The 50,809-nt window shown below is 37.9% G+C and overlaps 4 protein-coding genes and 1 long non-coding RNA gene across 7 annotated transcripts; 1 reads left to right on the top strand and 4 right to left on the bottom strand.

Annotated features, from left to right (window-relative positions):
* Window positions 1-9,334: 9,334 nt before the first annotated feature.
* On the top strand, window positions 9,335-19,947 carry LOC130716273 (uncharacterized). Of its 3 annotated transcripts, none has more exons than XM_057566485.1 (8): window positions 9,335-14,678; window positions 14,762-15,006; window positions 15,093-15,234; window positions 17,037-17,235; window positions 17,379-17,720; window positions 17,804-18,528; window positions 18,765-19,424; window positions 19,530-19,947. In XM_057566485.1, the coding sequence occupies exons 1-7, from the start codon at window positions 9,693-9,695 to the stop codon at window positions 19,419-19,421; spliced, it is 7,296 nt and encodes a 2,431-aa protein (XP_057422468.1). In that variant the 5' UTR covers window positions 9,335-9,692; the 3' UTR covers window positions 19,422-19,424; window positions 19,530-19,947. The 3 variants fall into 3 exon arrangements, with proteins under 3 accessions (XP_057422468.1, XP_057422467.1, XP_057422466.1); XM_057566484.1 differs by having other exon boundaries at window positions 19,527-19,947; XM_057566483.1 differs by having other exon boundaries at window positions 18,765-19,947.
* Window positions 19,948-22,213: 2,266 nt separating this feature from the next.
* LOC130714585 (ethylene-responsive transcription factor ERF109-like) lies at window positions 22,214-23,305 on the bottom strand. The gene has a single exon (XM_057564493.1). The coding sequence runs from the start codon at window positions 23,142-23,144 to the stop codon at window positions 22,455-22,457; it is 690 nt and encodes a 229-aa protein (XP_057420476.1). The 5' UTR covers window positions 23,145-23,305; the 3' UTR covers window positions 22,214-22,454.
* A 7,312-nt stretch (window positions 23,306-30,617) lies between these two features.
* On the bottom strand, window positions 30,618-34,123 carry LOC130712352 (uncharacterized). Its single transcript, XM_057562187.1, has 2 exons — window positions 32,510-34,123; window positions 30,618-30,882 (listed from the first exon to the last, which is right to left on the bottom strand). Exon 1 carries the CDS (start codon window positions 34,121-34,123, stop codon window positions 33,284-33,286), a length of 840 nt encoding a protein of 279 aa, XP_057418170.1. The 3' UTR covers window positions 30,618-30,882; window positions 32,510-33,283.
* A 298-nt stretch (window positions 34,124-34,421) lies between these two features.
* On the bottom strand, window positions 34,422-36,657 carry LOC130716183 (uncharacterized). The gene is made up of 2 exons (XR_009011883.1): window positions 36,314-36,657; window positions 34,422-34,686 (listed from the first exon to the last, which is right to left on the bottom strand). It is a non-coding gene; the product is annotated as an uncharacterized LOC130716183 (long non-coding RNA).
* Window positions 36,658-39,547: 2,890 nt separating this feature from the next.
* LOC130714555 (heat shock factor protein HSF24-like) lies at window positions 39,548-42,910 on the bottom strand. Its single transcript, XM_057564462.1, is given in 3 exon segments — window positions 39,548-39,780; window positions 39,782-40,291; window positions 42,255-42,910. Coding segments are annotated over 3 exon segments (765 nt in total). The 5' UTR covers window positions 42,459-42,910; the 3' UTR covers window positions 39,548-39,729.
* Window positions 42,911-50,809: the final 7,899 nt, after the last annotated feature.

The following is a 50,809-nucleotide window of genomic DNA, read 5'->3' as shown; positions in this document are numbered from 1 at the left end:
TATCTTTTTTATGCTTTCTTTATTATTTAATTTTTATTTTTATTGGATTATAAATAAGAAGAGAAAAAAAAAGGTTTTTATTTTAAGGTTCTTGTCAGGAATTAAATCTCGCCCTACGTATTTTCTGTGAGGATACATCAAAGCTACGTATAATAATTTTTATATAATGTTAAAAAATATTGTAAATAAACTCGTACAACGCACGGGTATTATATAGTTTATCATAAAAGAAATATGCCTCCATCAAGATAGTCGATTCCTCACATTGTTTTAATTTTTTATTGCAAGAGAAACGTGCCTCCATGAAGAGAGTCGATTCCTCACGACGTGATGACCGAGATTTATATGATGTTTTTAGGGTTTTTCCTTGCTAGTTTTGAGTCTTTTTCTTGTGTCTCATGTAGTGTTTCATGCATTCTCATGCATTTTTATCTTTATTTGAGTTTTTGTTTAGTTTTGGTAATTATGTAGTTTTATAAGGGTCTTTCTTGCATTTTTATAAAGTTTAGGTCTTGCATATGTTTTCCATTGAATTGTGAGGACTATTGTGCTTAAAAACCCTTTGAATTTCTTGATATTTCTCCTTGTCTTGGTCCTTAAGTATTTCAGCTGGTAACTCATGAAGAGGGAATGTCAAAAAGCTTGAAGAATTGATGGAAACATTCAAAGGGGGGTTACAAGAAGCCAAAAAGAGCATCAGAACGTGTGTCTGGCGCTCGAGCGCCCATGAGCGCTCGTGCCTGGCGCTCAAGCGCCAGCCTTCCAGTAGAGAGGAAGCTTGGTTCTGTTATATGGGCGCTCAGGCGCCCCAGGGCATCGCTTGAGCGCCCTTGTTCGACCCTTTTGCCTATAAATAGGATTCTATTCATTTTCTTTTGTATTTTTTCATACTTTGTAAAATTCAGAGGTAGAGGATCATCTAGGAGAGTGAGAGAAGGCTTCCAAGCTTGTAATTCAGGTTCTTAGCCAAGCATGACTCTTGCCATGCCTGGCTAAACTCTCTTCTTATGCTTTGGTTTTCATGTAAGACTTTTCATATTTGAGTTATAATCTTAAGTTCTTTCCCACATGATCTTCTTCTTTCCTTGAATCTCATTTTCTAAATATCAATCTAAGCTTGTATGCATGCTTGCTTTATGATTTTCTATAATCAGAACGGAAGTTTGTTATAGATTAGAGAACTAATTTGGGATTACTCCTTCTATCTTGGCTACAGAGAACTAACTTATGCTTCAAACAAATGTTTAAGTACACAAGGAATTGAGCTTATCTTTTGGTTTGAAAGAATTATCTAAGCGAGGGATCGATATGTAGTTGCTTAGGCTATAGCATCAAGGAGAGATTCATGAGTTCATGTGCTTAGAATGATGTGCTTAATTTGACTAGTTGAGCAAGGACCCAAAGCATGTTCTTTTCTGAGTTTATGTTTATTTTCCCCTTTACTACTTCGACATATCTTGTTTCAATAAAACAAACCTTCATACTCAAGACATGAATTGAATTTATTCACTCACAATCCCCGTGGTTCGATAATTAAAACTGGATGGATTCGTACACTTGCGGATTTACCAAAACAACGCGTTCACATTTTACTTATTTATTGTACGTCGTAAGAGACATGTGCCTCCACCTAGAGAATCGAATCCTTACGACGCGTTTAGCATTTTAGTTATTTATCGTATGTCGTAAGAGACACATGTCTCCATTAGAAGAGCTGAATCCTAACGATGCGTTTAGATTTTAATTAGTTCACGCACACATCGTACAATTTTATCATTAATTTAAACTAAATGAACTTACTAATGAGAACAAATTATAAATGACTCATAAAAGACTATAACAGAAAAAAATAAAATAGAAATAATGAATAAACACAAAAACTAGCAAACACACACTTTATAGGCACCATTTAAATTAACCACATTGGGCCTTTCAGCCCAACACACAAACACATATACCCTTCAGTCAGTATTATAAGTAAAAAAAAAAAATTAAATTCATTCAATAAATGATGTATCTAGTCTCTATGAGGTCTAAAGCAAACTTTAAAATGAGACATTATTTCTTTATTAAAAAATTAAGTAAATTTTTTTTATTTAAAATTTATTTTTCGAGCTTTTTGGGATGCAAAATCATTTATTAAATTATCATAATAAATTTGATATTTTTCAATTGATAATAAAACTAATTCATTTAATCTGTGTTGAGACATGATTGATCTAAGATAAAATTTTATCAATTTTAATTTTGGGGTACTTAATTTTGGGTGGATTTAGCCTTGAGCTGGCCCTGCAAAGAGAGAACCAGATCAAGATAGAGAGAAATGAAGGAGATAATGGGTAGGTGAAGGCACGGAGGTTCAGGCCGAGAAGGGCCATCAGTGGTAAGAACGGTGGTGGTCCAAGGGTTGCCGACGGGTGAGTGATGGCGGCAATGCTCGAAGATGGTGATGGCGTGAAGTCAAGAAAGCAGAGGAGGCATGATCTAGAATGAGGGAGTGCGGTGGCGGCAACATTAGAACCTAAAAAAAGGGAAAGTGGAGGTGACGAAGCAAGCTTTAGAAGCGGAGGAACTGGAGGTTGATTCGCCGGTTTGGGGCTGTGGTGGTGTGGGTTTGAGTGTTGGAGGTTCAGGGTTCCATTTTTTCTTCTCCTTTCTCTGTTTATGGCTTAGGGAAGGTTGGAGTTATTTCAGGTGAGGGGTTTTGGCAGTGGTATTGATTTAAAGACGACAATCAGTGGTAAGGTTTGGAGGAAGAAGGAAATTTTAATGGAGGTCTTTGGCTGCATTTTGGTAGGAAGTTGTTAGGAACGACAGTGATGGATTTGGTTCTGTTTTGGGTTCATGTTGAGTTGCTCTGATTTTGTTATGAGGTGGAAAGGAAAAATCAAAGAAAGAGATGATGAATGATGGTTATAATTGAAGGATTTTTTATGTAGGTTAAGGAGCAGGGAATGGAAGAGATTTCATGGAGGTTGTGGTTGGTTCAGGGAGGAGGTGATGGTTGCAGCATGATTTAGAATGGAGAGGTGCTTTGATGGCGGCAATGATGGAAAGGAGAGTGAGAAAGGTCAGCGGAATTTTTTTTGGAGGCTGCAATCCCTAGGTAGGTGATGGTAAAGAGTGTGGCCACTCTTTTTAGAGGAAGCCTTCCAAAAAGGGATCCAAGCCTGCTTGTTGCCCCTAATCTGTGTGAAATAAAAATACAATATTTTCAGCTATGTTTGACATGTCATTTCAACTAGCTTATACCTTATTTGACTAGTTTACTTTAAAACTTATTTGACTAGCTTAAAAACTCTTTAAAAGTGTTTGGTAAATGAACTTATTTTATAAGCTTAAAGCTTTTTTAATAAGCTACCTCACGTAGCTTATAACTTAAATCTTATTGAATTTATTCTCTTTTTTATCCTTATCATTTTAATAAAATTCTATCATTGCCCATTTTATATTTATATAAACACTAAAACCTAATTATTTTTTACTTTGAAATAATTAATATTCAATTGTTAATATAAAATTTTAAAAAATATTTTGTTAATTTAGAGAAATAGAAACTTACTTTATTAGATTAAAATATAAAGTCATTTGTTTTATTCTATTTAAATTAATAAAAATAAAAACGAAAATAAATTAAAAATTAATATTATATTTTTAGATGACAATAATTTGAATTAAATTAAAATATTTAAAGTGATAATTATTTTAATATCATATATGTATTGATGTGTAAATAAAATAATGTTAAATGTAAAAATAATTATACAAGTATGCACTTTTATGTCAGTTTACAACTTCAGCTTGTTTAACAGCTAGTTTTACCAAACACTTTTTTTTTCAATGAGGTAGTTTTTCAGCTTTCAGCTTTTAATTTTTAGTTATCTCTCAGCTAGCTTATAAGCTTTCATCTGACAACTTTTAACTAGCCTATCAGCTAGACATCCCAAACATAGCCTTCATGACATGTGTCCGAGAATAAGAAAAAGTGTGTGGTTGATGAAAGAATAAAACTCTCACCATTTTGTCATCTAGTATTCTAGTGATTGTGAAGAGATGAATGATGGTGTGGATACAATATGGGATAAAAAAATAAAAAGAATGAAGTGGATAAGAATTTAATTTAAATTTTTTGTCTTTTCCCTTATTTTGGCTGAAACATTTTTATCTTTTTGGGCTTTTGGCCCATTTTCTTCATAAATGTTTTTGTTGTGTGTTTTTTTATTGAGCCCGGATAAAATTAAGGTATGACATAATGCTAATTTATTGATGGCTAAAAAATCTTAGGTTTTGGCCTCATCAGTAATTATTTTCAGACGAATTTAAAAAAAAAATCGGTTTTATATCGTCTATTATGTTAATTTGCCGACGACTAAAAAACCATAGGTCTTAGTCTCCGTTAGCTTTTCAAAAATCATCAAGTTTTTACAGTTAACAATTTACCCACGACAGATTGGCATGCCTGAAAGTCATGTAGGGATGTCATGTGTAGTTGGGTACCTCGATTGTTTGGTTCGTGATCAGTGGGTCTTGCGTCTTTTAGTCAAGATGAATTTGCAGAATAGGTTTTGATCTTATAATGAAGGATACATAGCTCACTATTTCTGAGTTTATAATGCATCTAAGGACTCTTGACGTTAGTAAGTTTGTTACCTTGTGTTAGCCTGGTGGGGGTGGGTTTGCAGCCTTAGTTATTCATTCCAATTTTTCTTTTTCTCCTCTAGATTGTCTTCTGGCAAAACAACAAGTGTACTACTGTTGTCCTTCTTTATTTTTCTTCACTAGTGTAAGGGTTGGGGAACCCCTTGTACCCCATATCAATAAATTTGACTTATAAAAAAAACCATGACAATTTTATTGGATAATTACCAATGGTCGCTAAGCACAAAATAACTCTTTATACTGCGAATAAAAATTCCCCATTTATGAAAGTTTCTTCCATAAAAGTGACATTTTTATTTGTAGTAAAAGGAGCATGTTGCGACCATTAAAACTATCATTATTCATAATGTATATTAACATGAAGGAAGCGTGAGGAAGAGGTTCTTTGAATGCCTCTTTAAAGTTGTGGGTGTGATGACAGTTTTTTACTGGCGATAACTTATCCACAATCTACACAATAAAACTCTTTACGCTTAGAATAAAAATGTCACTTTTATGGATGAAATGTGACATTTTTATCCTCGGCAAAACTAGAATTTTGTGACCATTAAAACGATCAATTCATATTTATACTAACATGAAGGAAACGTGAATAATAGGTTCTGCAAACATTAGGTAAGAGACCGGTGAATTTTTCCAAAATATTTTTAGCGTACCAAAGACTTTGATCGTCGATAATCTACAGCAAGAGTTTTAAAATACCATCGAGTTTTAAAATACCATCGTCAAGTTACCGATGGTATAGGCCATCGGTAACTAAGATGTCATTTTAAATTATAACGATCCGATCTTGACCGTCAATAAGTTTCTAGTAGTTAATCCAGCCAAAAACATTATTGCCACCAAATTACCAATTGTCTAAGCCGTCGTTAACTTATTTTTTATTTAAAAAATATGTTACTAAGAGATTTTGTGACAATCTTTAGTAAAAACTTGTCGGTGCATTTTTTTTTTGTAGTGAGATGCCTTCTACAATAGTGCGAATTAATATGGATGAATGAAAAAGATGGTTTTACCATTTGTATTAAATTTTAAAGTTAATTAAGAATTTGCCCAACTTTTTTGGGCTTGTGTAATTCTTACTATTTAATTGACTTATGCTATATTTACAACTTTTAAAATAAGACACTTTGTAGCAACAAAGATTCATATTCTCAACTAAAACACATATTTCATTAGGGAATATTGTAGCATTTTTCTTAGGTAATAGGATAAATTTCTCTCAAAATATAGATAATACATGGAAATTAAGAGTTTGAGAGAATAGAGCTTTTGTTTTTTTTTTGAAATCCATATATATATATATATATATATATATATATTAATAAAGAGGGAATAGGACAATGAAGATAACAAAAACCAAAAATCTTCAACCATCTACAAGAATACACAAGCACAATACCCCTATAAGCGATAAGGACCTCCTGAACAAAAGAAAATCCAATAAAGTTGAAGATCTAAACTAGAACTAAAAACCAACACCAAGAGCAACCTAGCCACTCAAGGTGGCCACTACTCCTCAATTTCCTGTGGCAAGCCGCGGATAGCCGCCTCATCCCCACCGTCAAAAGTACAACCCAAAAGTTTGCCAACCATCCACGCCTTCTTAGCCCGTGTCCTATACCGACCACCAGGAGAGTTCTTAGAAGCCAGCAGAGCAGGACAAACTGAGTGTGTGACCGCACTAGAGGAGGAGCATTCACCATCAACAACAACCAAACTCCTACAAGTGGCCGAGGGAAACTGACGGGGTTTACGTAATCTCTTGACCTTTTTTGGACACCCTCTCCCACGAGGAAGAGAAGTGGAAGAGGTCCCGAATGATTCCCCCTCTCAAAGGTACAACTACCAATAGGAGAAGCAGCCTCAAAAAGTGAAATGTCAAGCATGTCCACTACTCTAGCCCCGACGCCACACCCCAAAGCAAGAAAAGAAGAGTCCGTAGCCAGCAAAGAAGCACCATCCGAAGAATGAGGGATAACCAACCGTCCCTCAAGACCAGGGAAACCCAAAAATGAAGAAAACAAATCCAAAGACGGTGGAGGAGGAAACTCACGAGGGATAGATTTCAAAAGTTTAAAGATATAAGAATTAAATACTAGAAAAAACTTATGTCTACCCTCGAAAACACAAAAAGACAAAGGAAGCACTAAAACCGCAGAGCTTCTCTCCACCACCCCTAGAACATCGCACTCAACTGAATCAAGCTTCTCCTTTGCCACCATCAAAGCCTTCCCATCAAACCTAAAATCTACATAATCCACCTCTGCAATGCCAAACCTCGTAGAAGTAACCCACAAATCAAGAGAGGAAGGCTCAACAATTGACAAACCCCCACTCTTTGAAAAAAATTCAGGGAAAAGAAGGAAATCTCTCTCCCAATCATCAGCCCTTTTTACAACACCCTCATTGAAACCCAAGACTTTTGTTGTTCTATTTATCTTCAGAAATAGAACAACATCAGGGATCATGTGGTCAGGATCACAGAACTCGGGAAAAACCTAAAACAGGTCATCATCAAAAGAAGATTTTTGTTGCAAAAGAAGCATGATCACCTGAAAGAAAACAAACAAAACCAAAACAGAAACGCCTCCCCAATTTGCGATTACGTTGAATGAAGACGTTCAGAAGTCTCCTAAACTGAGCAAACAACCCGCACACTTGGTGGTAGCCTACCTCCTATGAAATACCATCGACGAAAAGAATTAAAACATGTCACCCCTCGTTCATCAGCTTAGGAATGCCCAACACACCCGTGTAGGATCCGAAACCCCTTGGTCTGGACCATCAGAATCATCCATTGGCTCCCCAACATCTACCTCATCCCCATCTAAAGGAGACCCATGGCCACCCTATGCGGCTGTATGAGGAGGACCACCGCTTGCAGTTGCGGATGCGGCTGGACGAGGAGGACCACCATTTGCTGCAGCAGAACTTGACATAGAGACAAGACAAAAAACAAAGAAGGCAACAAGAAACAGAGATGGACAGGAGCACAATCAATCAGCTCCGGGAAAGCAAGAAGAATTTTGGACACCGGGAATAGAGGGAAGCCACGCCGCCAGGAAAGAGAGACGCCGGCGTGCAGGAAGCACGGGCAGAGTCTTCAGCCGCGACAAAAACATTCACAAAAGGAAAAAAACAGAGCACTATTTAGGCAAGGATGCTCGTATGGAACCGATTGCTATTGGTCTGAGTTATCGCCGAGGGTCTGAGCAGTCACCGAGGGTTTGAGCTGTCGCCGAGCCACCTTTTTCCAGATCTTTGCCGTCGCCTAAAGGATTCACGTGCTCTATAGCTTGCGAACAGGGAGGAAAACGCTGCACAAATAGGGCTAGAAAGAGGAAACACAGCAAGGAAGAACAGGGTCAGAGGGACATGCTGTCGGAACGACGCCGCAACTTCACCAGGAGCGAGGGTCGCCGCCGCTCAAGATGCTGCATCAGGAACCCTAGCAGAAAAAACCCATGTCATTTTTTTGAGCTTTTGTTGTTGATAAATGAGACATAAGAATTCTGTTGTTGATAAATGAGATATAAGAAGTTTGTTGTTAATAAATGAGATATAAGAAATAATTGAAGAGAAGTGAATTAAAAAAAAATAATAGATACATCATGATAATATAACTGTAGAAATGAAGCTAGGTTTTTTATACATCTTGTGAAATAGATATATAATTCGAAGAAAAATATTGCTTTTATAAAAAATGTCTTCAAGGATAAAAATATTTTACGACATAATATTTTTGAATTCTTATTGCGAGTATATCTTGTAGTTGCTCTCATTTTATATATGCATTCAAACACTTTATGTCCTCTTTTTATACACTTCCAAAGTGTCTCTTAGGATTGTTTTAGTCTCAAAGCCCACCATCCCTCCTTCTCCCCGTCCTAGAGCAATCCACAGGAAAAACCTTTCCGAACCTTTCGAACCCACGAATCCGTCAAATCTCATGAGCCTTCTTTCTAGTTTCCATCAAGAAGGCGATGTTAGGAACTTCTGAATTAGGAGCTTTAGCAAAGCTCAAATTGCACATGGGATCCCAACCCACGCCAATTGCAAAATAAGGTTTTCATTATTCCCGACGAAGCTACCTTGGAGCATTCCTTTGTAAAATAATGTGATCAAATGTCAATTTTTTTTTACATTTAAAATACATTTCCATTGGTCTCTACTTACTTACATTACATACTATTTTTTTATACGTACACTGAAAAAATAAATTACACCCTCCATCCAGACATTGATTATTGAACTTTCTCCTTCCACACTCATATATGCCAAATTTTTACCACGAGATATTTTCCGAGAACTCTTACATATTTACATTGAGTTTAATGGATATGCACTGACAGTGTAAAATAGTTTTACACAGTCATCCAATCAAAGCATGCCACATATGAGAGATTATTACATTTGACTTTAATTTTAATTAAAAGAATAAGATATTTTCTGATTTGGCGGAATTCAATTGAATGTCTGTGTAAAACTATTTTACACTGTCAGTGCATATCCATTAAACTCATTTACATTACCTACTTACTTTGTAGTATGTGAATCTAAACAAAATAATAATAACAATAACTTGAATGTGTGGCAAAAACATAAATACATAGAAGCAAAGGGGTTGAAACATGAACTAGAAAAGCATTGATAGATTAGCTCGTTGTTCATTGTTAACTTAACTCACATTTCTGTTCCTCTTCTCTCTCTCTCTCTCTCTCTCTCTCCCCCGATTACACACACTAGAGTAGGGCTTCTTCTCCTATTGGTCGCGCTCCAAACCTCCGCCACGCTCTATCTTACGCCTCCGGAGGTGACCCCTCTCTTATCCTACACCCCCTTCTTCCCCATTCAAACCCTAATATATAAACGAACAAACCGTGATCGATCGATCCATTTCTCAATTCCTCAACCGTCGTCGTTTCGATCATCGCTGTTAGGGTTCGATTCGATCAAATCAGCGAGTGTGGAAATCTGAACAGGGCTAGGGTTTTCATGCTTTGGCGATTCACACTTGCGGTGCGACTGCGATGGCAAATTCCGGCACCAAATATGTGTCTGTGAATCTCAACAAGTCGTATGGGCAAAGCTCCGGTTCGTTTGGATCCACTCGAGGGGCGGCGCGACCTGCTGTCCATGGCGGAGGAGGCATGGCGGTGTTGTCGAGGCCTCGCAGTTCGCAGAAGGCGGCGGGGCCGAAGCTTTCCGTTCCGCCCCCCTTGAACCTCCCCTCGCTGCGGAAGGAGCATGAGAGGTTTGATTCGCTTGGATCAGGTGGCGGTCCGGCTGGTGGTGCTGGTTCCGGGAGCGGGGCGAGGCCGAGCTCGTCTGGTGTTGGGTGGACCAAGCCGGCTGCGGTTGCGGCTCAGCAGGAGAAACAGCCTTTGTCTGAGGATGGAATTGGAATTGGAATTGGATCGCGTTCTGCTAGCAAGGCGGTTGGGCCGGTAGCTTCTTCGTATGTTCCAGCGGCGGTGCTGAGAGGGGAGGATTTTCCTTCGCTGCGTGCCACCTTGGTGGCTTCTTCGGCATCCGGTCCTAGCCAGAATCAGAAGATCCAGGACAATTCGAGTCAGAAGCAGAAGAATTTGGGTGATGGGAATGTGTCTGTTGGGCAGAAGGATAAGGATGCTGATGGTGATGTGAGTGCTTTTTCTTCGTCTTCACTTGTTGGAGTGAACTCTAGGTTCAATGTTCCCCGCACAGGGAATGTATCTGTAGGTGAGAATGGCAGAGACACTCGCGGCGGTTTTGTTAATTCTCGTGGAGCTAATCAGAACCATGGCAGGGGGAATCAGGAAGAGTATTTTCCTGGTCCTCTGCCTCTTGTTCGGCTGAACCCGAGATCGGATTGGGCTGATGACGAGCGTGATACAGGTCATGGTTTTGTGGAGCGGAGCAGAGATGGAGGCAGGGATCATGGGTTTTCTTCTTCCAAGAGTGATGCTACTTTTTGGGATTTTGATATGCCTCGGGTTGGGGTTTTGCCGCAGAAGCATGGTGGTCTTGGTTTTGATAAGAGGGGACCGCTGCAGGGCAATGAAGCTGGGAAGGTTTCATCCAGTGAAGTTCTTAAGGTGGACCCTTATGATAGAACCGCTGTTAGAGAGGGAAGAGATGTGAATCCTTGGAGGAATTCAGCATTTTCTAAGGATGGGTTTGGTGCGAAAGATGCGGGGATTGAGAGGAATGGTGTTGGTGCTAGGCCATCCAGTGGGAATAGAGATGTAGGAAAGGATAACAAGTATATTCCGGGGCCCCTCAGAGACAATGTTTATGACGATTCTGGAAAGAGGGATGTGGGGTATGGTCAAGGTGGGAAACAGCCTTGGAATAACACGATGGAATCATATGGTGATCGTCGGGATCGTCATGTTGGCAATGAACAAAATAACAGGAATAGAGTTGATTCTGCCCCGAGCTCAGTGTCAAAATCTGCATTTTCTTTGGGTGGTAAAGGACTTCCTGTTAATGATCCTCTGCTCAATTTTGGCAGAGAGAAACGTACTTTGCCAAAGAATGAAAAGGCTTTCTTGGAGGACCCTTTTATGAAAGACTTTGGTGGTTTTGATGGCAGGGATCCTTTCTCATCGGGTCTTGTTGGGGTGGTCAAGAAAAAGAAGGATGTGCTCAAACAAACTGATTTCCATGATCCTGTTAGAGAGTCCTTTGAGGCTGAGCTTGAAAGGGTTCAGAGGATGCAAGAGCAGGAGCGGCAACGAGTCATTGAGGAGCAGGAAAGGGCATTGGAGTTGGCTCGCAGAGAAGAGGAGGAAAGGTTAAGGCAAGCTAGAGAGCAGGAAGAGAGTCAGAGGAGGTTGGAAGAAGAAGCAAGAGATGCAGCATGGAGAGCAGAACAAGAAAGGATTGAAACTTTCCAGAGGGCTGAAGAGCAAAGGTTAGCAAGGGAAGTAGAGAAACAAAGGATCTTTCTAGAAGAGGAGAGGAGAAAACAAGCTGCTAAACAAAAACTGATAGAGTTGGAGCAAAAGATTGCCAGGAGGCAGGCTGAAGTTACCAAGGGTAGCAGTAGTGCTCCAGCTGTTGTTGATGAGAAAATGCCTGGGACAATGAACGAAAAAGATGCTTCCAGGGCAATAGATGTAGGTGATTGGGAGGATAGTGAAAGAATGGTTGACAGAATTTTAACTTCAGCTTCGTCCGATTCATCAAGTGTGAATAGGCCATTGGAGATGGGCTCTAGGTCTCATTTCTCTAGAGATTTATCTTCCTCCTTTGTGGATAGAGGAAAGCCAATTAATTCATGGAGAAGAGATGCATATGAAAATTGGACTAGCTCAGCGTTCTATACACAGGACCAGGATAATGATCACAATAGTCCCCGTAGAGATTCATCAATTGGTGGAAAGCCATTCATGAGGAAAGAATATAATGGTGGTGCTGGATTTGTGTCTTCAAGGACACACTATAAAGGTGGGGCTTCGGATGGTTGTTTAGATGAATATGCTCATGTAAAACCGCAGAGGTGGAATCAACCTGCTGATGGAGATCATCTTAGCAGAAATCCCGAGATAGATTCTGATTTTCATGAAAATTTTGCTGAGAGGTTCAGTGATGGTTGGACACTCAGCCGTCCCCGTGGCAATCCATTTCCTCCATTCCCTGAGCGTTCTTATCAGAATTCTGAATCTGATGGACCTTATGCCATGGGGAGGTCACGGTATTCTGTTAGGCAGCCTCGAGTTCTACCCCCTCCTTCACTAGCTTCTATTCACAGAAGTTACAGGAATGGAAATGAACACCCTGGTCCTTCTGCTTTCCTTGAGAATGAAATACCATATAATCAGGCCACAATGAGTGACTCTGCCCTGCCAACTGGTTATGACAATGGGAATCATGGACAACCTGAGATAGTTGATGCCTTGCAAGAGTCTGCTGAGAATGAGGGCAATATAGTGGAGACCACAAAGAGGTGTGATTCTCAGTCTTCACTCTCTGTTTCAAGCCCCCCTAGTTCTCCAACGCATGATGACTTAGATGACTCTAGAGATTCTCCTGTGATATTGACTTCTGAAGAAAGCAAAAATGCCCCCCTGTCAGCTCCAGAAAATGAATCCATTCCAACACCTGCCCTAGCTGGTAATGAGAATGTAGTTACTTCATCTGCTGTCTCGAGTGGTGACGATGATGAGTGGACTACTGAGAATAACAAGCAGTTCCAGGAACAAGAAGAATATGATGAAGATGAAGATTATCGGGAAGAAGATGAAGTGCACGAAGGAGATGATAATGCTGACCTCAACCGGGATTTTGAAGATATGCATTTGCAGGAGAAAGGATTGCCCCATTTGATGGATAACCTGGTTTTAGGATTTAATGAGGGTGTTCAGGTTGGGATGCCCAATGAGGAGTTTGAAAGGACTCCAAAACATGAAGAAACTAAATTTTTGGCACAGCAAGCTTCTGACCTCACTCTAGAAGAGCATGTACCTTTTGACAATGGGTGCAATGATAGCAAATCCATTCAGCCTGTTGATGATGCCTCTCAGGTGCATCTTAATAGTTCTTCTGGTGTGTTCCATGATTCTGAGAAGCCAACTCCTGAACTGGTCATTCAGCCTAGCAATTCTCATTCATCTGTGGCATCTGAGAGTTTAGGTAATGTGGAAGCTTCTAATGGCCCCTCTACCCATCACAATACACCGACTTCAGTTACTATTGCCCCACACTACACATCTGTAGGTCAAAGTGTTTCATCAAATGTAGCTGCTGCTCCAAGTCAAGCTGAGTTACCCATTAAGCTTCAGTTTGGTCTTTTTTCTGGTCCATCTTTGATACCATCACCAGTACCAGCTATACAGATTGGTTCTATACAGATGCCACTGCATCTGCATCCACAGGTTGGCGCACCCCTCTCTCACATGCACCCGTCACAGCCTCCTTTGTTTCAATTTGGCCAGCTAAGATATACGTCTCCCGCATCACAGGGGATGATGCCTCTAGGTCCTCAGTCAATATCGTATGTTCAGCCTAATATCCCATCTGGTTTTTCTTTCAATCATAACCCTGGAGGTCGAATACCAGTTCAAACTGGTCCAGCTACTTCTGATTCCTTCATTAGAAAAGAGATCAGGCATCATTCTGTTGACAGTCAACCAGGTAGTTCAAGAAACTTATCACAAGGTTCATTTCCAGTTGAGGATGCAGAAAATATGGCTACAATTAAGCATGGCCACACTGAGGTTTCCCATAGTGTTAATAATATCACGAGGACAAGTTTTCAATTGGACAAACAGGGGAGACAAAATGTAGTTGGAAAGAGCAGCAATTCTTCTTCCAATGCTAAAGAACCTGAATTTCAGCCACTTACTAAAGATACATCACTTCATTCAGTTTCAAAAGAGAAAGATTCTATGGAGTCAAAAGCACAATTTCCTGTATCTGGTGGCGGTAGAGGAAAGAGATATGTCTACACAGTGAAAACTTCGAGCTCAAGATCATCGGCTCCAACTCCAAGGGTTAACCGCTCTGACTCGAGAGGGTTTACAAGGAGACCAAATCGGAATATACAGCGCACTGAGTTTCGAGTTAGGGAAAGTACTGATAAGAGGCAGTCTTCTGGTGCTGTCTTGACTGATCAGTTTGGGTTGGATAGTAAGTCAAATATCACCGGACGGGGAACAGGCATATCTGGAAGAAGTGGACCAAGGAAAGCTTTTGCCAATAAATTGGGAAAACAGACAGTAGAATCATCTGGAGAAAATTCACATGGGGTGGATTCTGGAAGCAGAACTGACAAGGTTGATGGAAAAGAATCAACTAAGATTCAGAGCATCTCACACTCTGGACAGAATATTCTTAAAAGGAACTTGTGTTCTGAGGAAGATGTTGATGCTCCATTGCAAAGTGGAATTATACGTGTCTTTGAGCAACCTGGAATTGAAGCTCCTAGTGACGAAGATGACTTCATAGAAGTCAGGTCAAAGAGGCAAATGCTAAATGATCGGCGAGAACAAAGAGAGAAAGAAATCAGGGCCAAATCTCGGCTTGCAAAGGTTTTAATCATACATAGTTTCTATCTGTATATATAACCTTATTTTGTGGTGCATCTTTCTTAGTTGTTTCTGTTTTATCCTAGGTGCCACGGAAAATCCATTCCACTTCACGAAGTACTGTTACCATGGCCCATTCTAGCAAAGGATCCATTTCGACACGAGAAGTGACAAAAAACAGTGATTATGTTGCTGCTGAGGTGCGTGGAATGGCGAAGATTGATGCCTCATCTGGATTTAATTCAAACTTAATGTCCCAAGCATTACCTCCTATAGGCACCCCTCCTTTGAAACTTGATGCACAACCTGATTTAAGATCACAGACAAACAGGTAGTTGCCTACTTTGTGACATTTAATGTGGTTGTCACTGTACAAAGAAACATCAATGATGTTTTTTTTTTTTAATTCGTTTACAGGTCACTTCATACAAGTCTCCCATCAGTTTCTAGTGGTGAAAAGGACCCTGGGTCTGGTGCGATATTTGAAAACAAGAACAAGGTTCTTGATAATGTTCAGACATCTTTGGGCTCTTGGGGAAATGTGCAAATTAGTCAACAGGTTCAAACTTACCCATCCCTCTCTTTTTAAGATGACTATGACAATGGAAATACCATAATTTCTGATTTTCTCATGTGCTTTTACTTTTTACTTATTTAATGTTTGTTTATTTGGATTCAATAGTATGAGAAACATGATTTTGCTTGAAAATGTAACCCCTCTTTTTGTGGCTGGTTTGACATGTATTATGCACGTTAGAATTAGGCAACTGGCTAATACATTATGTTACGACTTAATCAGTTTTGTGGTGCTAGTACTAGTTATAAGCTCATACATCAAAATGTTAGATAACTTACAGTCCATTTGATTTTCTATTATAAACCCTCCATTATGCTCCATAGATGCACCAGTTTGTTGCTTCTGAGTAAAAGTGCATTAGACAGTGTCCCATTATCAAACACTCCATGGTGTTAAAATCAGTGTTGTTAAATAGCGGTTATAGCGCCGCTATGCCCGCTATAACGTAGCGGAAATTCGCCGTGCCGCGATCGTGACGCCGCGACGTAGCGGCAAACGCGATGAACGCAATAGCGCCGCAAAACTGAATAGCGCCGCGACGGGCAAAGCGAAAATAGCGGTGGAAGAGAAGATCACGTGTGATTTTAGGACTTTTTTTCAAAAAGGCACCGCTTGGGAGGTGGGAATCAGCCACCGACTGAATTAATTGTACCCAATTAATGGAAGAAAAGTTTTATAACTTAAAATCTTCACTCTATAAAAGCCTCAAAACCTTTCGAGTTTTCCCTTCTCTCTTCCTACTTCTACATCAAGCTTCTGACCCTCATCTCCGGCAACCCCAATAGCTTTTCTGATGACTTTTCCGGTGAGTTTCTGGCTCCCATCTCTTCACTCTGCCATGCTCTGTTTTTTTGTTTTTTTTTTATTTCTTTCTTTTTCTTTTACGTACTCTTCCGTTTTTTGTTTTTAGCCTCTGTTTACTTTTTTCATACCCTGTTTTCTTTACTTTTCTTTTTCCCTTCCTTCTTTCTGCACATTTTCAGACTCTCTTTTTCTTTTTTTTTCACACTCTGTTTTCTGTTTTTTTCCGTCCTGTTTTGTTTCTAATATCTGTTCTTCCTTTTTCTCGTCTCCCATCATGATCTGTTCTGTTTTTCTTCTTCCATTGTGAATGTGAACCTATGTTTCTAATATTTGTTCTTTCTTCACATCATCTTTTGTTTATTTTTGCCATTACATACAATGTTTTTTTATTTTCTGTTTTTTTTCCCCTGTTTTGTGTCTAAAATTTGTTCTATCATGATCATTTTATGCATTTCATTAGATGTCTTAATTTTATTTATTTTTTGCAACTGTTTTTTACTAGCACAAACAGCACAACAAGCTGTTTTTCTATAATTTTTTTTACTTATTTTAACCGCTATGCGGATACCGCTATTTGCCCGCGACGCTATCCGCTAAATGAAATAGCGGATTTTGGCCTCGCCGCGATATTCCGCGATCGCGATTTGACAACACTGGTTAAAATGCTATCAAACCTTGAACAATTTGGCCTTGTATTGTTAGGTCTTTAAACAATTAGACCTTCTTAGTTAATGCGTACCAGATGAATCCTTAGTGATGTGCCTGGAAATTTCGGATATGCTTTTTCCTTAGAATAGTTTCGTTCTGTTGGAGGGAATGATATGTAGGGTTTATTTTCTGAACCTGGGTTTAAGGGTGGGATGTTTAGGGATCAATATGGCTGAATCTAAAGATGTGAAGCTTGAATTATCAACGCGCACAGACAAATATTTTATTGTTTATCAATATTTATTATGAATCTAAAACTAACTGCATGGCAGGTCATGGCGCTTACACAAACACAACTTGATGAGGCTATGAAGCCTCAGCAGTTTGATTCACAGGCTTCTGTTGGCAATATGACAGGTGCTGTTAATGAACCCAGCTTGCCAACATCATCCATTTTGACGAAGGAAAAAACCTTCTCATCTGTTGCAAGCCCAATAAATTCCTTACTTGCTGGAGAGAAAATTCAATTCGGTCAGCAAATTAATTTTGCATTTAGATTTGCTTAGTCAATCATTTGATTATATTAACTCTGAAAGGCAACATTCTTGCAGTTTAAAATGATATTTCTGGATTTTCAATTGCCCTACTTAAGGATAATTTCTTTTTGTATTCAGGGGCAGTAACATCGCCAACTATTCTTCCTCCTAGCAGCCGTGCCGTGTCTCATGGCATTGGCCCCCGTCGATCATCTCGACCAGATATGCAACTATCTCACAACCTTGCTGGATCAGATAATGATTGCAGTCTTTTCTTCGATAAAGAAAAACATGGTAATGGGTCTCATGGCCATTTAGAAGATTGTGATGCAGAAGCCGAAGCCGAAGCAGCTGCTTCAGCAGTTGCTGTTGCTGCCATTGGTAGTGATGAGATTGTTGGAAATAGATTGGGTACTTGTTCTGTCTCAATTTCAGATGCCAAAAGTTTTGTAGCTGCAGATATTGATAGGGTAGTGGCAGGTAAATATTTTCTGTCATTATTATTATTATTATAGTGTTTGTTCCTCTTGGCAGTATGCTAATAATATGAGTTACTTTGGCAGGAGTAAGTTGTGAGCAGCAATCAGCTAGTCAATCTAGATCTGAGGAGCCTCTTATTGTATCTCTCCCGGCAGACTTATCTGTTGAGACTCCACCAATTTCCTTGTGGCCTCCCTTACCAAATACACAGAATTCTTCAGGTCAAATGATCTCGCATTTTGCTTCTGTTCCCCCTCATTTTCCTTCCGGCCCTCCGTCTCATTTTCCATTCTATGAAATGAATCCTATGATGGGTGGTCCTGTGTTTGCTTTTGGACCACATGATGAGTCTGCATCTACAACCCAGTCGCAGCCTCAAAAAGGTACTGCACCAGCATCAAGGCCGATGGGGAACTGGCAACAGTGTCATTCTGGTGTGGAATCTTTTTATGGTCCTCCAACAGGATTTACTGGACCTTTTATTGCTCCTCCTGGAGGCATTCCTGGAGTCCAGGGGCCGCCACACATGGTTGTTTATAACCATTTTGCACCTGTTGGACAATTTGGTCAAGTTGGCTTAAGTTTCATGGGCACCACTTATATTCCCTCTGGAAAGCAGCCTGATTGGAAACACATCCCTACATCTTCTGCGATGGGGGCTGGTGAAGGTGATATGAACAGTATGAATATGGCATCTTCACAGAGAAATCCTGCGAACATGCCTTCTCAAATTCAACATCTTGCTCCTGGTTCGCCACTTCTGCCAATGCCTTCTCCTATGGCTATGTTTGATGTTTCTCCTTTTCAGGTAAAGTTTTGATTTGCCTTTGGGGATAATTTTTGCAAAGGTCGTACAAAAGTTTCTATGCTTGTTGTACAGTGAGGATGACATAGTTCTTCCTGGAGTTTGTCAATATTATATTTTTCGTTCAATATGGTTTGAAAAGATAATAAAAGACATCAGTTTCTTTTTGGTTTTAATTTATCTGTTTAAGGTGTTAATATTTTTTTAATGTAGTTAAGAAATATGTGAACTTTGTGCAGCCCTCTTCTGAGATGCCAGTACAAGCTCGATGGCCTCAGGTTCCTAATGCACCACTGTCATCCATTCCTCTATCGATGCCATTGCATCAACAAGAAGGGGTACAAAATTCTCAATTGAGCCATGGCCCTTCTGCTGACTCGCCATTAAATGTCAAAAGATTTAACAGTTCTCGAACTTCATCTTCTGATGGCGAGAGGACTTTTCCTAGGGGAGCCGATGTAAATGTTAACCAATTGCCTGATGAACTTGGATTAGTGGACACTTCACACTCCAATGCTGCCAAGACATCAGCACAGAATGTTGTCAACAAGACTTCACCTGTGACCACAGATTCAGATTCTGCCAAGGTTGATGTTCAGAATGGAAATGGCAGCAAAAGTAATAGCCAGCATGCAAATCCTGCTTTCAAAAGTCATCCCTCTCAACAAATTAATGTTTCTAATCAGCAGTATGACCATTCCTCAGGACATGCTAATTATCAAAGAGGAGGTGCATCTCAGAGAAATAGTTCTGGGGGTGAATGGTCCCATCGTAGAATGGGGTACCAAGGAAGAAACCAGAATATGGGCGCAGATAAGAACTTTTCTTCGTCAAAGGTCAAGCAAATTTATGTGGCTAAACAGACTATTAGTGGTGGGGCATCAACAGTGTCATGAGTGGTAAGAAATAACTACTGCATTTCTGAAAACTAGGAAGGCTTTGTTATTGGGTTTGGTATGTAGCAGAAATAAAAAATTTGATTAGCTTTTACTTGGGTGTAGTAGGGCAGCTTCAGTGTTAGATTGAGATTTTTGCTGGCTATAGCAGATTCTACACCTGTGTTCCTGATGAAAGCTGCTGAAGGGATTGATAGCACTTTTGTTGTGCTCACCTGGTTGGAGGGATTGATGGGCTCTGTGTCGTTTTGCAGTGATGAATTAATGAAGCTTGGTTGATCCTTTGTATTCTTTTAATGGCATAAAACCAGGCAAATTATTTATTGGTTTTTGTGTACTGAAAATCAATAGTTCGTCCTCGTATATTCTTTCCATTATTATAAGGGAAGTATCAGTTTTGAGGAATGTTAGTTTACTTTTCTTCTCACATGGATTTCTAGAGTTATAGAACTCATTTTTTTGTCCAATATTGAACTTATTAATGTTCTTCATATGAGACCAAGTAGATCAACTAATAGTTACTTCATTTTTTCTTATTTTTAGTCATACGTCATTTTAGATAATGAAATATTGTGATGATGAAATATAGTTGATGATTTTAATTTAACTATCTCTTTTAATCTCTTAAGGACATTACTGATAAAGGGGAAACAAGTAAACCAAAACAATTACGTCTGTAGTATTGGGAAATGATTTTATCATCTTATACATTTTTTTCACACAAAATTAGGTTTTACGTACTTCTCTCTTTCAAAATAACTTTCCATTTAGAGGAATTTTTTTTTTGTTTCGTACTGTCTACTAAGAATTTTGAAGAAGCATTAGTATGATTTTAGATTAAATAAACGAGGAGAAATAAAACACAATTTAAGGATAAACTAGAAAAATAATTAGTAGGTTTTAGGTTTGTAAGAATTACAGGTCAGCCTATTCTTATATAAAATCTACACCCTACTCTATTTTATATAAGATACAAATTTAGATTAAGTGACAAGAAAATATTCTACAGTTGTATTTAAATTGTTAGTCAATAATTTTGAAAAATATTTTCAATATATTTTAATAAATTTGAAAACAAAAACATCTCGGTCCTCCTCATTCTCTTAATCGCGTTCTTCTTCGTGAATTCACAGTGCAATTTCTACAAATTCCGCAATAGCACTTGACCGGTAGACAAACCATTTATCGAACATGGTCAAACATGCTTGTGTTTTCATTTCCATCTTTATATCCGGTAATAATTCAATTTTAATCTAGATAATTATTTTCTACCTCCAATTTCTAAACTAGACTGTAGATCCACAAAAGCAATGATGGTCACAAATTAATTTTTAATGAGAGAACACAAATGGATGAAGAAGTGAGAGAAAGAAAATTAAGAAATATAGAGTGGATCCGAGGCTACTACAATCCAACGATGTGGTGGAGCACCGTTTTTTAAAAAATAAGCAGCATCTTAAACTGACAGAGCGTTCGTAGAAAACATTAATAAGACAAAGTTCACAAGAAGTAGAAGAATAAGTGTCTTTGGGGATGTGCGATTCACGGCAAAGGGGTGCCGTCACCGGTGGTGCGAGGTGGCATTTGGTCTGATCCTCTGGGGTTTAGGTCACAACAAAAATTTGAGCTATGGTAGTGCCATGGAATTTCATGTACTAAGACGGTGGCCGCCGAGTTAAAGGGAACAAATGTTGGTGGCTATTTGTGGTGAGAAACATTGTTTGGAGATGGATGGGGTGTGGACTCGACATGCACATTAGATGATTTTTTAAATTTAATTCAGTAAAATTATTTTCATAAATTAATGTATCATAGTGAATATGCATTACATTTATTTAAATTTTAAATAATCAGTAATTATTAGTGACAATTTTTTTCATCACTAAATTTTTCCTTTATATAAAATGGGCTGGAGTGTGGATTCTATAAGGATTTGATGGAGTGTCATTCTTCCACTATACCCAAGTAAACTTGCTCCCAATCGCTCCAAGATTCATAAGGAAACAAGAATCCAAGGTATCTAGGAAACATTGTGCCCGATTGAAATGAAGGCCCACCATGACCTCTAACTTCAGCAATACAGGTAATGCTTATAATGAAGGCCCCTCCAAACTTGTCTACCTTACTTAACATGCGATAAGTTTCAAACAAAACTACAACAAGCTGTTGAAATTTTTCCACCGGGTTCTTCTGAGCTCATCTTGAGGCACTATACGGGCATCCTTAAGAGGTGATTCTGTATCAACCTGCCAATTATAACAAAGGTAATTAGTAATTATAAAATAAAAAGTTACTAAACTTTTTTGAGTATTTTTTATCATTTTTATTGCAGTATTAATAATTATATATTTAATAAAAATTAAAATTGGGTGATTATTTAAATAGTTGCATTGAGAATTATATAGTCATTTCTCTCACTTGCATTGTCCTATATATTATATTATAAGATATATTATATTTAGTATTAGATGTATGCATTGTGTAGAGTTCGTGTTGCCGCAACACACGTTGATTTAGTTGGTAAGAACAAACTATTTTCACTTAGAATGTTGCGTGTTCGATTTCTGTTGCCGTTGTGAAAAATGTGTCAGTAGGCGATCTATAAGTACCATTGTAAACGACCGAAAGCTTTCGGAGAATACTTAGATTCTTGATAGTGATCGAAAGCCAAACTTATCCAAATTTATTTTTATCAATTTTTTTTAATATCCGTGTCCTCAGGTAGAGTGTAAATTATGAATAATAACGAGGCACAAAACAAGAAGCTATAAAAGAACAAAGAATTTCCCACAAATACTGAAACTGATATTTTTGAAGAAATTCAGTACGTCAAATCGATGTTCCAAAAATTTGAAACATAAATTTGATTCCTACACAATGCAAAATAACTACTAACTAATATAGAAGAATTAAAAAACAATAATTATTTTGAACTTGGAAGGAAAGTTTAAAACTCTTGAAAAGATGAACTCCATGTGTTAAGCAACTCTTGAAGGATGATGAAACTGAGCAATTTTCTCGAGATAATTCATCTCAGGTGGCCTGCGTTTGAGATGAAGATGATGAAACGTTGTTGGGTTTTGTTTGGTTGTAATTCAACCCTGCACCACCCTGCTTTTGCTCTGCCACCACCACACTCTGCTGCTTCTCTTGTGCAATATTTGCAGCAGCATACTCAGAGAACGCGAAATTGGTCTTAGCTTTCTCCCCATGAAACTCAATGGCAGCTTTATCATACGCCCTGGCAGCTTTCTCCGCCGTCTCAAACGTCCCCAGCCATACACGAGTTGCTCTACGCGGGTCTCGAATCTCCGCCACCCATTTCCCCCAAGCTCTCTGTCTCACTCCCCTGTAATTCTTCTTCTTCCTCCTCATGATCCTCCCCTTCTCCTCCGCCTCCACCTGCTGCGGCCAGAAGAAGTTGCACCCCAGGCAGCCGCTGATCTGGCACACCTGACACGTGTCAGCATTGCGGGACCCACCTGCTCCCCATGACATGGCTCTGCCTCCTAGTACCATTCCTGATTCTAATTCCCCTTGTTGTACTTTGGGACCATCAAGAATTGGGAGATAATCACCATGAAATTGAATAGTGTTAGTCCTCATAGTAGAAGAAGATGATGAAATAACATGGGTAAGAGCTGATACTATAATAGAATTCTCTTGTTCCTGATCAGGTAATGATGTCAATGCTCCCTCAATTGGAACAGGAGGAACAGCCATGTCTACTATAGTATATAATAACAACAACCTAGTACGCTTCTAACTATTAGCAAATACTATCAGTAAGTAGCAATTGCACAGTTACTATAGCAGCACTAAGATTTTTTGTGACCACACCAAGTGGTCCCTTTGGGAGGGAGTGAGTGAGGGAGTGGAAGTGAGTGATGTGATGTGAGTGTTGTTCTTAGATATATGGAGGGAAATGGTATTTATAGTTTGTTATTATTTTTTCTTTTAAAAAATACAGTTTGTGTTGTCATGTGGATATGGTTGTCACGTGTCAGTGATGGATTGTTTGTGTGATGGAAGGGATGGTTGCCACGTGGGTGGTTGGAATGGAGGGAGTATAGTGAGCTACGTGGGACTGTGGGGGGAGTTTGCTGTTTTGCAGGGTAGGATAGGAGATTGAGGGACACGTGGCGTTAGAGGCAAAGGAAGTGGAGAGGGAAAGTGGTATTTTGTATGTTGTGTTGTTGGTGGCTTCATCCATGCTTTACACCTGGGTTGCAACCTTATAGAAGAGACATGAGTGATGAGAATATGATAATTGGTCAGAAGACTTGTTGTTTGAGGATTATGAATGGTCAAGACTCAAGACATATAAAATATTCAACTTATGTTGTTTGAGGATAGGTCATAGGCCTATTACCTTAGCAGGGACGAATCCCAAGTTTTTCCACTTGGCTTTATCATATTCTTGAGGTTCTTATAATTGCATTAGGTGTCTTGAATGCAATCATCTTTGATCTTTCTAAATCTTTTTATTTATTTTTTTATCACATGCATACACTATGGAAGACAAACCTATCTATCTTAATTTGAGGATATTTCTGAAAAGAAAATACACGTAAGACCAAAATTAATCAAACAATTGCTAGTTGAATGATGTAAAAGTATTGACCATGTATTATTCTCAATATGCTTATGCTTGATGTGGTACCTTAAGCCAGCTTAAGACGTGATACCTAAAATGAGTATTTTCAATAATAAAGACTCAATATATCGATTCAAAGTTTGATTTTATTCTATCGTATTAATGCAGCGTTGCATTCTTAGAGACGTGAGATTTGCGAGTTATGTTTTCTGAGTTTTATTCATCCATCAACCATGATAATTTTACGCGCATCTTCATCACCATCATTCGTTTCCACCACTCATTCATTTTTCATTAAAATATGAATTTCATAAGATAAAGTTAATTGATAAGTAACGTAAAATAAAAAAATGTAGTATTTACCTTGAATAACATGATAATAATCTATTAAATTACTCAATACGGGTACCATACAAAAAATGAATTCAGGGTACCACAGAATTTACCTATTCTCAAAGAACAATTTTCTTCAAACAATGCAAAGGTTCAGTTTTGATTATTCAAATATAATCTTGAAAATAAAATGTTTGGTAAATTTATGACACATCTTCTAATTTGACGCGCACATAACTTTTAATACCGAACTCCAAAATATGGAGAAAACCCTTTTCCACAGCTAATAATTTCGCACAAAATGGATCATCCTCACCAACACGACTTGACAAATTCATCAACCAACGCCCATCAAAGTCGCAAATAATACCTCCAACACTCATTTTATTCCGATCCAGGATCTAGTGACTATAAACATAGAGCTCCAACTCTACATTCTCAGTGCTGAGAGTCGCCGCTGTCACATAATGCACAAGTTTCATCGCATCTATAGAGTCTAATTGACAATCCACAGAGTGTCAACCCCGATCCCATGCAACAGTCAAGGCATGAAAAATTGCAAGTAACTCAAGATGTAAAATACAAGAATCATCTAGGAAGCCATAGAACTCACCAAGCCATTGACCTGAGTCACGGCTGAAACAACCCCCAAAACCTCCCCTTTTTCGGATTCCCACAAACACTCCCATCCACATTCACTATGATACAGTTGAGGAACGTCGGAGACCAAGCCACCAAATAAGGGGAACGCGGAGCAAACACTGTCTGCAAGTCAGATTCCATGACAACAAAATTAGCATCTATCTGGTGATATGATAGCCGAAGGTTCGCCATGCACAGAGCATTACGAGCACACCACACCCACCACAACGTGGTAATGGCGGTCGAATCTAAACTGAGAAGAACTCGAAGCCAGGTCACAGCATCAACAACGCGGAAATTAACACTATTAGTGTCGTAACCCCTCCTAGGCCAAATATCCTGAGCCTGAGCACAATCCCGCAGGCTATGTAACACTGTCTTAAAACCTCCACGACAAATGCTACAATCCGCGGAAGAAGCCATCCCGCGTCTGAATCTGCAATCATTCGTTGGGAGAGCATCATGTGCTGCCTGCCACACCAGAATATTACACTTCAGAGGAATTTTTATCTTCCAAATCCAACGCTAGTTAGAAACCTGAAGCGGATTTAACCCCTCCTCAGCCACACGAGTCTGCATAAGCCACGCATAGCCAGACGTCGTTGAATAAACTCCTGAAACATGCCCTTCCCAACTGAAGCCATCTGGAACTCAATCATTGATACGCACTGGAACCTCCTGAATGCGAGTAATCTCCATCGCCGGAAGCGAAGACCAAAGGTGATCGATTCTCCAAGTCCCACCATCCTAAACATCTCGAATACGCAAGAACGTATCATAATAGTGGACGAAAGGGACAGATTGGCACAAAGGATAAGGGGTACACGCACCAAGACACAAACCAGAAAAAGGAAAGACCATCACCGATTTTGAACTCAAAACCAGACCTTAGCACATCCCGAGCCTTCAGAAGAGCCCTCTACACTGGGGAACCAACATTATCATCTGCGAGAAGAAAGGAGCTATTAGGAAAGTGTGTTGCTTTAATCATATTCACCCACAACTTTGAGAATCAAAGAGAAGCTGCCACACATCACTACAAAAAAAATGTTATTTAGTGGGGTTTTTTTTTGCATTTAGTGGGGGTTTTCAACCCCCGCGAGTTACTTAGCGGGGGTTTTAAAAAATCCCGAAGTTACACTCCCCACAAATCATTAGCGGCGTTTTTCAGCAAACCCTGGTACCTGTATATGAATTTAGCGGCGGTTTTTAGTGGGGGTTTTAAACCTCCCTTATCCGCAAGCTTTTTTAACGGGAGTTTTAAACCTCCCTTAAATGCAAGAGATTATTTACAGCCTATAATATATTCTAGGAACATTTTTAACCTCATAATCCAAAATAACAAAATACTTCAATTAAAGAAACAAACTCATAGACAACTTACAATCCAAAATAACCCATACACAACTTTCAATCCAAGAAAGCCTATAGCTAGAATGTAAAAAACAATCTTTGAAGCCAATTATCAGATCACAATATGAAGTTCCTGAGTCATGCTAAAAGAAAGTTCAGATTACAGGAACTCAAAGGTTACAAATTTCCTATTACTCTATCAAGATGAATATTCCAAACTGAAAAATATAGACTATTAAGTTCCGCTCGGTTTTCTTTGGAGTTTGGATTTTCTTTTCTTCCCTTACATGCTTTGCTTCTCTTCTTCTTCCTCATTTCATTATGGGGTAGGGGTTGGTAAAAAAACTAGATAGATACATTATACAACACCTCATCAATCATCATCTAAATATCAAGCATAAATGTATCATGAACCAACCTGAATAACATTTATAACTTGCTTGGTTGCCCATCCAAATAGAGTAATACCAATTAGGAAAGAAATCAATGATATATTTTGGAGAGTACTGCATACAACCTGAAAATGAAAACTTGAGAAACTGAGATTATAGCAAGAAACTTTCTAGAAACCTTTCAGATAAGTAACAACAGTAGAAAGTAGAAACAAAGAGAGAAAATTTACATCCATCAATTTCCCTGTTTGAGTCTCTGAAAGATAAAACAGAGTTAAGTAAAGAACCTTAACTCCTGGATAAGAAGCATGTGTTTATTGGATGCACTACTGGTCTTAATTTCTTTCATTCTCAAGGTATATGCTATTGCTTACAGCATAGGTCGGTACACATCTTCTATAACAGGTAAAAAAGGAAGGAAAAGAAAGTAAGCTTAAAATGTAAATTTAGTTGGAGAACCACTCTAGTAACTGACAAATCCTACAAATTGAGCTAAAATTAGCAGAGACTATAGAAGAAGGGGCAAGTGACTGTTTCCTAAGATGGACATAAGATGAACAACACACCAAAAATCTAAACTTCTCAAAGCATCTATCTCATTTTTCTAGAGAAATTACACTAAAACCACTTCAAAAGTCCATCTTCTAAAGTGTCATGATCTTATTTATTTATTTATAAATTATGCTATGATTATGGACACACAATTTTCTCTGCAGCATCCTAGGCCTTCTTTCTTTATTTCAGTTTCAACTTTGTCAGTTACTATTTTCACTCGTTCAAATATCAAAACCAATCCATTCATTTGTTTTTTAATATTCTCTTTTCCCATTCTAACTAGTATAAATATATTTCCACACCCCTCACTCATTGCCACCCCCCATAACAACTCTCATTCTTGCCTGCTCTTATCTTCCTAGAAGTAACAACCCTCACCAATGTTTCAGAACTTCATCCTACTTCACTAGTTTAAACGAACTCCAAATAGATGTTTCATTCTCTAACCTATATAGTTCGTACACTTTAGACAACCAAACATGTCTAGGATAAAAAAATACAACCTATGGCTATCCTCAACTTTCTCGCATGATCTATCAATACTTCAACCTTCACTGTTACACTGTCCCTTTGAAATGCAATTTACATGTGAATCTGGATAAAAACAAAACGAATTGATACAAACAACCATTGAAGATTGAAGAAGAAAGAAAACTGATGTCATTGAAGTAGATGCACTCCAGAACAAGGATCATAGGAATCTGGTCTATATTATTTTTACTGTGTAGTGCACACAGGCTAAGATGCTAATTAGTCATAAACTCATAACGCACCACTAAAAGCATATACATATTCTACTCAGCAGTATTTATTTCTCCCAAGGAAGATTTGAAAACGATACATGGTTTAAGAAGAAAGTGTTCAAATGGCGAAATTAAATTTCACCAAACAGTCAGTTTATATAAATGAGTTAAGCTCAAGTTTTGCAGGCTAACCATTAAAAGCTCATTAATATCTTGTGTGTATGTAAGTTAGAGAGAGAGAGGGGGGGAGAGGGCAAGAGAGATAATAATTTCAGATAAGAAAAAGGGAATAGATAATAATTCATTCCAAGATTGTTAAGAAAATATGACACATACCTATTGCTTCAACATTCCAAGATGGTGTACTCACGGGGTTCTTCGATGGTGGGGCTTTTTGAGAGACTTCAGGAGCTGATTGTGAAGAAGCTTCAATTGATGATCCAGACGCTGATTTTTGTGGGTTGTGGAAACGCTTGAACCTTGACATGACTGCATAAACAAAGCAAAAACCTATCAAGCAACAAAATGATTAATAGCTCAAAATGACAGTACCAATCAGTTCCCAATAACAGTATAAAAAAAATTATGCTTCATAAAATATTGAAATGATAAGGAAAATGTGTTCTTGTAGTGCAATAGAGATTGCCTTGAAACTTATTCCTGCCTAAAACACAGTTAAAAGGAGAAAACAAGCCATTAAACATCAACAAGAACAAGCTCTTATGGGGAGCAAGCAAAACATAATACCATCACTGTTTATAGAAATATAAAATAGAGATATGCAGCTATAAGGGATAATCCCATTTATACTGGCTACAAACATCACCAACACAAGACTTGGAAAAGTAAATATAAATACTAGTGTGCAACGTTCTTCTATAACAGAATATGCAGCTGATGTCAATGCTAGATGCTGATATTAAACAGAATAAATGATTTTATACTATTCGCTTTGTTTCTAATATAGGAATTTTAGTAGCTAAAAGGGGTTCCCCATTCAGATTCAACTTGAGTATTTCATTGAAAAATTGGGATTGATCCAAGTTATCAATCGTATGAAACAAGTCAACACTCCCAGAAGCCAATTGAAACTGGAAAACCTGTATTCACTTCCACAGTTTTACTCGATCATATCATACCAATCCAGCCATAGATATTCAAGTTAAGCAAACGAAATCGACTTACCTTCCAGCTCCTAAGCTCCTAACAATGTCTAGGTTCCAGCTCCAGAGAATTTCTGCCTAATTTGTGATTCCAAAGAGAAACAAAACTCAAAATCAGAAGCAAAATTGAAACTCATACGGAAGTGGAGTTGAGTTCTTACCAGGAAAATGCAAGTGAAGCAGAGATTGAGCGTTTTCTCGTGAAACACTGGAGATTGAGGAATCATGAAGAGAATCAAGAGTAGATTTTTAGGGTTTAATCGAGAGTGGAATCAGGAGAGTGAAATTGAGAGTCGAATCAGAAGAAATCGAGAGTGAATCAGGTTGAAATCGGTGGAAATTGAGAGATCAAATCAGGTTGCAATCGGTGGAAATCGAGAGATCAAATCGGTGGAAAGGATTCAGGAGCTTCCATGGTCAACGAATCAGGTTGCAATCGTGAGAGTGAGAATGAGAAACGAGTTCAGAGTGAGAGTGAGATGAGAGTTCAGAGAGTGAAAATTGGGAGAGTTTAATAACGTAATTTTTTGCGGGGGTTATTAAAACCTCCCCTAAGTAATGAAAATTAATGTAATCTGCGGGGGTTGTTAAAACCCCCGCTAAATAACCCCCACTAAATCATGTTTTTTTTGTAGTGCATGCTTTCCCAACAAGGCCACATTATGATCTCGAACTTTCCTCAATCCAAGCTCCACCAAATGCTTGGGCCAAGCCACGCGGTCCCAACTCACTAAGTGCAAGCCCTTCCCATTCCTGTCCTTTGTTTAAATTGTTTGTTTTTCTTAACCATTATTTCCCCTTATTTACTATTCTTTCTTTCTGATTACTTTTTCTTAAGCAAAATTGGTTCCAATGAAGTATACTTATGATTAATAAACCATTTTTTAATTATAGTTACGGAATTCATATGTCAAATTTTTTACAAACCAACCAATGTATTGTAATCAGATCAGATTGTTTTAATTTTAAGAGTTTATTTTACACAATAATTATCAAGGAATTTACTTAACTAACTTAAGCGAATAAATTTCTGTTCCAGGTTAATAGCAGCAATGAAATTATTTTCTTAATAAAAATTTGAATAAATAATATGTTATATGAAAAAAAGTTAATAACAAATATGCAATGTCAATGAAGCTTAATAATTTTTTTTCTAACATGTACCAAAAAAATTGTAAAACTCCAAAAAAAAAAAGTGGGCTCTCAGAAAGAGTATATCGTCCAACTTAATCATTAATTCGTAAACATCAGGCCTCCACCACAAGTGTAACACCCCAATTCTAAACGGCATATGTATTGCAAATATCAGAGTGATAAAAATTTTAACACTCATGAGGCATTACATAATCACTTAAAACATTAACATAATGCTCTTGTAACAGATACATAGCACATAAACTTTGAGATGAACTCATAAATAAACTTAAATGCTCTTGTGACAGTTAATTAGTCTTTGAACTAGTTCACTTTGACAAATAGTTATGCAGCGAATCCAATGTCTTTAAAACTTAAAGAAAACATAGTATCTTGCCCACAACTTAAAACAGAAACAACTTCTCAAATAACAACTTAATTCAAATTATAACAGAAGGAAAACAAGCGTCCATTTCCCCCCCGAGTGATACGTATCAGAGCAAGGACTCCAACTCGAAATAAAGGCTATAGACTACTCCTCCTGATTACCTGCACGTTACCAACAAGGGTAACATTCAAACAGAAGGGGTGAGATATCGAGTATCATAAATATAAGAATGGCAATAAATATGCTAGATTAATGCCACACCACTTCTTTTTATATTCATATAGCTCAGTTACTAAAACAGTCACAAATAACGTCATCGACTCGGATACAATTCGAACACAACAATGACTATGCATATGTATGTGGTACCAACAAGGCTTCAGCCCTCATCACTAATTGCCAATTATTGGAGGCACAAGGCATAAGCCTTCATCACAAATCACCAATACAGGCCATCACAGAGTATGCAGATGCTATGCGACTCAAAAGGACGTATACATCTCATAATCATCACTTCAACACGAGGCATTGCGCCTATATCACTACATCACTAACATCGCTTAAAACAACACAATTCAGCACACATGCATTTTTATCAACTATACAATTACCCTGACATCTTAGGCAATTTTGGCACCAAATCAATGAAACAACTCACTTAAGCATGCAATCATGGAAGAAGCTATCACATATGGTAAATAAATTATGGATTTCATGCTAAAGGTGTTCAGCCACATGCATCATCCTCATAGCTAATACATGGCACATAAAGACATTAACTTTCATACAACATGTAAGCTAAATCTAATTATATTTCCAAAACAATCATAATTTCCGTAATCTGGAAAAACAGCAGGAACACCAGCCACTAAAAGCGGTCTCCTGAATTCGTTACTGAACCAAAAATCATGTATTTTATATGCCTAGAAAGCTAACTTAAAGTCCTACAATTTCTTAGTTGATCACATCCTCATTTGAGCACTCTAACTGGGCGAAAACAGGTCTCGAAGTGTACTGTCCAGCCCAGGAAATTTTGGACAGCAGCACAGCATCATCAAATCCGTGCATAAATCATATAGCAGTTCAGGAATTACGCTCACAGCAGAAACATATTTCAGTAGAGATAACCTACAAGATTCGTTACTTGTTCAAAAATTACAAATGACCTCAATTTGAAAAGCTAACAGAAAACTCCACCTCTTTCTAGTTCATCAAAGAATTTTCTGGGCACATTAACAAGGTGAAAAATCACGTTGAAGTTCACTGGCAGAGATAGCAGATACAGAGCGCAGAAAAACATGGTTTACTAAACTGAACTTACAGACCTCGTCTCTCAACCAAAAATTATGTACCATATCATTCCAGAAAGCTCTTTCAAAGGCCTACACTTTCTCAGTTCAACGCAACATTATTCGAGAACTCTAAACAGGCTCTAAAAGGCTTCGAAAGTCACGGTTCATACCAGGAAAATGACCAGTCCGTTTTATGTTCCAAAATAAGTGATTAAAGTTGTTTATCATCAAACAAGACACAAAACCTAACAAGCATGCTACCTAACAGTCCTTATGTGCGTGATCATAAAGAAAATCAAAAGGGAACCTCAACCCAAAACTCCTAGCATACTATGGTTCTGCCCTCACCCCGTTCAATCACACAAAAGAAAATCCCAAAATCAATGGATTTCAAATCAGATTTCCAGAACATCATTAACAGAAACAATTCTACATCTCCCAAATCCCTAATATCATTCACCATAATTCCATTAGAAACTCAAAATCCCACCCTTACCTTTGGATTGAGTGCAGCTCCCCGTTCCCGATCGAATTCTCCGAAGCCGATCCGCTCTCCCTCTCTTCCTGCTACTTCACGCACAGCCTTCTTCTTTTTTTTTTCTCCTTCTTTCACGCGTCATCTTCTTTCTTATTTTTTTTTTCTTTAGCTGCTTCCCTATCCTTATTAAACCATCTAAACCTAATTCCTCAAGGGCTGAACTAAAAATCCTAAAATCTCTCCTAGTCCTTGTCTCTATTTTTAATCCTAACTTTCACCCCTAGCTCTCTTCCATTTCATAAAACACACCCAGCATCACAAAAAAAATATTTTATTTCATTAAAGTATTATTATATCACCTATTAAACCACCATACAATATAATCTTAATTAAAATAAAATACCAACATTATTTTAATTAAAAACGGGGTGTTACAACTCTCCCCCACTTAAGAATTTTCGCCCTCGAAAATTTCCTTAAACGAACAATTCGGGTAGGACTCCCTCATCTGACTCTCAAGCTCCAATGAAATAAAGAATGCATCACACCCATAATAATAATGGCAATCAAAGATGTACCATTAATAAAGCACGTACTTCGAATTAGTCTATCCTCAGCAGTAGTCTCAGCACCAGATAAAGCAAACACCTTCCCCCTTGCAAGATCCTTCTTGGGTTTTTCACAATTAGTACTGATGTGACCTTACTCTCCACATCTGTAGCATGCCACAGTTTTACCTTCTAGGCACTCAAAGGATTTGTGGCCCAGCTTGCCACACTTAAATCATGTTGCTTATGAATTGGGACATTCAGGAGAACGATGTCCTTCAACACCACACTTGTAGCACCTAACCGGATTAGGAGCTCCTCCCCCACTCGGCTTCTTGTCATGACCAGCTTCTTGTTTACCCTTATTAGCAGGATTCCCATACGGTTTCCCTCTGAATTGCCCCTTTTCTTTCTTCTCTTTCAAAGACTTGTAGTGAGCAGCACTTTCCCTGCTATCCTCATCATATATCCTACTCCTGTTAACCAGGTCAGAAAATCGGATAATCTGTTGATATCCCACAACATTCTTGATCTCAGGTCTCAAACCATTCACAAACTTGTTACACTTAGATCTCTCAGCTTCGGCAGTATTGTAGTGGGGACAAAACTTAATCAATTCCTCAAACTTTGTAGCATACTCCGCCACGGTTCCATTACCCTGCTTCAGTTCAAGAAACTCAATTTCCTTCTTTCCACGCACATCTTCTGGATAGTACTTCTCCAGAAATGCACCCTTGAAAAGATCCCAAGTAATCTCCATCCCATCACCTTCAAACCTCTGAACAGTGTTGTCCCACCAATCTTCAGCTTCTTTCTCAAGCATATGGGTGCCAAACTGCACCTTCTGCGCGTCAGTACAATTCATGACTCGAAAGATCTTCTCAATTGCTTTCAGCCATGCCTGTGCTTTGTCAGGGTCGTATGCTCCTTCAAAGGTTGGCGGATTGTTCCTCTGAAACTTTCCCAAAGCACGGAATTCATCCTGATTATGGTTCCCAAGGTTCGCTTGCTGACCTTGCCCAATGGCGCCAGCCAACATTGCCAATGCCTCAGCGATAGCTTCATCATTCCTTCCGGCAACCATTTTCCTGAATCTCCAAACAGCCAACAACTCTTATCAAACAACAGCTCGATAGTGCTACTTACACATATCGAGTATCAGTAAGTATTAGAATATATATTATACTAAAAACTTGGTCTCTGACCAACCATTGCTCTGATACCACTAATGTAACACCCCAATTCTAAACGGCATATGTATTGCAAATATCAGAGTGATAAAAATTTTAACACTCATGAGGCATTACATAATCACTTAAAACATTAACATAATGCTCTTGTAACAGATACATAGCACATAAACTTTGAGATGAACTCATAAATAAACTTAAATGCTCTTGTGACAGTTAATTAGTCTTTGAACTAGTTCACTTTGACAAATAGTTATGCAGCGAATCCAATGTCTTTAAAACTTAAAGAAAACATAGTATCTTGCCCACAACTTAAAACAGAAACAACTTCTCAAATAACAACTTAATTCAAATTATAACAGAAGGAAAACAAGCGTCCATTTCCCCCCCGAGTGCTACGTATCAGAGCAAGGACTCCAACTCGAAATAAAGGCTATAGACTACTCCTCCTGATTACCTGCACGTTACCAACAAGGGTAACATTCAAACAGAAGGGGTGAGATATCGAGTATCATAAATATAAGAATGGCAATAAATATGCTAGATTAATGCCACACCACTTCTTTTTATATTCATATAGCTCAGTTACTAAAACAGTCACAAATAACGTCATCGACTCGGATACAATTCGAACACAACAATGACTATGCATATGTATGTGGTACCAACAAGGCTTCAGCCCTCATCACTAATTGCCAATTATTGGAGGCACAAGACATAAGCCTTCATCACAAATCGCCAATACAGGCCATCACAGAGTATGCAGATGCTATGCGACTCAAAAGGACGTATACATCTCATAATCATCACTTCAACACGAGGCATTGCGCCTATATCACTACATCACTAACATCGCTTAAAACAACACAATTCAGCACACATGCATTTTTATCAACTATACAATTACCCTGACATCTTAGGCAATTTTGGCACCAAATCAATGAAACAACTCACTTAAGCATGCAATCATGGAAGAAGCTATCACATATGGTAAATAAATTATGGATTTCATGCTAAAGGTGTTCAGCCACATGCATCATCCTCATAGCTAATACATGGCACATAAAGACATTAACTTTCATACAACATGTAAGCTAAATCTAATTATATTTCCAAAACAATCATAATTTCCGTAATCTGGAAAAACAGCAGGAACACCAGCCACTAAAAGCGGTCTCCTGAATTCGTTACTGAACCAAAAATCATGTATTTTATATGCCTAGAAAGCTAACTTAAAGTCCTACAATTTCTTAGTTGATCACATCCTCATTTGAGCACTCTAACTGGGCGAAAACAGGTCTCGAAGTGTACTGTCCAGCCCAGGAAATTTTGGACAGCAGCACAGCATCATCAAATCCGTGCATAAATCATATAGCAGTTCAGGAATTACGCTCACAGCAGAAACATATTTCAGTAGAGATAACCTACAAGATTCGTTACTTGTTCAAAAATTACAAATGACCTCAATTTGAAAAGCTAACAGAAAACTCCACCTCTTTCTAGTTCATCAAAGAATTTTCTGGGCACATTAACAAGGTGAAAAATCACGTTGAAGTTCACTGGCAGAGATAGCAGATACAGAGCGCAGAAAAACATGGTTTACTAAACTGAACTTACAGACCTCGTCTCTCAACCAAAAATTATGTACCATATCATTCCAGAAAGCTCTTTCAAAGGCCTACACTTTCTCAGTTCAACGCAACATTATTCGAGAACTCTAAACAGGCTCTAAAAGGCTTCGAAAGTCACGGTTCATACCAGGAAAATGACCAGTCCGTTTTATGTTCCAAAATAAGTGATTAAAGTTGTTTATCATCAAACAAGACACAAAACCTAACAAGCATGCTACCTAACAGTCCTTATGTGCGTGATCATAAAGAAAATCAAAAGGGAACCTCAACCCAAAACTCCTAGCATACTATGGTTCTGCCCTCACCCCGTTCAATCACACAAAAGAAAATCCCAAAATCAATGGATTTCAAATCAGATTTCCAGAACATCATTAACAGAAACAATTCTACATCTCCCAAATCCCTAATATCATTCACCATAATTCCATTAGAAACTCAAAATCCCACCCTTACCTTTGGATTGAGTGCAGCTCCCCGTTCCCGATCGAATTCTCCGAAGCCGATCCGCTCTCCCTCTCTTCCTGCTACTTCACGCACAGCCTTCTTCTTTTTTTTTTCTCCTTCTTTCACGCGTCATCTTCTTTCTTATTTTTTTTTCTTTAGCTGCTTCCCTATCCTTATTAAACCATCTAAACCTAATTCCTCAAGGGCTGAACTAAAAATCCTAAAATCTCTCCTAGTCCTTGTCTCTATTTTTAATCCTAACTTTCACCCCTAGCTCTCTTCAATTTCATAAAACACACCCAGCATCACAAAAAAAATATTTTATTTCATTAAAGTATTATTATATCACCTATTAAACCACCATACAATATAATCTTAATTAAAATAAAATACCAACATTATTTTAATTAAAAACGGGGTGTTACAACAAGCAACCTATATTTGCGGTTAATTTTATAGGCAAATGTTAGTTGTTAATTGTTAGTAAATTAATTCATTCGTATAGGTTTGAACCCTGACCTTTCCCCCTGCAAATCCCTTCATTTCCCCTCACCAAGTGAGCTACCATTCCCCTAGCCCATATTTACCGTAATTAGTTTTTTTTTTTGGAAAACAAAAATATATTGATATATTGAATGCTGAGAAATAACCAATCTCAACATGGGTATAGTGACCTAGCCAGAAAAGCATGGTGGCAAAACCCCATCCACAAACCAAAAAACCATTAACACCTCGATCGCAAACTCAATAAGCATAAACCCAAGCTAGAAACCTACCAAACAACCCCTAATGACACCACTAAAAAACCAAAAAGGCCTCCAACGATATCAAAGAAATGACAATAAGATCGAACAAAATGGGAATCACCAATGCGAACCATGATGGCAAGAAGCAGCTAAAAACCCAATAGAAGAACCACACAACAAAAGAGCAGTGTCAACGAGCACCTGGAGCAAAAGAGGCAGAGGGAAGCGACTACGAATCAAGAACAACAAGATGCACGCTGAGAAATAGACATACGACCCAAAACCGCAACACCAACCGTCTCCAACCCAGCAGATCCAACGGATCTGAAATCGCCATCCACACCACGAACCTGCCCTTCTTCACCAATGCTACACATTAGCCACCAAACCCAGAGAAATTATCTGGAAGAGCAAGTCCAACTACACCCAAAAACACCAAAAACCCACACTACCAAGGCCTGAAACTACACAAAGAAGGGAGAAACAAGATCACCCTAAATGATCTAAGCCACCGCCATATGAAGAAGTGAGACTGGTTGCACATACAGTCATCACTCCAAAGAGGATCGACCAACCCAACATTTAGTTCCCCGACCTTTGAAGTCTTCGCCGGAGAAGGGCAAAGGACTAGGCCACCGACGTCAACAGAAGGATCCACCACCGAAAGAGTGAAACCCAAGAGGAGCCACAACCAAGGACCGCACAGGAGGAGGAAAAGCCAAGGGAAAGGTGGAGGGTGCAAGGAGATCGATACTAATCAAGAGAGAAGAAGGAGGGGGTTGTCTCTGCCGCGGCCACCCAACAAAACCTTAGATTTGAGAGGATTAGAAAGAGAAAGAGTTCGAGGAAAGGAAAAACATTTAACAACTAGTTATTAAAAATGACTAATTAGAGATAAAAAAGCCAATATTACAGGGAAACATAATAATTAACTTATTCAAAACAAACATTTCATACCCAAAAATATTTTTCTTTATATCATTAAATTAAAGTATTATTACATAACATCTTATATTACATTCATTACTTATATATTTTTTTTTGAAAATTTAGGTGGTCGCAATTGCCTCCATATGCTACCGAGTGCATCTGTCGCCTATTAAAAAAACCAAGTGCATCTATCCTACCGTATAGTGTACACCAGCCCCTGGTTTGAAATAGTAGAAGGGATGACCAATTAATAAATATTAAAACATATACTACAATCTGTATCTGGTAGTTATGCGCAGCATGCAGCAGCCAACACCATGATTTGAACTTTCTAGATAGTTTCCAATTAGTTGTGGATTGAAATAACCTACTGATCAACCTTGACACACGAACAATATTTTAGAAAATAATAAAACTTGTGAAACCATCAGAATCACGGTCTTGGAAGCTCGCATTCCGTTTTGCAATACACTGTATTTTGACTATTTTCCAAAACAGTATGAGTACAAGTTTTTAATCTGTTTTTTTATCTATCATATAGTACGTCTTTGGCAAAGACCAACCTCAGCTCAAAAGAATGATTTTATACGTATAATTCTTTAGTGTAAAAAGTAGTATAACAATACCTATGATAATTTAAGTATGAAAATAAAGGGGATGTATCTTATGAGAAAGGTAATCTTATGTGAGAAAATGAGAATAAATCACGACCGTTAGATCTAACAATCAATGGTTAAGATTAAAAGAATTTAATGGTCATGTGATTGTCACATGATCACTTAAAAAAGTCACATGACTTAATGTTTTAATCTTGACCGTTGATGGTTAGATCTAACGGTCGTGATTTATTCTCATTTTCTCACATAAGATTACCTTTCTCATAAGATACATCCTCTGAAAATAAAAATCTACTTGGTATATTTTTAAGCTTATCTTATTTGAATGAATTAGAATATTAGATTGAACTTGTCCAATAAGCATTGAACACCTCATGCAAATCACCCGATTCTTTTTTGGTACATAAATCACCCGATTCTAATGACTAGCTTTTCTTTTATTGTGATTCTAATGACTAGCTAGAATTAAAAAAGATACTCCTATGGCTATAGGTACACCAATTCTAAAATTTAGTAATTTTTATTGAGTTTAGTGGTCAGTGTAAATTTACACACACTGACAATTAATCGCAACATACCACATAAGATTAAGTAATCACATTTATTTTTAATTTAATTTAATTTAAAATATATTTAATGATGTGATATAACTCAATTGAATGATTATGTAACTATGTATACTAACGACACACACATCTTTAATCTATTTTTAATGTTTCTTTTCATTTAAACATTTTTTTGTCAATTTATATTCCAAAACTACATAAATTCATGTGAATGTGAATGATTCTATATTATATTTAACACACTTAATACTCTATTGCCTCTTGCATGACAAAATCACAAAATGTGTGTAGATAAATTAGACTGAAATTATCCTAATTTAAGAATGTGCATTTGAGTGTTTGTCACTATTGATATGTTCACCAATCATTACTTACTCTAATTCATATCATTAACTATACTTATTAAAGTTTATCAATTAAATTCAATAACATACAACATCCATATTAAATTCAGATCATACAAATGTATTTTACACTACATAACCATCATCATGCATTTTTATCATGATGGACAAGAGTCTGAACTAAACATTCTTAAAAATAGTATAGCAACCTCGACACCAGTCCTAGACAACAGTCTTAATCTCTTTAGCACGACCACCAACAGGTTCTTCACGCCCTCGATCTCTTGCGGCAGTTACCCTTGGTAATGGTGGGTGTGGCAATCACTTTCTCTCCCTTTTCTCCATTCAGCCATACACCAAACAATTTCAAATTCTCCCCACTACACTCATCTACCACCACATCGTTGCTGGACCCATTAGTTCCTTGCCGAATCATGCAGTTTATCTGATCGGGCCCCACATCGAGTGTCTCCCTCAGAAACGCCACGAGCTCGTCGCATTGCTTTTTTGCTTGCTCCAGCTCGCAGCTCAATTTCTCGTTGTCTATCTTCAATTTCTCGTTCTCGCATGATAAATCAGTTGGCACCGCCGCTGCGTCCACTGATCCCGTCGACGTTGAACCCAAGTCATCGCCGCCAGAGTTTGACGCCGAGTTTGCGCCACCAGGTTTGCCGGTTACTGACACCGTCTTCCGCCGCTTGATTTCCACTAGCAGCTCCTTTTGGCCTTGCTTGAAGCACTCGTTCGCGAATTCCCATTTGTCAGGAACGATCTTTCGAAACCCCTGTATAATTGAAATTGAATATTAATTAATAAACCAATAGTAAAAAAAAATCTACAGATTTTATTTACTTAATAAATAATGCTAATTTACATTTTTTAAAGAGAAAAAGTTTGATGCATCGACGGTGTAAAGTTTTTTTAAACCGTCAACCAATCAGATTTCAAGGATGTACCACGTCAATTAATGAAATTAAATAAAATGAGAAATTTTCTCACATCCTTGAAATCTGATTGATTGACGGGTAAAAAAATTTTACACCGTCGGTGCATAGAAATTAAACTCTTTTTTAAATAATACATGAGTTTTTCCTATTTTTTTAAACTTAGCGATTAATATTTAACACATAAAAATAAAATTTAATGTAAATTAACTATAGAATGATGACTTATTTTAAAAATAAACTCCCATAGACTTATCCTTCTTATCAATTATAAGGTCTATAATTTTTTAATCAACCGAAAAGGAGAACATAACTTTGACAATCTTTTTTCTTTGTGGGGTAGTTAGAAAGTAGTTTTCTTTTGTAGAAATATCAGAAACAATTTCTTCAAGAAGAGACATGTCATCAATGAAGCACAAATAAAAAATGGTTAATGAATAAATATCTATAAACTGAAAAATATTACATTTTATTAATAGAAATAATTTCACAAAATATATAAAATATTCATTAATTAATATCCCTAAGAGCATTCATTAATTTCGTACGGAATCGACAAAGATCATCAGTAACAAAATAATGCAATCGTGACATATTACAATAGAAATTGTTAAAAAAATTAGACAAATAAAAAACATCGGGCCCATCTACCACGAGCCCAATAGCCTAAGCATGTTCGTATCCGTCGGCAGAGTGGTGGCGCAACTACCACAGCCACCATTCAGCTTCACATTCACATTCATACAAGGCAAGTAGGCAACTACATACCCATCAAACTAAACTAGAAAATTATCCACCAACCACACTTCGTGCCATATCATTTTCTTTTATTTGACCTTTCAAAATATTTATTACTATAGTCAAACTCATTTATCAAATGACATAACAATTTAATTAATAGCATCACAAAGAACTAAATTCAAACCCATGTCACAATTATCCCAATATTAATTTTATGCATGGCAGACACATACTTACTAATTTATGACGGTAAAAAACTATCACAAATGGTATATGTCTAGATGAAAATGTGATACATAAATCAAAGCCTTGTCTTGGAATCAAACAATGCATTATTAAATCTTTTTCTTTGTTAGTTAAAAAAAAGTCTTTTGCTTTTATAGATAATATAAATAATGTTAATCTAATTTTAAAATAATTTCTTATTTTGAAATAAAGATACTTTTCATATTTTACATTATTTCTTTTAAAATTAAACTATCACAAAAACCACTTTAGACTTCCCCACGAGAACAGAAATTCTTCCAATGCGGCCACCTAACCAAAGATATCTAGCATTAAGCAACACGTGCTTTTTAGCATGTACATGAATTTCTTTCAAATTTTACATTTCATTCTACGAACCACATGGGGAGTAAATTTCCTAGAAGCAGAGTGTATGGTGTGAAAATCACTTACAAACACCGTGTAAACAAAGACTTCAACAAACAATAGACAATTTCCAAGCAACCAATCCTACATTATATAACCAATTTTATTTATTTATTTATTTCATATTCCCAAGACGACTCCTAAATTAAAAATTCCACAATATTCTACTCCCCCAATCAAGATGATTTACGAATCATAAGGTAAAGTAAGCAATACCAATTTCTACATTGAATATAAGTTGAATCTATATTTGGCCGAAAAGCAACCATCATGAACTGAACTTTTCAAAAAATAAATGAATCACAGGTTGATAAGCTTATCATGAACAAACAAGTCACAACAATTAAAGGACATAATTACAGAAACCAACACAAGCAAAACTGAAGAAGAGAAAGAACAAGGGACACTTACGTAAGTATTGAGCTGGCGAACAAAGCTGGAGAAGTTGTTGTGCTTGAAATACTTGGGAAGCAAGTCCCTAGCAAAATCCGCATGTTTCCACACCACAAACGTGCCACCACTTTCACTCCATGAAACCACGTCGTCCGTGGCAGGATCCTCCACCAGCTGATACGTCTTCACCAAAAACGGTGCCGGCGTCGACCGCTGCGACATTTCTCCTTGACCGATTTACCCCTCCACCTACCACCTTACAAATTTTTTAACTATTTTTTTTTAAAAACAAATAAAAAAATCTGTACTTTTTTTTTTTTCTCTTGTAAGCTACCTTGATGTATTAATAAGGAAAAATAATAAAAAATGTAACTATGTATGTTAACTATAAGCTTAGGAGCTAGGAAGAAGAACTGAAAAGGAGGAGAGCGGTTAAGAATTCCCAATCCCAGCAATAGAAACCAAAGAGGAAGAAGCGAGAGTGAATCAAGGTAGGGAAAGAAGGGTTTCTGTGATCAGAATTATCCATGGATATCTTGGACATGAATTGGTGTGACAAAAATCATAACTTCTTGTTCTTCTCTGATGAGGTATAGAGAGAAAGAGAATGAAAGAAAGTTGAATAGGGTGTGATGATGTTTGAGTTTGAGGATTCTTAATTGCCTTGCTTGGGACTCTTTTTAATTTATAAAACAAAGGAAGCCAAATCCCACGCATGTGACGTGGGTTAATTGATTTCCTTCTAGAAATATTGAGACGCACTCCAAACTCAAAAGTCTAAAATGAATCACAATCACGTATGACCAAATTAACGAAACAAAAGAAAATAGTGGAACCAGCTTGGAGAGATTCTCGCCCCCGGACCACTTGACTCACTCGACCCACCCAACAAATATTATATAGGGTTAAATAAGTTTTTCGTCCCTGAACTATAGCGAGTTTTTGGTTTCCGTCCCTCAATTAAAATTTTGATGGTTTCCATCCCTTAACTTAGTAAACCGTTTGATTTTCATCCTTTGACCATTTTGACCGCTGACCAATTACCTACACGTTGGCAGCACACATCAGCGGTCAATATGGTCAAAGGACGAAAATCAAACGGTTTACTAAGTTAAGGGATGGAAACCATCAAAATTTTAATTGAGGGACGGAAACCAAAAACTCGCTATAGTTCAGGGACGAAAAACTTATTTAACCCTATTATATATTAAAACCTTTACTTATGTGTTTGGATGATTATTAAACGTCAAAAACAATGTCTTTTTTATAATACCTACTTATCTACCTTTGAAAATTTAAACAGAAATCATCACCTTTAACTAATAGTTATCATATGCTTTACTCTTTTTTTTTCTAGATGAATGCTACCTTTCAATGTATGGAAAGTAGTTCATCTGGCTAATTCAGTCAAATTACTTTAGTAAGCGATGATTGAAGAAGAACGATGTACTTCTGGTCGTAAAGGGACGAGGAAGAAGTATTTCTCTGTCAAAGTTGCGTCGACCTCCGTCTTCTGCCTCGGAGGGTACCCACGAAGTCACTTTGATGCCTAAATTAGATTGAAGAGAGAAGGATAGTGGTTAACATACCTTGTGATATCTCATAGCCTACCCTTTATATGAGACTAAGCTTTGGTAGCCTCGAAGGTGTGTAATGAAAGCGTAGTACAACATTGCTTCCTAGCCCGTTAGATCTACTGACGATCGCCTAGTCCATACAGCTAGGGTCACATGTCCTACAGTGTTCGATGCCTCGAGCTTTGTGTCAATACATATGGATAAGAGAGATAACACGTTTGAAGGTTTGATGAGACTAGTGAAAGTGACATAAACGCCATCGGTTCTGGGCTCAAGTCTGGCAGCGATTAGAAGTATGCACGTACATTGAGGGTGGGGAGTACTCGATGGTTAATATGGATCAGAGAGGGTTGGTGGCGTTTGAGTATACGAGTTTTCAAAGCGATGCTGCTCGAAGCTGACTGTCAGAACAATAATTCTTTAGCTCTGTTGCATAGTGAGCTGCACATTGAGAGGTACGTGTAATCAAGATCACTTGGTGCTCAAAGGTTATCGTCAGAACATCACCCTTCTAGCTCGGGTGATGTGAGCTACACAATGAGAGGTACGTGTGGTTGGGATCACTTGGTGCTCGGAGGTTACCGTCAGAACATCACCCTTCTAGCTCGGGTGTACGTGCAGATCTACATGCCGAAAGGTACGTGTGGTCGGGATCACTTGGTGCTCAGAGGTTACCATCGAAACAGTGTGGTCGAGATCTCTTTAGGGTTTCAAGGAGGTTCTTGCATTTGTGTTTTATTTTTAAGAATATTCATTTGTGTTTGAGGGGATGATTTGAAGGAGTGGCGTTGACACCTAATGCGTCAGGAAGGTAGATGGGGGATATGAGGAGGAGGATGGCGACGACGACGACTGAATGGACAAATTCTTCCTTTCGGATTGGAACTTGGTAAGCAATGAATGACGCTTGAGGTACATAACGTAATTAATGATAGATTTTTGCCATAGCACAAATAATTTGGAGTTCCTGTATAATTAACAAGGGAGCTAAAGTATAACATGTAAAAAAAAAATTTAAAAAGTTAACCGGTAAATAAGGTGGATGAGGTTCTTGTCAAAAGGAGGTGGTATAACTTTACACAATGATTTTCTTGTGTATGTATTAGGGTCTTGGAATTGTGTATGTTCAATACTCCGTCCGTATATATAAGTCACATTTTAAGAGTTTTTTTTACCCTAAATATAAGTCACTTTATAATATCAGTGAAGCATTTAATGTATTTTTCTCAAAACTACCCTCATATTTTATATGAAAGAGATAGTATAAATTTGAAAAGTTTTTAAATTGGAGAGAGAAATTCATGGATAATTTAGGAAAGTTGATAAATTATTTTACAAATTTATTAAGTAATTGTGACTTATAAATGAGGACGGAAGAGGTACCTTTTACAAGTTCTTCTTTTTATCGTTATATTTTAACCCAAAAATATAAATCGTACACTTTCCTCTCTAAGTACTAATTCGTGTATGATGTTTTTTTTATGATACCAACGACATATGCGGTTTGTTGCGGCCTGCAAAGTATTGCAGTTTGTATCAGCCAAATACCCCAGAAACTACAGGTGATATCAGTGTCGTCAAAATAATGGTATACACAAATCTGTTTTCATTTCTCTCTTCTTTTATTTTTTTCACTCATTATTTTGTACTACAAAATATGTAAAAACTCGTTGCCATTTCTATGCTATTGTTTTTTCACATTGCAATTATACAAGTGGCAAAGGAAGCTTCCAATGCCTTTCTTTCTCCGTAATTTGTTTTTTAATTCAATAAGAGGGGTGCCATGTTTTTCTGTATGAACGCATGCGCATGGTGGTATTCTGTTTTATACTCTTTCCAAGAATGGAAAAAGTGGAGAAGAAGAATGGGAATTAGGGGGGAGCTTAACAAAGTGGGTAAGGTGTTTTTTTCTTAGATCCCACCTACCACTTCCCATTTCTCTATTGACTGGACTTATATATCCTGATTATTATAATAATAATAATAATAATAATAATAATAATAATTATTATTATTATTATTATTATTTGTCATGTTTGTCATCTTTCTTCAATTTCTAGTCCTTTCCCATCTTTGTACTTAGACCTTTGTGGCACTTCCGACCGCCCAACTAGAGAGAATGGACAATACATATATAGAATCAAAATGTAATTATTAAGTGCTTTTAGGAGATCATTATGTAATTAATTCTAATTAAGAATAATATTAATCATTTAAACAAAGCTTATGTAATTAATTTTGAATGATACATTGTGCACGATGGAAATTGTTGATCCCAAACAAGGTGTATGGCTCGTGTACAATATATGCCATGCCTAGTGCAATTGACAAAATGAAATTACCTCAGGCCAAATTCACTCCCCATACATGCATGTACTTTTATATCTAAGGGTAAGCGACCAAATAATGATACTTTTGTACGATGGCCGACGCTAATGTCCTTTAGTTAGCGTCAATTGTGTAGGTTGACTCTAACTTTCACGATGTAGTGTCGGCCACAACCGGAGTTAATTAAGTAGGATAAATTTGTAAAAAGTGAAATAATTGTACCACATAATGATACAACCTAGTAAAATGAAACTCATACAAATTAGCAAAAAAAAATTAATCGATATAAAATGTACAAATCATATGATTATCAAGAAAATAAACAAATTAGATAAGTATTCCAACAAATCCAGCTAAAAGTAGTGGGTGTGTTGTTGGCGCGAAGGTGGGGGGGGGGGGGAGGGGGCTCGATAATGGGGATACGCTCACGCGTTAGTAGCACAACGAGCGGCAATAGGGCGACGACAATGTCAAAATGCGGGTTTGAGAGAGGAAGAGGGAAAAGGTGAGAGTGTCGGAGGAGGAGGAGGGAGGGAGGGGGAGAACATGTAGATTAATTCACTATAGGGATCGGGTGAGGGCCACTAGAGGAGGGTGAGGCTACGTGGCCGAGGATAAGGGATGGGTCGATAGAGAGGGTAATGGTGGCAAAGGAGGAGGAAGGGTGACTCATAGCGTCGAAGGAGGGGCAACAAAGGAGGGTGGGGAACGACGGAGGAGAGTCAAGGGTCGAGAGGGGTGGCGGAGGAGGGGCGACATAGGAGGGTGAAGTAAGATGGGCGGCGGATCATAAAGAGTGAGTAAAAGTGTGACGGGGTTTCGGGGGAATGAGGAAGGACAGAGAAATTAATGTTCAGTAAAGTCAGTCTAGTCGACACTAAATTTTTCTTTGAAAATTATACTAATAGACGATGTTCAAATTCTAAGGCGAAAATATGAATGACACAGAGGACGACATGGTTAAAAAAAATTGATTTTATACACCATACAAAAGATTTGTATAATAGATTTGATCAAATCAAGCCAAATACAAAAGGAGAAATTTTAGTTCACTTAAAAGTTAATTCATTTGTAGTGGCTCAAATACAACTCACGAAAAAGATAAAAAAAAAAAAAATTAAAAAAAAACTCTCACGTCCCCCTCACAGGCACAAATCCATCGCACAGACACTCATAATGATCATATGATCACATCAATATCATTCTTTCTTTCTCACCACCACAATCACATGATGCATTAACTTTCAATTTATTTTTTCATGCAAACGCACACAATTTTCGTTTATGCACACACACGATATTGAGGAGGGGAGAAACCATAACTTTTCCATAGAAGGTTTCTATATATTCCTATCCAAGCATCCACTGTGTTCAAACTGTTATTTCCCTGATCAGCCACAAACGAATGGCGGAGCTACCGCCCGGCGACCTGGGCACTTGCCCGGGCTCCCTGGCCTGGCTCTGTCTTCAGATGTGGGCACGACCACGGGTCCGCATGGACATTTTTTTGGCTCAGCCACAAAGAAAGAGAGGTGGTGTTCAGAATGAAGCACTTCAAGACTTCATGGAAGCCACAAAAATCGTCTGCGTTAGCTACTGTAACAAGCCAAACAAAAAGAAAATAAAAGGTTGAAGAAGGTGTTGTGCGGTGCATTGTGTTGAGGCTAGTATATTAGGGTTAATCTTTTAACTAAAGCCAGACCAGTAGGTGGAGGAGAAGGAGAGCGACAGTTAGGAGGAGAGCGACCGTTAAGAGGAGTATCGGTCCCGGGTAACAGATCATCCAAATCGTCCTCGTCGTCACTGTCAGGACGCGCCCTCTTCTTCCGAGTGTAAAGTTGAGAGATACCGTAATCCGCCAGCAAAAACTCCTCCATCCGGAACGCCTGAGGACGTTCTGAGGACGTTCACTAGCTTCATGCCCTTAAGCGGCGCTCACGCCGTTTACGTCGTTCCTCGCAGTGTTTGTCTTCATCAGGGTTGCGCACCTAAGCCCGTCCGCGGCCTCTACCGCGACCTCGGCCAGGAGCGCTACCGCCCTCACCATCCTCTACTTCGCCGGCAGCTACGGCTGGAGCCTCCTCGCTTGCATTGCCTCCCCACCGGCAGCGAGGACTGTCTTAGTGCCCACCGTTCTGATCAAGCAGATCTCTTAAGCTTAAGAGACTAACAAAAGCCAATCCTGCGGTGGCGGAGGCGCCCGCGGTCTCTGCATTCTCCTTCTTGCCCCAAATTTTGGGGTTAACCACCGCATTTTCCATCACCAAATTACGGAAACTTTGTAGACCCACTCCGGCAACCACAAAATCAGATGTAAAATTTGCATGGCGGACGACATCACCGTTGTCGGTGCCGATGCCGAACACACCAGTGTGAGAACGGAAGAATTTGAGTAGTCGATTCATGCTTTTGCTTCTTTGTTTCAGAGTTTCTTTTAATATAGGACTTTAGCATGAATGAATTTATCTATGTCAAATTAATAATAAAATAAATATTATCAAAATTGTAGTATATCTACTGAACTATTTTAATGTAAATTTAGTTTTAGTTTAGTTAGAACAAACCGACTTTGTATACCCCTCGTGCTGAATACTTCATAAGTTGTGTACCGCGTACCCGTACCACATATCAGAGCGTATGACGAACCTAGTAACTATGAATTGTTCCTATATGTTTGGGTTGAGTGTTTAATCGAGAATGAGACATTTGCCATAGCATTATTCACGCTGCAACAGTCGTAACACCGTAATGCCGGCAACCGCATCACCTATAACTGCGTCCGCAATCACAATTAAAAACCCTGGACCAGACATCAGGTGTGTGCAGTTAGGTTTAGGCCTACCCTTGTCCAGGCTCCACAAAGATCCTGGCTTCGCCACCGCAACAAACCACCCATATATTAAACACATCTATGCTATCATTCTTGGAGCTGTTGCGACACACCGCATTGGGTTGCAAGTGATGACTATGGTTTCGTCTCCATATTTTCCTTTTTAGTTGCTTCCTTCGATCATTTGCAGGTATATATGAGAATTTTTGGTAATGTTTCAACTTCATGTTCTTCGAGTAGCAACCCTAGACTCGGGGGCGCTAGTTCCTCCCCTTAATCTAGGTCGCATCCTTCCATGTCTCTCTTTGTGAGTTTGGTCTCAATTTAGCCCTGAGGGAAGCCCAAAAAGTGTACCGACGTGGCGGAGAATCAATTGCATTTAACTATGTCAAAAGGTTATATTCCGGAAATTTTATTTACTTACATGTATCAATACTAGAAATTCGCTCATTTTTGCGAATTTTGCTCCTGTTTCCTGTAAAATTCTAGTACCCGGCCCAACTAATACCTTCACAATTAACTTTTTCTGTGCTTTTTTTAAATTGCAAGAAATTTCCTGGGACTTCCGCTGGAAAATTTGCAGCAAAAGTGTCCCTCGTAATGGCACAACAAATATTTCATTGGTAAATTTGTTGGTAAATTTGATAATAATATCGCAGGAAACAATTACACATCTATTTTCGCAGCAAATTTATAAGTAAAATTCACAGGTAAACTTAATTAGGGAATACCACCATACGAATTAATTTCCTTAAACACTATAATATACTCCCTCCGTTCCTAAATATAAGACATGTTCCAAAAAAATGCACTTATTAAGAAAGCACTTAATGTGTCTAATTAGTATATTGGTTTTTTAAAAATGTATATATTCTCCTCTATTTACCCTTTGTGATTTTCTCTCACTAATAATCATTGCATTTATTACATTTTACTATACTTATTGATTTCCAACAAAAAAAATTAATTTAACTATACTTAATAATTTATGCACTCACCATTGATATACCAAAAGTCATAGTTAGTTGGATTAGTAGTAATTAATGGTAGGGGGTAACTTTGGAATTGAAAACATACAATTAATGTGAGGGGTAAATATGGAAGAGTACAAAACATTTTGCTAGATTATTGTAATATGTCTTATATTTAGGAACATGCAAATTTTGAAACTAAGTCCGGTGTAATTTTACTATTTATATATTGAAAAAATAACATATATCTTTATACAAGGAGTCAAGGGCTGAGTTTGCTAAGAAGCCAAGACAAATATCAGACCAAGTCTTGAAAATACAAGATGGCCTTTTTTTGGAGTAGTTTCATGTCTGTCTACAATTCTAATTTTCACTGTTGTGGAACATCAACCAATATAGACCAAGAAAATGAAAGCAATTATGTACAGTTTCTATAGGATATCAGGATATTCTCTTACCTTTAGATAGCAGATACCAATACTAGTCTTCTCTCTGATTAATTGGCCTTGGCTCACCTGCAATTGAATTTCCATTCCCATTAATTAGTCTTTTCGCACCATTCAATTATCAAAGAAATTGACATGTCTATTAATCACGCCAGTTCTTCAAACGTGAAAAGGAGAAAGAAAATCAATAGCTGGATTAACAACTCTGATAACATATGTTTTCTATCATCGCATTCAGACTGTCTATCACAAACTTGGTTCCGTTAAAATTTGCTTGTTCAAATTCAGAATGTTCATGTACATTAGTAAATTCAAATTAAACAATCTTCTTCAGCATATCTGATTTTTTGGTTTATTGTGATTCAATCCAAGCTATGAATATTTATAGTTTAGCATACTTCTTCAGCATCAACACAAAGTG

This window comes from Lotus japonicus, chromosome 4, assembly GCF_012489685.1.
Source record: "Lotus japonicus ecotype B-129 chromosome 4, LjGifu_v1.2".
Taxonomy (NCBI): domain Eukaryota; kingdom Viridiplantae; phylum Streptophyta; class Magnoliopsida; order Fabales; family Fabaceae; genus Lotus; species Lotus japonicus.
Note: the sequence above shows the minus strand (reverse complement) of the source record. Positions and strands in the feature narration are given on the sequence as shown.

Excerpts from the sequence above, each read along its gene's own strand:
- LOC130716273 (XM_057566485.1), top strand. The coding sequence starts at position 9,693 with ATGGCAAATTCCGGCACCAAATATGTGTCTGTGAATCTCAACAAGTCG. Across the intron at positions 14,679-14,761 it reads CCAAATCTCGGCTTGCAAAG|GTGCCACGGAAAATCCATTC; the intron begins GTTTTAATCATA and ends GTTTTATCCTAG. Across the intron at positions 17,236-17,378 it reads TGGAGAGAAAATTCAATTCG|GGGCAGTAACATCGCCAACT; the intron begins GTCAGCAAATTA and ends TTTTGTATTCAG.
- LOC130714585 (XM_057564493.1), bottom strand. The coding sequence starts at position 23,144 with ATGGCTGTTCCTCCTGTTCCAATTGAGGGAGCATTGACATCATTACCT.
- LOC130712352 (XM_057562187.1), bottom strand. The coding sequence starts at position 34,123 with ATGGTTGCCGGAAGGAATGATGAAGCTATCGCTGAGGCATTGGCAATG.